A 72,089-nucleotide genomic window follows, 5' to 3' on the forward strand; every position below is an offset into this window, starting at 1 on the left:
ATCCTTTATGGTCCCTCGGACATACTTTGTTGTTTATTCTCAAAGCTGTCTGGCCAGCAGCTTTTGTTAAAATATTACAAACATTCTAAATTTTTGAATAACTCAAGTGTATACTGCCATAAAACAAAAATTGAAAAACAAATTGGGTTGGGGTCTGAATGTTGCAGTTTGAATTTGTAGTCTCAGAGTCGTGTCTCGATTTAAAACCTTTCATTTTGGCCATTAAAATAAAAAGGGAGTTTGATTTCCTTTTTAGCATAAATTCACATTGAAAGGCAAATAACCCATTCAGTAAAAAGGGAGGTTATACAAATAATTGGTGATTAGTCCACAACATATTGACCATGAAACTTGACTTGGTGGAGATAACTGTGGAGCTGTTGATAAGCCTTCTCCTGCATTTTTCTAATACAGCACAATTTGATGCAACAAATGTAATTTTGTTTTCGGTCATTGTTTTTTTTTGGCAATTTTAATGACCAATTGAGCCTAAACTTCTAAAGGTTTTCATTAATACATATGTAGGGACACATGCACGAAGTGAGGGTGCTGGTCTGTGACAATATCTAAAGTAAATCATGCTTTTAAACAACTGAATTTCAGTTATCCTTTCAAAGTTAACTCCAAATAAGGAATAATTGGCACTTAAGATATCATCTCAAAAAGCGGTTTTTATTTAGCTACGAAAGCTCAGACACTTTTTTGTTTACATTTTAAAAACTCTCTGGATGGGATTAACACGGATTCTGGGTCTGGGAGGGCTGACCCATGTTTGTCAGACTGACCCGAAACTGGTTAATAATGGGGTTTTGACTCGGATTAGCGCCAGTTTGACCAGGTTCCGGTGATTCGAACACATAATCATACATTATAGTTGAGATGACCAAGAAACAAGAAAACGGTCACCCACTCAGAATCCGGGTCAAACTGACCCAGAAATAGGTCAAAGGTCACTCGGAATCTGGGTCAACTCTGACCCGAGAGTTTTTAAACTGTACAATATTACACTTAAAGCAATTCTTCATTTTAAAATGATTTTTTTCATGGAGCGGAATATAATTTGTTGTTTTAAGTTTACAATTGTTAAATTTACAATTTCATAGTTTTTAGTTTGTTATTAAGTCACTACCAACTGAATACAATTTGCCATTGGGCTTTTCTTCTAAAACTTGCTGACGAAACTTTTTTTGGCGAGAGAAAACTCTACAGAAGTCATAAATATATTGCACAAAATAACTAGGGCACGAACTTTACAATAAAGCAATGTACATGTACACTTAATTGTCTTTACATTGTTTGTCTTTACACAACGTCTTTATATATCATTGGTAATGTATTAGTGCAAGACGTCTAATACAGCGAAACAAATTCATGCTTTTAATTAATATAACACACCACTTCTTATTCATATTTCAGTCGAAAAATAGCCTGGGCATAAAACCGTCTCCATGTTTCATATTAATGTGTTCACAAAATACTCTTAATAATGCTACTCCACTAAGTAATTGACTCAACACATAACTACAGATTGGGATTTGTCCATGGTGATTGAGAGCGTATAAAGACAGCATTGATTCAAGCTAACTCTGTTAAATTTAAATCGGTTGCAGTTTTACCACATTAAAGGCAGTGGACACTATTAGTAATTACTAAAAAAGAATTATGAGCATAAAATATTTCTTGGTAACGAGTAATGGGTAGAGTTTGATATCATATATGAAACATTGTGAGAAATTGAACCCTCTGAAGTAAAGTAGTTTTCGAGAAATAAGTTATTTTCCACGAGTTTGATTTCGAGACCTCAGATTTAGAATTTGAGGTCTCGAAATCAATCATCTGAAAGCACACAAACTCGTGTGACAATTAAGAGTGTCTTTCTTTCATTGTTATCTCGCAACTTCGACGACCGATTGAGCTCAAATGTTCACAGGTTTGTTATTTTATGCATTGGTGGTGATACACCAACTGCGAAGACTGATGTTTGAGAATTACCAATAGTGTCCAGTGCCTTTAAAGTAAGAAATGAGTGGGTGCCAGTCCCAGTAACTGTAACTGTATGGTTTGCTGGTTGGTAACCTTTTTATTTAAGCAATAGATTTTTGTGCTGAGCAAGTTGTTGTTATTCCAGGCTTAATGAAACTGTGCACTGTTTGGACCTTTAAATGCTCTTTCCAAACAGGCTGAAAACTATCACATAAGTCCGGGTCCAATTTCATGGCTCTGCTTACCACCGAATTCTGCGCTTACGACGACCATTCTGCGCTAACGGTGTAGAGCGCCGAATATCTGCGTTAGCTGACTTTGTGTAAGCGAACAAATTTCATTAGTAACGTGGAGAAAGCCATAGATCCCTGCAAACTCTTGAAATACGCTTGATGTGAGCGCGTAACTCCCTGTACTCAGTAAGCGCCGATTTTGGTGCTTACGGTTAGCAGAGGCATGAAATTGTGCCCCGATCTCACCACATACTCCCTACACATGTCAAAAGCTGGGCTTAAAAAATTAGACCATTAATTGCAATTCACGATACTGCATGCATTACAATAGTGACGTCACCGTGTAAAACGTAAATCCTATACAACCGGTAACTATTTCAAGTCTCAACACTGCGAGAAAGTAAAGCCTCTTCGTCAAAATACTAAAACAAATCAACACATACATCAGCCGTCGGTGCCTATATATACTCCACCATTTTTTTGTATACAAAAAGGAAATAATTTAGTCACCGTCTATAGATACTTTGTCAATGTCCCAAAGGAAGAGATTTTTCATTTTGACACTTGAGCATCGTAAACTGCAAAGCTAAAGGCTATTGTTTGACACAACAGTGCGCGAAATGAAACACTTTCTATGGTGGTGACTTTTTTGTTACCAAAGGGGGAAAGGTTCATTTTCATGAAAACATAATACTAATCAAAGTCTAACGGCTTGTTGAATGCATTGGCGTAAGTATAAAGTGGGAGCATGGTACTTGGTGTGTATTTCTGGGGCAGTAGAAGTGGATACTTTAAAAGGTGTAAATTTCGACATTTGAGTTGAGTTTATTTGGCACAGGCATTGTGTGATGAGAATCAAATAGCTTTATCAAACCATTCTATGCGAGGATATACATTTATTTACTTTCACACTTTTTTTCTGAGGATTCGCGTTTCTGGAATTGTTTTTTGGGCAAAAACTATGTCAAGGTACAGAACAGATCTATGTTATAAATTATTTTATTGTTGCTTATACTTCTTTGGCCACTTATCATGGTTGTAGTACGAGGGTATATGTCTACTCCCCAACAGGAATATTTAAGTCAGATAGACATTTGAATTATTCCAGATATATTACCATTGACATTAAACTTGGTGGTGGTTATCACCACGCACAGCCACCCCACCCCCTCTGTTTAATTTGTTAACAACTTCAAGTTTGATGTCTATGTGTTGTTTACCTCACACATTCGCCTGTCAGAAAGGACCACATCAAAATGATTAGACAGGTAACATTAAGCATGATCTGGAATTGATTTAGTCTTAGACAAAAAAGCAAAACCTGACTTGGTGGTCTCTTGAAAGACATTATTTTTTTCATGAAGAGTGAAATACATTTCCCTTAATTGACAGTAATTATACGGTCATTTACATGGCAGCATCGATGCTAAGAAGCGTTACAGAATTGGTAAGAAAACAAAAATCGCGAAGATCACAGATTTACATCAAACTTACACGGTCTAATGATGATGATAGTAGAAAACATCCCTTGAAATATTTCTGCCTGAAATGCCATATTTGATGAGAAATAAATAATTTAAATTTGCGTTTGGAGTTTATCGCTCAGTGAGCGTTTTATTCATTTTTTTTCTTTTTTGCATCAATGTCATGCAAAATGTGTAATCAGTTTTTCACTATTTTTTCGTGACCCCACATGGCCGATCGATCTCAAACTTCTACAGGTTTGTCAGTTTATGTAGAATGGGGATTGCATAAAGTGCTTACACTGCCAGCAACTGCTTTGTTAGTAAAACCAATTCTCTAATGTTCCTTCAACATTACACGTAAACTGTACAGGGAAAGTTTGTTAAAAATGCACAGTGCGAGTCACCCGTAATTTCTATAATGATGAGAGTATAATGAAATACTGTTTATGTGTCGCACCAATAATGTTTTGTTCAGTGTTTTGCACCAATACTGGAAATCACTGGAAAAATCACCAGATGTATTATCCCGTACAGTGAATGCTCTATACACAATAACAAGCTCAAGAACAATGTGATCTTGAGACACTTATAGAGCGGAAAGATTGCTTGTTTTATATGGTTGTTATTTTGCAATGAGCTATTGTGTTACGACAACTTCAACTTTGGATTTCAGTAATCCAAGCCCAAGTTGTCGTTAAAATGGGGACTTCACAATTCAATCCAACGGCAAACAAGAAGAGCTAACGGTACTTTGAAGAAGAAAAAAATCCACCCAGCGAAACACAAGATATTATTGGCAATTTAACACCGTATCGAGAAATAATCAAGCTGTTCCAAGTTTTACAAGCGGCGGTCGAATATTGTTGTCATACGAGAATTTACGACGAGTTTCGAGTGGATTACATAGCCCCCACTGTTCTCAAGTATAAAATCAGTGAACAACATACTACAATTTTCCAAAGTGCCTTTTAAAAATACTTCTGCTTTATGTAACATACTCTAAGCTAGCATGTATTGAACTGCGTTTAATTTTTAAGTATTACATGAACATTTCAAAACCGATCCTTTGGATCTTTGCAGAAGATTGATAAACAAATTAAAGCATAATATTTAGTCTAACGTTCGTCGTTGTCCTTATTATATCGGTTGCCCTATGTAAATGGCTTATGAAGGAAACTGTGTGGGATGCGTTCCGAACTGGAATAATGATTGGAACAATCTGCTTTGACAGAAGTTCCGGGGCGTTGTCGTCTTGATTTGCTTGTCACAAAAACCGGGTTTATTAAAGTCGTCTTCCATCGGTCACTCTGGCTTAAACTCAGGAAAAGTTGTTCATTTGTCTGGCTAGAGCGGCGACATTCAGGCACGTATTGAGTAGATCTGAAGTTTTAAAGGAGGAAAAGGAGAGATTAAAAAGTTGGTGTACATACATAAGATTATTCTTACCCGGACTTTGTTGGTAAAGTACGGAGCTCTGGAAGAGCCGTCCAAATTGTTGAGATCCTGAGATAACTTACTGTTGGATGATGACATCTTAAGATGTCGACATCATGAATGTTATAAATGTTTTCCTTGTTTCTTCCCTATGTCATGTTTTGTGTGTGTCCCCCACCCCCCGTCACCCCACGCAACCCCTTACTACTTCCTTTAAGAGTTGAAGTATTATATTGGTGACGACATCACGAGATAATTTATCTCTGGATGGCGACATCTTGGACGTAAAATGACATCTTCCTGACATAATTTAATGTCTTATGTCGTCTTCCCAAGATAAATATATCGGGTTATCGACATCTCTATGACGTCACCGGGAAGGCGACATCTTACGTTCATGATGTCGTCATCCCATGGTCACATGGTGTCGACATCTGAAGATAAGGATGACGACATCTCACGAGAACCAACCTCCATGAGAAATCTTACCAAGCACTCCAGATTAAATTTAATGGTATAATTATAACGATTACACTATTTTTTGTTTTGATCACCCTTGCTCTTTTCGATTGCCAATGCATTGCAAAATTAATAAGCTCGATAAGAGCATGCATACAGTTTTTGACAAAACACAAACCTTGTGTGTCCCCCGCCCCCCCCCCCCCCCCCCACACCGTTCTTTAAATGTTTTTGCATAAAAACAAAAACCAGTGACTACTGAATTGTATGACTTTGTGTCTTTCGGCTAATTTCATTATTTTTGATTCTTGCTCCAAACAAAAGAACACTCAATTTATAACAACTATAACACAAATAACAGCAATGGAGAAAACAATGTCAGACAATGAAACCCTAGACGGGAAAATAGGTTTTTAAATTATTTTGGGAATGGGTCATTGGAGTCGCAATGTTCCGGTTGTAATCCTAAACAAGTAAACGGTATGCTACAATTTCGGGGAAAATAATAAAATAAAATAAAACCTTTGTGTTAGTTTTAACAGTTGATTAGTTCTTTTATCTACCTCCCATGAATTATTTTTAGCATCTTTTAAGGCTTGTCAATGAAGTATTCATTTTGTTATGTTTTTTTAATGTATTATTACCCACAAAAATGGTCCACAGAAAAAAATCAAAAGAGTATCATTGAAGATTTCTAAAAAAGAATTGTATTAATACCTCTTGTAATGGGTGCTTTTATTGATAAAGACCAATCATAATTAATGAATGCGCGGTAATCCTGAATATTTAACATCTCCTTCATAGCATAATCTTAAAATGCTTTATTTGATGAACAATGGAATTTAATTTCACTTCTACGGTCACAACTGTTGTTTGTTTTTATGGATAGCCGATCAACATCAGTAATTATCATTGTGATTAGAAAGGTTATTCGTCTGACTAAATGACGGCTAGTGGGCGTCATTTGGCGTCACTTAAAGTAATTAATTTTTAATGACGAACTACTTTGGGTTGTCGCAACAATGGGCTTTTGTAATCAATATTTCTCTCATAACAATTTTGGTTTTCCTTTGTTCTTAGTCTATATTTTGTGTTCTTCAAACCAACAGCAGCAACATGTGCTGCCATTTACGTGGAGTTTCGCATTGCCGATAAAATTACAAGCACTGGACACTATTGGTTAATACTCGGAAATTTTTTACTCAGAATAATTATTAGCATAAAACCTTACTTGGTAACGAGTAATGGGGAGAGGTTGATAATATAAAACATTGTGAGAAACGGCTCCCTCTGAGAAAAAAGTAATTATTTTAACAAATTTGATTTTGAGACCTAAATTGTAGAATTTGAGGTCTCGAAATCAAGCATCTGAAAGCACACAACTTCGTGTGACAAGGGTGTTTTTCTTTCATTATTATCTCGCAAATTCGACGACCAGTTGAGCTCAAATTTTCACAGGTTTGTTATTTTAAGCATATGTTGAGATACACCAAGGGAGAAGTCTGGCCTTCGACAATTAGCAATAGTGTCCACTGTCTTTAAAACACTGTGAGAAACGGCTCCCTCTGAAGTAAGGTAGTTTATGAGAAGTTGTACTTTTGTTTTCGTATTTTTATTTATATTGATAATAAAAATAGGAAGATGTTGTACTGACGATGTTTATTGTGTATGTTTTTGTGTTTATTATGTGTTTTTGGTTGATTTTTAATTGAGTTCAATAACGTAGGACGTTGTAACGCGGCGTTGTTCTTGTTTTATAATAGGCCTACTTCGTGTTGCTGTTGCTCATGTTGTTGTTATTGTCGTCGTCGTCGTCAACGTCGTCGTTGTCGTTGTTGTTGTGGTCAGTGTCATTGTCGTTGTCGTTGTCGTTGCTGTTGTTTCTTTATTCACGTGGAAACACACACAATAGTGAACTAGGTACTGGTATCTTATTTAGGTTGCAATACACATAAACGTTGATCTATGAATACGGAACAAGTAAATAGTCACACCGTATTAGTAGGTTCTTACCCTTTAATTGACTGGTTTCCCAAGCTCCATTGCTATTTGCTACGTACTGTAGGGCGTGCGGACAGGTCCGAAATACTTCAAACAGTTCTGAAACGTCTGTACAAATAAAAAACACAAAACTGTAACAGCTTAGAAATGCCAGTGTTCAGCCCTGTAAAATTAGACCCACGATTTGTTGATCAATTGATTAACTGTCATGCAACGGTAACCGGTTGCCTCTTCAAACAGCCGTCAAGACAAAACGTCAACGTAAAGGGGGAAGGGCTAGCAATAGTGTAAAAGGGGGAAGGGCTAGCAATAGTGTAATGAAACGTTGACCAAATTAGACTTTACCAAAGATATTACACGGACACTTTAATCAACAATTCTGTAAGCAGAAATTGTCTGCTTACGGGTGGCCCTTAGCAGAAGTTAATATTCATAAACGTTGCATGCTCGTGTGGGCGTTTACATGGTTATCTCACTCCTCTTATTATTGGAAATGGATTAGCACTTTTAACAATCATCGGTGTTGATCCCTTAAAATCACTGAATTTTTTGTTAACTTCCCTGGCATCTTAAAAGGGAGAGACAAAAAGGGGGGTGCAATCGAAAAATCTATAGTCGTCAGTGAGTGGGTTTGGAGTGTTATGACGTATACCTTTTGCAAACTTGTCGATATTCACCACGTTGTCCTCTGACGATTGCGCCGATGACGACCCCCAGTCGCCGTCTCGAACCGTCGTCTCACCGAGCTTTGCTAGTTCCTCAAAGAACATATCTGAAATATCAAAACCCAAGTATGTCCTTTTTTAGTAATCTTTCTAAGATGGCGATTTTGTATATGCTTTTGCATCGGGATCGAGAAGATAACTTGGTTTTTACCCTCATACCGATGTATATTTGCTCAGTAAGTAAGGTTTGCGGCGACATCATAAGATCTCTTTTATCTCTTTATGTTTGGTACTTTCCCGAGTTCTGTGGGCGAAAAAAGTAAACCCGAGTATTTTACCTGTGGATTGTTTTCAACAAAATCGGAGTAGTACTTAGTATAAAGTGTTTTAAAGGTAGTGGACACTATTGGTAATTACTCAAAAAAAAATATTAGCATAAAACCTTACTTGGTAACGAGTGATGGGGAGAGGTTGGTACTTTGTATAGTAACGTAGTTTCGAGAAAGAAGTAATTTTCCACGAATTTGATTTCGAGACCTCAGGTTTAGAATTTGAGGTCTCGAAATCAAGCTAATGTCTCGCAACTTCGAGGACCGATTGCGCTCAAATTTCCAAAGGTTTTTTTTATTTTATGCATAAGTTGAAATACACCAAGTGAGAAGACTGGTCTTTGACAATTACCAATAGTGTCCAGTGTCTTTAAATCTCATCGGTGTAAGGATGAAAAATAAATTTGTTCTATATTCATTATGCATGACACAAATATAAATCATTGCGGTATACCCTCTGCTAACAGGTAATATCAGAACTCCCTCTAACCACCATATCTAGTGGTAAGCCACATGCACTAGCAATGCAAAGGTCGTGGGTTCGAATCCAACCCGGGTGATTTGCATGTAGTTTGTTTTCCTTAGAACTTTGGAAAGTGCCGAGTATACAAAGTGCTTGATACACATCGGTGCAAAGGTAAAAGAAACAAATTATAAAGTGCAATGTTTGCGTCACCCACCGACCAATAGGAAATAGTTTGGAATTAGTAAAGTCGTGAAAATTTCCCTATTAGGGTTTGTAAGCTTTTTAAATCTTATTTGGCTCGCGCTGTTTTAAACACCACGCTAAAGGGCCCGCTCGACATTTGGCGTGTATTCGGATACCAATCTCCCCAAACAGAAGAACATTTTGTAGATACGGAGGTTTGGAAATGCCAAAAGAAAACCAGAAAGAATTGTGACGCACGAGTGCTCGATTTAGCACGCTGGGATAGGATGACCTTTACAAAATTGTCGCAGAAAAATCTATAAAGTATAGATTACATAGTTGTGTACGTTTGCTTGGACAAATTGTCGAAAGGGAGAGTCTTTATCCAGCTTGTTTTTTTACGCTGAATTCGGTAACGTTATCAACTTAAATTCACTTTAAAGCGATCTTTGGACACGTTTGGTAATTACTCAAAATAAATCTTAGTATAAAAACTTACTCGGTAACGAGCAACGGAGAGCTGTTGATAGTATAACACATTGTGAGAAACAACTCCCTCTGAGGTAACGTAGTTTTTGAGAAAGAGGTATTTTCTCACCAAAATATTACAAGACTGAAGCCCTTTTTCTACCTGAAAGCACACAGATGTGTACAACGAGTGTGTTTTTTCCCTCATAATTGTCTAGCAACTTCGATGACCAATTGAGTTCAAATTTTCACAGGCTTGTTATTTTATGCATATGTGTTGCTACACCAAATAAGAGTACTGGTCTTTGACAATATTACCAAAGGTGTCCAGTGCCTTGCGAATATATTTAGTACAATTAGTTATGGGCCGTCAGCAAGCTTTTAGTTAGAACCATGCGTCATGTTTTTTCTTTGTTTTGTGCCTTAAGCAAACCCTTACCTTTTAACTTAACATTATTCTGTAATATAAATATGCTTTGCTACTTTATTATTAAGTCATTCACATTCTGGTAGAAGACGAGTCAACATCTATATTTTTTCTCTGTCTTATATACTTCCAGACTTGTAGAACAAATCACACCAGGGCGCAACGAAAGCCGAGTCCTCTTTCCCAAATGTTTGACCTTAAACCAACTAAGGGTTACAAATACATGAATGGAAAATTGTTTCCTACAAGTAAATGTTGTTTTTGAGAGCTTGCTGACGTGTACAAATTATTGGCGATATGCTTTAACACAAAGAAAACTAAACTTGCGCATATCGCTTGCGTATTTCTCATTCATGGAGGTCCTTCGGCTTTGGCTGATCAGATATCGGATTTTCTCGTGGATTTGACATCCCCATGATGCCAGTTATGGGAGAGGTATATCTCAAGCATTGCATAGAGGACTTCCGTTGGATGTCTTTATCGACCTCAGAAGTCCTTACCTCCTCTCTATCTGTGTAAATACAACTATACGTCCCCCATCAAATGGAGTAGTTGTCACCATTTGGGCCGGAGCTTCTGCCTGTCATTTATCTTTATTAGATGAAGTGCATATTAGTGTATTGTGTATTGTGTATTATTTTGTTTGATGAAGGGTTGAGATTAACGTTACATAATATTTCCGTATGTCTGTATACTTTGAACAGGCCTCTTTCTTAAGTGTGCCACTGGTGTGTCGGACCTGGCTCCCCCTATCGGTGTGTTTGGTTGTGAAACCGGGCGTTCCACTTGATTTCGGTTCTCAAACCATGCACTTTTGCTTCCCTGATATGTAGAACAAAAGCCATTCCAAAAGCGTTATACCACGTACTGCATCTGTTTGAATCTCCCTGCCTGGTGCATGTTTCCCTCAATCCTACAATCTGTACTGTTTTAAAGACAGTGGACACTATTGGTAATATTGTCAAAGACCAGTCTTCTCACTTGGTGTATCTCAACATGTGCATGAAATAACAAACCTGTGAGAATTTGCGAGATAATAATGAAAGAAAAAACACCCTTGTCACACACGAAGTTGTGTGCGTTTAGATGGTTGATTTCGAGACCTCACATTCTAAATCTGAGGTCTCGAAATCAAATTTGTTGAAAATTACTTCTTTCTCGAAAACTACGTCACTTCAGAGGGAGCTGTTTCTCACCACGTTTGATACCATCAACCTCTCCCCATGACTCGTCACCAAGTATGGTTTTGTGCTAATAATTATTTTGAGTAGTTACCAATAGTGTCCGCTGCCTTTAAGAAGAATATCACTTCCTTTCAACAGCTACCTGATTCTTTTTCCATATTAAATGCCTTTACCAAGAGAGGCATTAATAAGCCTTGGTAAAGGCAATGTTACATTCCAAAAATATTAACAGCAGAAAGTGACATGATGGTGCGGATTTTAACAGATGAAGATAGTGTATTTGGTGGAAAAGCCATAACCAAAAATAATTATCCTCTGTTACAGTTGTCACTTTAGCATTGAGGCCCGCTTCGTGACCGAGGCAATTTCGGATGAACGGTCACGCGCTCAGCGTTGACATTTTGACTGACTTTTCTTTGCGAAGATTATGTTGATATAAATAGATATTTAATGGCTATTACATGCGGTCAACATGCGACTTGTACAAAGAGGCAAATTAGGTCACGAGTTGTTCCATGACATAAATATGCAAAGAACAAGAACAGATTTCAAGGTATTGAACGTCATTTTGTGTTAATAATAGCTAACACGGCGCCTAACAGACAAAATATACCAATATAAAAAGTGATCTGCCGTCGAGTTCACCAAAGAAACTCTTCCTAACTTAGGAATAATCTAAGGACTTAGGACGAGTTCAGTTCCGTATCCGAAGACGTTATGACGCATTGAACCCATCCTAAGTTAGGGCGGGTTGCTCATCCTAACCCGAGGAAGTCATAAAAAGAGACGACCAGAGAGGGGGTACCACACTATATATTTTGGGCATACTGCACATGCAAAAAAGGTCGTATTCCGTCTAACGCATGATTTGTAGGAAAGGTAAATGGATGACTTGATTATGACGTGTTTTGTTTTGGACTGTAATCCGTTATGTCATGTAGTAAAAGTTTCCGCCTGAAACTTCGTAGTTGAAGAAATGTTTCGGATTTTTGTTTCGCTCAATCGGAATACAAATCACTTAGAGAACGAGTGTTTTTTTTCCCCCTTTCTTTTCCTTGAGGGTGTTTGTTTTTGGGGGTGCTGTGGGGATATTTCATTTTCTTTTTTCGAAACATGCTCTCTCCATCTGTTGAATTTCTCACCGGTGGATTGATGTATTTTGTTAAATCTTGAATAATGTAATAATGTGAGATGAAACGCATGTCATTCAGCTATGTATAAATTATTGACTGTCTGAGTACTAAAATCAGCCGTTTATAGGATTCAGTCACCTCGAGTCCCTGTCTCTGCTATCTCTCAGCTAATTACCCCCGTTACGTCGGATGTTTCATTGTTAAGCCCACTATTTTAGTCCGTTCGGGGACAATGGATTTCTTTTATTGTAATGTAGCTTCTCCAAAAATAAGTGAAATGACGGGGAAATTTTCTAATCTTGTGTGAGATCGGAATGCAGTAACTAAGTAACGGTTTCTCAATGACAATCTTATTCGTATAATTACTATTAATAATAGAGGACTGGATTTACTAAAATAGGGAAAGCCCTTGATTTTCAAAAAACTATTTAAGATGTTGTCTATTCCCTCGTTCGTGGGTATAATATTTGTTAGTAGATTCTATTTGCAATGTGTTTATAAACAGTCGAATCGTCATCGGAACATTACAAAATATATATCCTACATATTAAAGGCAGTGGACACTATTGGTAATTGTCAAAGACTAGCCTTCACAGTTGGTGTATCTCAACATATGCATACAATAACAAACCTGTGAAAATTTGAGCTCAATCGGTCATCAAAGTTGCGAGATAATAATGAAAGAAGAAAACACCCTTGTCACACGAAGTTGTGTGCGTTTAGATGGTTGATTTCGAGACCTCAAGTTCTAAACTTGAGGTCTCGAAATCAAATTCGTGGAAAATTGCTTCTTTCTCCAAAACAATGTTTTATACCACCAACCTCTCCCCATTACTTGTCACCAAGAAAGGTTTAATGCGAATAATTATTTTGAGTAATTACCAATAGTGTCCACTGCCTTTAAAACAAAAACTAGTTTCGCATGAGATTTTTCCATAATATGCAATTCTAGATGATCATAGAAGATGTTATGTTTCAAATAAACACCATCCAACCATAATCGTATGGTATCACTGTTTAGTGAACAAACACCAACAACAACAGCAGCAGCAGCCTCAGCAACAGCAACAACAGCAACAGCAGCGACAGCAACAACAACAACAACAACAACAACAACTACAACAACAGCATCAGCCTCAACAGCAGCAGCAGCAACAGCGACAGCAGCAACAACAACAACAACAACAACAACAACAACAACAACAACAACAACAACAACAACAACGACAACAACAACAACAACAACAACAACAACAACAACAACTAACAGCAGCAACAGCAACAGCAGCAACATCAGCAACGACAACTACAACAACAACACACCCAGGTGCTGTTGTCTGTATAAAGTGGGGTGGGGTGGGGTGTAGATTTGCAGCACAACCCGGGTTTTACACCCGTCGTAATGAGTTATACCAGTTGAAGTGTGTGTATTTGCATTGAATGGGAATGTGTTACATAAAACAACAACTAATCAATGTATACATTTTTTTATAAACAACGGTTCCGGTACGATAAGTGTATCGTATGGGCTCCGAAACTCCAAGTATAAGTTTGGGTGTATCAGTTCAAAACGCAGTGACGCACTGATCACTCGGTTCTTATGTTTCCACTCCAGCTGGTCTACACAGGTAATGTTAAACGCCATTATTCATCTGAAGCAAGCTTTGTTTTTCACTGGCCTCTTTTGTTCCTTCCTTGACATGTCTTTTTAGGTATCAGTAAAGGCTATGGTTTACAACGGACGGTCTCTGCCGCCGCAGCCCTTATAAATAATTCACTACCAGTTTGTGACGGCGGAGACGAAACATGCAATCTAATCCGGTGTGTACAAGTTAGAGTGACACAGTTACATCAAACTAACTTATTTTGTCAAGCTTTTTCCATTGATACCTTATCCTGGATATATTGAAGGATTGACCAACGACAAGAGTAGAGTAGAGGTTGGTTAAGAGGCTCCCGTGTAGTGTTTTTGGTTTTTGGAAAACGACCTTTAAATATATGTTAATTTGTGTTAGCACATAAACTAAACTCGCTAAGCACAGAATACAATTGCTTACCCGAAACGGGTTGTCAGCCCAATTTGCATTAAGGTTGCATTGCTGTGGCGTGTGTCCAACCCAACTTTTGCTTAGCAAAGAAATTTGTCAAGCAGTATTTTCTGCTTAACAGCTTTATGAAATCGGGCCCTTGTCTCCCCTTTCATATCAAATCGGTTCCCACAAGGCGGAAAACCGTCGTCGTGGAATGATATTCTCATTCCCGCGCCCGCGAACATCAAATATCTAGTGACAGATTCATGTTAAAGTGTTGCCACCACGCCATTGGACTACGGAAGAACACAACCACTCCAAAACTTCTCAATAAAAAAAAAACATCATTAAAAAAAAAAAACGTCTTTCATGGAACTTGTGAGTAAGTGTTTTTTTGTTATGTTCTTCTTGAAAGGAATTGCTTTGATCAAAACGTTTCTCGTATAGTTGGCACTTAACTGGGCAAGTAATACAATAGTTTTGATTTTCTTTTAACACATACAAGTGTTTGTGATGGACACATCTATGTTCAATATTTTGTCCTGGTGAGAGCTTTATCATAGTTGAGTTTTCGATTTAAAAAAATAACAAAACCTATCTCTCTCATTTTTTTTTTTTTTTTTTTGGGGGGGGATTTCCCTCTGTTTTGTTGGTCTTCGTCTTCATCTCTTCTATTTGTCGCTGAACATCGATTTGATCAAGAAGTATCTTCGTCTAAAACCCACGCAACTTATAAGTAGTCTTTTCCGCATCCTTGTGTTTTTCATACGCACTTTAAAACACTGTTTGATATTGAGTGAATGCGAACGCGATACGGCAAGAACACCTTAATATCCGCTATGCTATTTGTTTATCAGAATCCAGCTAGCCCGGATCAAATGAATGTAATGAAATTGTTCGAGTATTACAGACCTATATCACAACCCCCCCCCCCCCCAAAAAAAAAAAAAAAAAAAAAAAGACACACGCAAAATCAAAACAATATCTAGAGCGATGGAATCCCCTTACCATGTGCGTCTCTTTTGCCAATGCCTACAGTGGAGTGCATCCGGGCCAGTCTTGCCACAGAATCCTGTGTTGGTTTGTCACGTTTGCTTAAAACGAAGGCTTCTGTGAATAAAACAAAAAAAATCACAGCAAATTAACAAATGAATAAATAATACCGTATGAAATACAATACTAAACAAATACCACAGTGAGGATCGGTTCTCAGAGAAAGAGAGAAATGGAATCTGGTTCATGAGTTTAGTTTGTAATGTTCTCTGTATTGAAACTTATATTATCAGATTATTATCACAAGAAGATATGGGAAAACCTGGAGAAGCAATGTATGGACGGATGTGTTGCTGGTCGCGCCAGCAGAGGAAGGCCAAAGACGAGGGTGGACAGATAACATTCATACACTTTATGGGGGGAGTCTGTATGGCCTGAGGAAGACCGCACTGGACAGGGACGCATGGAAGGAGTTCACTTCTCGGATCACCACGAGACGGCTGACGCCTTAATTGACTAAAGAGAGAGAGAGTTTATCACAAATGGTTTAAGGGTAAGAGTAAGACAGTATTAAATCATAATCCTTGTTCTTGGAAGGATTCGAACTGTCCTCGTTGTTGATACATCTGCTCTAAAATGTGAAAGACCGTGGTCCGAATCCCAACTAAGCAGCCAGTGTGGGGTTAGTGTATTGTGGGCTTACAGGCGCGCCCTTGTGGTGTATTTTTAACAATGGACCCCACAAGGAATCCATTGTGTAACCTCTGGTCGATTTCACAAAGAGTTAGGACTCGTCTTATCTTGAGATAGGACGAGTAACTCGTCCTGACTTAGGACTAGCCTTAAGTTTTTAAAATCTCCTCGGACTAGTATTAAGTTCTTTGTGAAATCGACCACTGGACCCCACAAGATAATTCTTTAGAAAAGGGAATGATAGAACAACGATAGCAGGACCCCACACACCGGATACGTAAGGTTGTGTGGGTGTTTTTTAACGCTACCTACGAAGTGTGGACCTGAGAACAAAAGAGGTCCAGATAATGTAGGGATTTTAAACACTATGTGGACTTGCACACGTCCACACAGTGTTTTGTACAGGTGGCAAGTTCGATCAGCGACCATTTGTCAACCACTAGTCAATGTTCCATAGTTTCCTTTACATGAAATACAAAATTGCCAAATGGTCGACAAAAGTCAACTATTATAGTCCAATCATCAAACTTGCTCATAGAGGTGTGTGAAGTTGCGTGACGTCATAATCACTACCTTATGGAGCCCTATAACAAAACAGAAAAGGTGGTTCTGAAAAGAAATCATTTGGAGATCCACAATACATGGTGTTACCGCAAACCTTTCCGTGTAGTATATCCACAATGCAAAAATTTCAAATCCTAATTAAAACAGAAAAGGGAACAGAACACTGGCAGGGGCGCTCAATAAAAAATGTTGGGCACAAAGTCTGCGGGAAGGTTCTTAATTGTTATTGTTAGAGGGATAACGGCAAGACAAAACTATGTTTCACAAGAATGCAACAAAATATAATGTGTCTTGGGGGATATTAAAATCTATAGCTGAAAATAAAAACAGGAAATAGAACAATGGCCGCTGATGAGCATGTTGATTTGAAAGTGACGTTATTTCTGTAGGTCAGATAACTTTTGCTCCCCAATTTTGTCACCGATACCTTAAGTTGGCCTGCTCATAAGTATAGCCCTTGAATCTTGAATTGTTGTACTCTCCTAAAGGCAGTGCTGCTGTCCATGACCCAAAATTCATTTGTGCTCTGTGCTTATGCTGTCAATATTGTGTCTATCAGTTGTGGTATTGTCAGTTTCCCTTTGTTGCAATGACTGCAGCCACTGGTCGCCAAAACTCCTTACCCAAATGTATCCCTGTTTAAGCCCGTGCCATATTTAAAGGGAAGGTACACGTTTGGTAATTGTCAAAGACCAGTCTTCTCACTTGGTGTATCCCATCATATGCATAAAATAACAAACCTGTGAAAATTTGAGCTCCATCGGTCGTCGGAGTTGCGAGATAATAATGAAAGAAAAAACGCGAAGTTGTGTGCGTTTAGATGGTTGATTTCGAGACCTCACATTCTAAATCTTGGGCTCAATCGGTCATCGAAGTTGCGAGAAAATTATGAAAGAAAATATGCTTTCAGATAGGAATAAACGACTTCTAGCTAGAAGTCTTTTATTATTTAATTGAGAAATACCTTTTTCTCGTTTCCCACAATGTTTTATACTTTCATCAGCTCTCCAATGCTTGTTACCGAGTCAGTTTTTAAGTTAATATTTGTTTTTAGTAATTACCTTCACTTTAAGAACTTCCGGTCAGAATTTTGACCCGGATTCCGGGACCCTCACTCATTCCTGATATGAATTCCACATTTCTGGGTCACAGCCTTACTCTGAAATGGGTCAGTATCCGAGTCAGTTTCGACCAACTTTTTTGTGTGCATGTCCCCGGGGAAACACTGATTGGGTAAACGGTGAACAATGGAAAATCAAGTATAATATGCATTCTTATTAAAGCCATTGGACACTTTCTGAACAGAACAACAATTAAAAGTTACCACATTTACAAAGAACTTACAGGGTTTACAGAAGGTAATGGTGAAAGACTTCTCTTAAAATATTACTCCATGATATGTTTGACTTTTTTGAGAAAACATGAAAACAATATCAATTCTCGATATCGAGAATAACGGAATTATTTTAAACTCATGTCATGACACGGCGAAACGTGCAGAATCAAGGCTAGGTTTTCCCGTTATTTTTTTCCCGACTGAGCCTAAATTTTCACAGGTTTGTTATTTTATATATAAGTTGCGATACACTAAGTGTGGGCCTTTCGACAATACTGTTTACCGTTGTTGCGCATTTGGCTTATGAGACACGAACGTGGTAAAGTTAGCTTGTAAATTGTGGTTGTTTTGTTGATTTTAATCCTAGCTTCTGTAAATGCCTCCATTATTGGCTCCGTTTCCATTACTTTTTTTGTGTATTTTTTTGTTAATTTCGTTTCCGTTAACTATTCTCTTGATCTGTTCTTGCCTGTCTTTCACTTAAATAATAATTGTACTTATAACTTGTTAATTATTTTCCCTTTTTATCAATATGGAATGGATCGAATTGAAATTGAATTTATTCCGAAATACATTCAGTTCGTCTTTTAAAATTGTGCCTTTTTTAAAAAGTCCAATCTCTGATTAAATATTCCAGTCTCTCAACTTTATGCTTAAAGGTAAAATCGTATTAACAGCAAAACAAAATTTGGTTTCTTGATCAATCCTTCTATAATTTATGTCATATTTGTCAGAGCACCTTTCAACCGAAAAGGGAAAGTGCCGGAAACCGGATTATTATTTCATATATTTGTTTCTTTCTTTAAGTCTATCTTTCTTCTTTCTCAGTGTCTCTTGGTCATTAAATTCCACTTAGTTTATCATCCCAGCCTTACTGAGTTCCCGAAAGCAAACCGTGCCCAACCCTCTTGGCGTTCTCGCAATACCCCCAAACCTCGCCATAAGCAGGTCTCCAGTCAGTAAACTGAAACACTGTTTCAAAAGAGAGCGCGCCACTAAACATACTTCAGTTGATCGAGTTACAGTAACTAAATATCCCCCACAAACTCGCGCCTTGTGTGATGGAAAAAAATAATATGGAAATTATACCTAAAGCTGATTATACCAAACCCCGTTCAATATTGCTATAAAAAATAACTCTCTCAACGCCCGCGATACACACTGCAGACGTGACCTATATTAAAACCTACGCCCATTTAACTGTCGACTACCGAACCCGGAAAATAGAATCACTGTTCTATTAGCTCAATGTGAATAAACATTTTCATTAGCTACTAAGATGCCTCCGGGGGACGTCAAGGCGCAAAGAAGGATTTGGCTGTGACCGCCGTGTGCCAAAAAGCTGAACATCTTTACGGGGGGAAACGTAGTTAATTGCCGTTTAGAGATCGGGTACAATCGCCACATCTCCCCGCTTGGCCTCCGGACGATAAATGGTATCTCCACAATTTATGGCCCTCTTAGAAACGACGGCTTCGGCTTTGGATTTCGCTCAGGCTTGATTTGCCCCGCCGGTTGTTTTGACAATTGCGAGTGCTTTGCGTATACGTTCTTAGGGCTTCAGATGAGAGAACGCAGCATCAAGCCGAATCCAAAGCCGACGCCGTGGTTTCTAAAAGGCCTAGGTTTCTTCCTGAAATAACCCTAAGCGTTCACGGACGGTTAATGTTGAAAAACGCGGGACGCAGATTACACAAATCTTGCAAATCCCCACCCCCGTGGTGGCGGTTCCCCGAAAGGGAAAGGTTTTGTAAGTTAATGGATTTATAGTTCGTTTAGGTGTAAATCGCTTCGCAAACCTTAGCAATCATTGCCGCAACAAACAGTGAAGGGAATACGAAACCAAAACTCTCGCGGTCAAACTCGTACATTTTAAAAAGATTTGAGAGATGTTTTGTTTGCATAGAATTGTACGCAATGTTGAATGCAAGTTATCGTGGGGGAAATTGAAATCGCTTTTGAAAATGTATTGAAGAGAACACGGGAAGACGTTTTTGAGTGAAACTGAGTGGGGATTCTTTTCAGTGAGCGTAGAGAGGCGTATTGGTTTTTGTCTCTGTATACAGTCTGTTGTAAGTTTCTGTACATTTTTATTGGAAAAACTATTGTTCTCGATGTGAATTTGTTTATTGATGTGAGTTCACGATTTTGTTCATGTTTGTTGTATTGTTTAGTGTAAACTTAGATGTGTTATCACTGATTACATTTTTTTGATATTACAAATGATGTGTATGAAAGATTTAGCGTCAGACAAAACAAATAAATAAACATATTCGAGCCAGAAGTCTCTTTAAAATTTTCCAAACACCTTTCTGGGGACTTGACAAAAAGGTATCGTAGTTTCCCGTGGGAGTGTAAAAGCACGCGGGAAACTTTGGTAATAAGACCCGCACGTTATGTGGACCCATCATACAGGAAACAAAAACTTGTGAAAGTTTAGGCTCAAACGCTTATCTGAGTTACAAGAAAGGAAAGAAGTACCTCATCATTCTCGAAATCAGAGCTAAACGTTTTACTCATTCATTCGCAGGGTGTTCGTTTTGTTTTTACTTTAAAAACTTACTTGGTATCGAGCATTGGAGAACTGTTGATTGTATAAAATAAAAAATGATATAAAGACCCCCTAGTAATATTCGTTTTAGAAAAAAAAAAGGTAATTTTGAAAATAAATATAACAATAATGTGGAATTGTTCGTGGATACTTCTTGGAATGCCTCTGGCTTTTTGGCACTTATAGCAAGGGTTTAATTTGCACGTTCACTTTCGTTTTCAATATTTATACCACATTGCAGTCTGACAATCTAAAAGCTTTGTCGAGTTTTGTGTTCTCGGCAGGTGGCTTGGAATATTTGGCATAAATATATAATGCCCGTGAATATCCCGTCTCAAGAATGCAACAGACATATTGAGAGGTTGTATTGGGTTACCCCATCATCACAAGAAGAGTTCATTTCAAGCTATGAGCCAAGAGGGGTTTATTGTTGGAACGCACCGGTGACAGTGATGAACCTATTCGGAAGTGCGTTGCCTTTAATACCCATGTTGTATTCTCCACTAGCTTAAAGGCAGTGGACACTAGTGGTTATTACTCTTAATAAGTATGCATAAAACCTTCCTTGGTAACAAGTAATGGGGAGCTGTTGGTATTATAAAACATTGTTAGAAACGGCTCCCTCTGAAGTAACGTACTTTTCGAAAAAGAAGTAATTTTCCACGAAATTGATTTCGAGACCTCAGAATTAGATTTTGAGGTATCGAAACCAAGCATCTGAAAGCACACAACTTCGTGTGACTAGGGTGTTTTTCTTCCATTATTATCTCGCAACTTTGATGAACAATTGAGCTCAATTGTTCACAGGTTTGTTATTTTATGCACCAAGAGAGAAGACTGGTCTTTGACAATATTAATAATAGTGTTCAGTGTCTTTAAATAATGTTACAATCACGGACACAACTATAAGCCATTTTGAGGTGGTGGACACAGCACTATGACACCGTTACATTCGTGTAAAATTGTCGGTAGACACAAGTCACTCAAAACTTAACAGTGCAATACTAGCCAGGTTTAGCTGCACGTTACGCGAGGAAATACGTGAACGTGAACGTCCAAAAATTGTGTTGTTTCTGGGTGACGTCGCCTCGTTGGGCTTATTTTATGCTCACGTATGACGTCTGCGCGAACGTACGTATCTAACGTGAAAATTTAATGGTAACTTTACTTAATACTAAAAACGTGAGATTTTAACAACACAATTTTCTGACGTTCAAGTTCACGTTCACGTTCACGTTCACGTTCATGTTCATGTTAACGCGGAACGTGCAGTTAAACCTCCCTTATGATATAATATCATCCACACCTCAAAAGGCGAATAGTTTGTAATGTACAGGAGTGGTGGATCTGAAAACATGGTCGCATATTATATGATGTTTAAGTTTAGTATGATATATACATTTATATACAAGGAATAACAAACCTGTGAACATTTGGTTTTACTCCAATGTGTGAGTCGGGAGAAAATTGTTTCTCACAATTGCGACAGCATTCGGCATGTAAACACATTGTCCTTAGTTTCGGTTATAACAACCGACATCGGTTGTTGCGTTTATTTTTTATAGGTTTTCAGAAATGGTTTTCTCAAATAGGCCTATGACTTTATTTTACTTTTTTGCTAATCCTGATCACTTTTAAAAACCAGCCGTCGATTTCACCAAACTCTTCCTAACTTGGGATTAACCTTTATAGGACTTAGGACGAGTAATGTTCCGTATGCAAATGCGTAGCAAAGGCGTATGACGCATTTGAACCATCCTAAGTGAGGACGGATTACTCGTCCTAACTCGAGATGGGATTAATCCTAGCGGAGTCGTGAAATCTGATGCAGCTTGAACGGAAACGGGGACAAGTGATATTTGCTGAAATTTATTTAAACTGTGTGTATATCAATAAGGTAATTTCAAGAGAATGAACAGATGTTGAGTTAAAAAATACAACAATTTTGATCGGTCGCTTCTCTTGTGCTTTTCGGAAAGATAATAAAAAGCCTCTTGACGTCATCTTTTGTGTGGCGTCATTTTGTGAAAGCTCCATTTTGTATAGCGCTTTGTTGCGACAACACAGGAACATCTCACAGCTGACGTCAGAGTGTTGTCGTTTTGACGCACGTAGATTCCGAAAGACGTGACACTTTAGAAACTTCGGTCAGAATAAACTCCCATGCTCCTGGTCCCCAAGGGGCTTGGCTCATTTCTGGGTCAAACTAACCCGACCAAACTGGTAAAAGAAAATGTAAATGTCTGACTTCTTGGAATCTTTAGGGGTCTGCGTCAGTTTGACTCTTCCTGGGTCACTTTGAGACAGATTCCGGGTCATAAATGGGTCAGGCCCAGTGGGATCCGGATCCGGAATAACTCTGACCCGGGTGAGTTCACAAAGTGTTGCTATTTCTTTTTAAATATTAACGGTTGGGCAAAATATTATGGACGCTACATTTTAAAAACTCTTAAAGCATTCCTGTAGCTGTTAAAAGTTGTCCATATTTCGACACTGTCACCATAATAGCCCAAAGTTATTAAACCTAAATGTAATCCAATGTTAACCTACACATAGCACTATACATAGCACTACATTCTCTTCGGATTGTTCTGTAAGGTCCTTGTATTTTCATTTGTTTGGATTGCTGTGTATTTTCCTGTTGTACAATTTTAATACTTGTATAATTATTTTGTCATGCGCTTGTGTACATTTTATGGAATGGGCGCATAAATGAACAAATTATTATTATTATTACATTGTGCCTAAATGTAGTAAAACCGTAAAGTTTCCTTAACGCAGCCTAGCCTTGTACTCAAAATTAAGCTCTATCATTTGTGTGCAAACGTCAGTTATTTAAGTGGCCATTTCAGCTACTGGTGCTGGTCATTTTGTTTGTATACCAAAACTGAATAAAGGTAAGACAACCTGGCAGAAAATAACAGTTTGTGAATTACTGTTTTTGCCGTATGCGAAGTTTTGACGTAATGTGGGATCCAATTTGTCTTCTTGGATTTTTTGGAAACCATTAAGGGTTACCTGTAAAGCGTTTATTACTGTCGTGACTTTTAAACTTATCCTCGGGACCATTGGGGCCCACTCACTTGGCTGGTCATATTGATCATTGCTGACGTCACTCAAACAAAATCTAATTAACGATGTATTGTTTGTCCGAAGCACAAACAACTCGACTCCATTATCTAATTGTATTAAAAGGAAACTGTAATGAAAAAGCCAGCACACACTTAACAATTGATTAAAATAACGGAAGCAAAGATGGTCCGTGGTTATCACTGATTACAATTTCAGCCAACATGTTGCTGTTGTTGTTTTTTGTTATTTTACATTCTGCTGGAATACTGCATTTTTAACACATTTCCTGGAAATTCAAAATATTCGGACAAAAGTACTGTTTTTGTATTAAAAAAAAAAACACGCAATGGCTTATCAAGCGGCACAGCCTCAAATAGAGACGAAAAAGGACTGTTGCAAAAGATCGGCTACTCGGCACTTCCTAAAATGTTACCCGATAAAACAGATATTGCCCCAACCCTTTTCCTCTCAGTGTAGCCTGTTGACGATTTGTATGTAGGTGCAATATTTGGGTTACATTAATGATTAAGTTTTGAGCAGTGCATTGAGGTCCAGAGTTGGGGTTACGTTTAGGTCTGGGTTACAGTGAGCTGTACATTGAGGTATACAGAGTTGGGGTTACGTTTAGGTCTGGGTTACAGTGAGCTGTACATTGAGGTGTACAGAGTTGGGGTTTTGTTTAGGTCTGGGTTACAGTGAGCTGTACATTGAGGTATACAGAGTTGGGGTTACGTTTAGGTCTGGGTTACAGTGAGCTGTACATTGAGGTATACAGAGTTGGGGTTACGTTTAGGTCTGGGTTACAGTGAGCTGTACATTGAGGTCCAGAGTTGGGGTTACGTTTAGGTCTGGGTTACAGTGAGCTGTACATTGAGGTATACAGAGTTGGGGTTACGTTTAGGTCTGGGTTACAGTGAGCTGTACATTGAGGTATACAGAGTTGGGGTTACGTTTAGGTCTGGGTTACAGTGAGCTGTACATTGAGGTGTACAGAGTTGGGGTTACGTTTAGGTCTGGGTTACAGTGAGCTGTACATTGAGGTATACAGAGTTGGGGTTACGTTTAGGTCTGGGTTACAGTGAGCTGTACATTGAGGTATACAGAGTTGGGGTTACGTTTAGGTCTGGGTTACAGTGAGCTGTACATTGAGGTCCAGAGTTGGGGTTACGTTTAGGTCTGGGTTACAGTGAGCTGTACATTGAGGTATACAGAGTTGGAGTTACGTTTAGGTCTGGGTTACAGTGAGCTGTACATTGAGGTATACGGTTTATGTTGTACATTCCACTATTTAGCAGTGAGGTGACTCAAAAATGTAGCACCAACGCTGTACCTTTGAAACCCGAACCTAACTTTTGATTTATTTGGGTACAGGGTAAGGAACCTTTTAGATACAAGGAAATGCAAAAGAGTATCTCTTTGAAGAGCCATATAAGGGACAAATCCTTTTCGAGTGGTCTTCCACTTATTGAGATTGAATTGTTTGCATCTTTTTGAGTCTTTTATTCACTCTGTCCTGGAGTGAAACCCCTCTAAAGGAGTGAAATAACCACCACTCTTTTTAAAGCGCCATATGAGAGACAACTCGAAATGTAAAGAGTGGTGTTTTTCACTCTTGTACATTTTAGAGGGATATACACATGACTTCGTCGAGGTACAAGGATTGGGTTATGCTTTCTACCGTTTAGGGACGTGTTTCACTTGTAGTTTACGTATTTCAAAAGAATACATGCAGTGCATTGATTTGGCAATACAAAATAAAATGTTGACTCATCGGCGCCATTTCAAACAAATATTATACCAGCTCAAGAAATCATATCCCAGTATTGCGAGGATACGGACAAGGGAACAATTGTTTTCCTTGGCGAGGTTTTTGAACCCTTTATAAATTATCTGTATATAGATCTTACCTGTTGACCACTAACTTCGTTTGACTCCCTCCCCGGTCCCGAAGGGAGCCTCAACCAATCGGACCTATATCACCGAAGCCATTCATATCTCTACCGGGTCTTTTTAAATCAACAACACCTTATACCCCAGGCCCACAAATCTATCAAATCAAAGCAGTAAATGGCAACTTCATTCTAGGAGTTGATAGATGGCTTAATCTTCTCAGTTAATACAATTTGTGAAAGGTTAGACCATTAGGAGAGTCATCCATAAAAGTGAGTTAGCCAGTTGTGTACCTTTCCACTTGCCTATAGGTTTGTTTAAATCTGCCGGTTACTTTTATCACCTTTAACCTTTTGACCTTTAGCTTGATGATTGGAATTATATTGAACATTTGACCCATTGATACAATGGGTCAAATAATCAATATAATTTCAAATTTAAAATTGTGATATGGAATTGTGAAATTTTGATTAGCGTAGTAATCATTTATTTGATCTCTTCAAATCTCTGGTGTGGTTGTTTCAGGATTAAAAAGACCCGCTGTAACAATTCTCTCGTGGGAAAAACCAAAAATATTTTGGGATGTACAGTGTCCGAACAGTATTATTTCCCGTGTGGTCATGCATCAGGAGAGTAATCTTACGCTAGTGTAATGCGGAACCAACTCAGTATTGTAACATTACTATCACCCCTCCACTACCCCACGCCCTAATCCACCCTGCTTGGGAGTTGGCCCAAGGGATATACAAGCATAATAGAAAGATATACATGGATATACAAAACGTATGGCTAGTCCTATGTTAGGACGAGTAACTCGTCCTAACTCGATGTGAGAATAGTCTTAACTCTTTGTGAATTCCACCCAAGACTAGAGGTGAATCCACACATCCCTCTGGTATCATGTCATTGCCGAGTAACTCAGATTGATTCTTTCCGCTAATTCTACTTCAACGACTGAGACGAAAATAAAATTATATAAAATCACCGTACTACACAATACAATTCAAAACAATAAAATAGGCTTTTATATAGCTCCATTTCATCTAGACCACAGCGCTGATATTGATAAGTCCTCATGAGTCCTTGATTTGCTGAAGTAGAACAATGAGCCATTCCAAAAGCTTTGTTCCACCACTGAGGCATGTTCCCCTCCATCCTACAATCTAGACTGGTTTAACGAGGAATATCAACTCCTAACTTCAAAGGCAATGGACACCTTTGGTAATTACTAAAAAGAATTATTATCATGTAACCTTTCTTGATTACGAGTTAGTAAAAAAAACGTTGTGAGAAACAGCTCCCTCTGAAGTGACATAGTTTTCGAGAAAGTAGTAATTTGCATCGAATTTGATTTCGAGACCTCAGATTTAGAATTTGAAGTCTCGAAATCAACCATCTAAACGCACACAACTTCGGGTGTTTTTTTCTTTCATTATTATTTCGCAACTTCGGCAACCGATTGAGCTCAAATTTTCACAGGTTTGTTATTTTATGCATATGTTGAGATACGCCAAGTGAGAAGACTGGTCTTTGACAATTACCAATAGTGTCCAGTAGTGTCATGTGGTCAAAGTATCGGTATATATATCTTCACCTCACAAAGTCAAGACCATAATGCAGTTATATTATTAGGCTTATCAATGGTCCTAAGTGACAATTAGCGTCTCCTTCCTGTTGACTGATCATATCCTTGGCGAGCCATTATTTATATTATTGGTGGCAGTCACTTAAAGGCCATCGCAGAGTGACCCTCGAGGTCTGTTTGCTCGTCACAAGTGACGTCAGTTACAATTTGTTCAAACCGCTGAGCCTTAAACACGCATTCCATCCCCTGCATCTACTACTATTAAATGCGTTTATGTTTCCACTTAGAAAACTGACAGCGTAAGGTTTAGGCTTATTTAGAAATAAGTATCGATTTGGTCCACTCGAAAGTGACAAGTGTACGGATGCCTGCAAGCGTGATTCAACGGGTGTAGCAATACAGACAAATTGTTGTACGGACTAAGACTGAGAGAGAAACATAGTGATGATTGTGATTTTCTCTATTTTACAAGTACGAACCATGTATATTTGTTAATGGAACCGGTAACCCCTACGCTACGTCATAATTGTATTGTTGTAAGTTGCATCCTTCTACAGCCACTTAAAGACACTGGACACTGTTGGTAATTGCCAAAGACCATTCTTCTCACTTGGTGTATCTCAACATATGCATAAAATAACAAACCTGTGACAATTTGAGCTCAATCGGTCGTCGAAGTTGCGAGATAATAAATAAAGAAAAAACACCCTTGTCACACGAAGTTGTGTGTATATAGATGCATTGACTTTGAGACCTTAAATTCTAAATCTGAGGTCTCGAAATCAAACCTGTGGAAAATTACTTCTTTCTCGAAAACTATGGCACTTAAGAGGGAGCCGTTTCTCACAATTGTTTTCTACCATCAACTTCTTCCCATTACTCGTCACCAAGTAAGGTTTTATGCTAATTATTATTTTGAGTAATTACCAATAGTGTCCACTGCCTTTAAGTTTACATAGAGTCTATTCTGTCTTCAGTTAAATATCGTACTAACTCGCACTAAACTTGTTAATTTTAATGTTAGTCCAAGTTGAAAATTTCAAAATGCAAGCACCGTTTAGAAAATTGGTTATTTCTTATTTATATGATCGTAGTAAATGTTTGATCAACAATGACAAGATCTGAACAACATGCTTTATTTTGTGTTTGCCATGTGTAAAAAGCTCCCCTTTTTGCAATCATATCATCTATTCACGGCGAAAAATTCTGACTCAAAATATTCCCAAGGCATCGCGGGCCTGAATGTTTACCTTTGACAGGACAAGGCAATTTTTTTTTTTTTTGCAAAAAGGCACATTGTAAAATCTGAAAGTCTTTTGGAACCTTTTCAATGGGCAACAAGGCCAATACCAGGGGCATCGCAGACCACGGTCTATGTGTAGTTCCAAGGCCTGCTTCGCCGAAAGAACGACGCAGAGTTTGCATTTTTTGTTATAAAGTTACGTCAGAATGAGGGCATAAACAAGATACATTCCAACCAGGGGCTAAAACTACTGGCTTATCTTGATTAATTTTGCCGACGTGGTGAACAACAAAACGTGATGTTTGTTCGAAGTTGACGAAGATTTATTTATTATGAATTCATTATTTTTTGTTGTCTTTTATTAACTCATACTTGTTATATACTTACATATCATTTTTTTTTTGAAGACATATTACGCTCGAGGAAAATGCGTCTTTGGTTTTGTAAAGATTGTATTTCTTCCGTGGGTCACCTACCAGTACTAAATTTAATCAAACTCGTGTATGTTCTTTCAAGCATTTTACGCACGCGTTCTTACACTGCCTTAATAATAGGGACTTTTCGTTTTCGACGATGGATGGTTCTGCGACGGTTGTTCAGCTAAACGTTGTCGTTTTCAGCACAACGAAGATTCATCCCAAGTACTGTCATAGAAATTGAGGGACGACCGTCCTCAAAGCCGACGCATGCGCAGATGACGCCAAATGTCATCTTTACCGTCGCAGAACCATCCGTCGTCGAAAACGTAAAGTCCCTATTTTGATTGCAACGACGGGGAAAAAGCAATGGCGATTTATGGGTTTGTAAATGTAATTTCCATGAGAGAATTTCAGATTAATAATTTCTCCAGAGGATTGGTATCATTGTAAAAAATGTTAATCAAAAAGCTTTGGGACCCAAACTAATTTTGAGATAATAACTTGCCGAAAATATATATAGTTTATAATAGCAATAACAAATGCATAATTAAATTCGGAAAAAAAATTAATACAAATGAATTAAGAAATAAATAACAATATTGAAAAACAAAAATCATAGCCATAATTATTTAAGCGAATTGATTTCTGAACCATTGCTTAAGACTCATTCAGATTTAGCCTCCTCTGTTGTTGCGACATCTCATGTCTTGGGTTCGAATCCCATGCCACTTCTCTTTAATTCCGGACATTGTAAGAGTTACATGAAATGCTTTTTAATCAAAATCAAAGTAAGGGAAATACTTATGATTATTTTTTTTAACCCTAGTGCAATACTTGCTTCATTTTAACATATACAGCGAAATGCTACCAAAGTAAAGAAAGACGTGCTTCGAGTGCATTTTATTTGTCTTCCTCAATTATAACGATGACAATGGCCTGTAACGAACCCCTCTTGCAAATGTTTGTCCACGCACAATTCGGTCCATATGTGCCAACACTCTCTGAAGTGGGTAGTGTTTTATTACACAACCATAGAATCGGCAGAGCTGAATTATTCAGCGAGGCAAAATGGAATTAAATATTCCCGCCTCCACGGATGACATGGTGTTCCGCACTTGCTTTGGAAGTGATTGTTCTTTCACGGGAAAATGATTGGAAGTAGCAAGATGAGAGACAGGGGGAGAGGAGGGGGAAGGGGAGATGGTAAATTTGATTGACAGGCGAAACCTTTACCGCCAAGGCAAAATGGGGCTCATCTTATTTATTATTTTTCCAGTTTCATTTGAGACTCCCGATCATAACGCCGCTGTGATTGGCAGTTATGTCGGCATGCTTTTACAGCACCATCATTTACGTCTTATTTGTAATGTTTATATTCACTTTTAGTTATTGTTATTAACATAAACATTATTTTCTCGTGACTTGGTAATTTTCCTGATTTTATTTAAATTTTTATCAATCAATAATTTAATGTTTGAAAAAGATGATTTGGACTGTTTACACAAGATCATTTTTACTGTTGGCAACATTTTATTTTGACCCTTTATTTTTTCTGTTAACGAAAAATTATTTTCTAACCAGCACATACTAGCAGTCCTAGTGTCCTACCTAAGTTGCTCATCTTCAGTGCCGGTTTATTTCCACTGCCGTTGATTTCACCAAACTCTTCCTAACTTTTAGGATTAATCTTAGGACTTAGGACGAGTTGAGTCCCGCATCCAAATACGTAGGACGCATTGAACCCATCCTAAGTTAGGACGGGTTACTCGTCCTAACTCGATTTAGGATTAATCCTAGAGTTTCAAAGGGAAAGAAGCTGTTTAATTTTGTTAAAGCAACACTTACCTTCTCTGAAGAGGCCTCTCGTGTTCTGGTCATCACCGTAATTTTCCTTCGGACAAACAAAAACAAAAGTATGACATTTCTGGTTTGATTCGCGGCATATTGCGCCAGAGCACCCTGTAAACCATAATACTCTGATGCTATGTAAAAGAATAGGTACGTGTTTTACTTCAACCTTGCAAAAAAAATTCTGAATGTGGAAGTGCCAAGAACGTCACTGAGTGACGGATTTTAACTCTATATTTAGAATTCGTTATTAGAGAGAAGAAGATGAAAGTGGTGAAAGTTTTAAGGTGTATGAATAAAACATTTAAAACAAAAGAAAACCAAGGCAAACAGGTACAGGTTGACGAGGTCCCGGACCAGGATCTGAATTGGGTTCCACGGGGCCGATAGCTAGGGGATGAAACCGCTCAGCCAACCTTAAAGACCCAAAGGCTAGGTGATGAGACATCCATACATGCCATTCCACTTGTCCAGATAAAGAGACAATTTTGTTTCTCGGCACGTTGACTAAATTGATGCAAACTCCCACAATTTACCTCTCCAAGGACGAATGCTGAACGTGACAAGTTGACTTGTCTTGGCGAAAGTAACTCGGTGTCTTCTGGACCCAATTTCATAGAGCTGATAAGCACAAAATATTGCTTAGCATGAAATTTCTTCCCTGATAAAAACAGGATTACCTACCGAATTTCAATTTGTTGCAAATTGCTTGTTACTGGTATTCGGCTGTTGTTTGCTCATCTTGACAAATCATGTGGAAATGTAGCTGGTAATCCTGTTTTTATCGAGGCAGAAAGTCCATGCTAAGCAAATTTGTGTGCTAAGCAGCTCTATGAAATTGGGCCGTGATGTGGGATGATTTGTTTCTATGGGTTTCCAACAGCACGATGTAAGACTTTACACTAACTTGTTCAGAAAACCTGGTGTTTTTTTTTCTAATCATTTAAACGCACTTTTTGTCATAAACTTATGGCCTTGCCAAAACCTCATCATCATCACCATTACCCATCATCATCATCATCATCATCATCATCACCAACGTCATCGAGTCGGCAAAATTTGTTAACTCAACATGTATTGTGGGTTTGTGGTTGCCCGTCAATACAAAGCCTTCAGAGACACTGTTATGTTGGTTATTATTTTGATGTAGTATTACTAAGATTAAATATTTAATTATCATTCACGACTACCCTGACTTCAGACAACCAAAAAGGCGAGCAGAGACACAGACGAAGATACCATTAAGTGGGCTTGCAGTCACTAAATTGCCAATTTTATTTTTATTAATTTTAATGTACACCTTGGTCCAGAGATCAAGCAAAAGAAGATTTAACTTACAAACTGCAACACAAAACAGCTGTTGTTTTAAAGATTGAATTCATGGGGGGACGACGCAGGAAATCCGATCTGAACAAAAAAGGGAGGTATAATTGTCATGATAACTTGCAAGTTGGACCATTCATCTGGTTAAATTTAGAGGCACTGGACACGTTTGATAATTGTCAAATGCCAGTTTTCTCAATTGGTGTCTACCAAATTTGTATGCATAAAATAACACATCTGGGAACATTTTGACTCAATTAGTTATCGCAGTTGCAAGAGAGTACAAAAGAACACCCTTGTTGCAGAATATTTTATGCTTTCGGGTACCCAATAATTAAAAATACTTCAGGCCCAAACTACTTAAATATATGAGAGAGAAGTTACTGATTCCTCCAAAAACTACATTACTTCAGAGGAAGCCGTTTCTCACAATGTGTTATACTACCAACTGCTCTCCATTGCTCGTTACCAAGTAAGAATTTATGATAATAAATATTTTGAGGAATTACCAATAGTGTCAAGTGCCTTTAACAAAAAGGCTACGTTAATCTGGTATCCTGCTATCAGGGTATCCGCCCACGGGAGCTTCATCTCTTAGAACGCCCATGGAGTCCATCCGCTAGAGACGCCAACAGAACTGTACCCTATTGTCATTTCGTGTTGGATTGTCCCGGAAAGATGTCATTTTTTTGTCTCAAGCGGAAAAGACGGTGACAATCACCCATGATATGAGACCACCTGCGCCTAGTCTTTTCTCAATGCTGTGGTCGTTTAACCGATGAGTGGAAATTGATTTGGACGCGTATCCAAGACTATCAGCGTCTGTATTGTTCATTCACTTGGTCAATTAATTGACGATGCACAACAGTTTATATTTAGCAGTTGAGTGAAATTGAGCTTGCTTTGTGCTCATTATAATTAACCAAGTTAATTATTGGACCAGATTAATTGCAAGAAAAAAGGTGGCAAAGAAACGGACATACACCATCTAATCAACTATTTATTTGTTGTAGTTAAAAAAATAGTCTGCTAGATAAAACAAGGAATATAGTGGTAGACACTGTACACGTTTGGTACGTTGGGTAATTGTCAAAGATCAGTATTCTCTCTCGGTGTACCGGGTACATTTACCTCAATATAACAAACCTGTGACAATTTAGGTTCAGTTGTTCATCGAATTTGCAACAACAACAAATAATGACCAACAAAAAAATCTGTTTATGCTCTCAGATGCACAATTAAATGGCTTCAGCTGAAGTCTTTTATTATTTGATTGAAACATAACTCTTTCTCAAGAACTACGTGATTGATTATTCATTGTTTCATTTATTAAGATCCAGTCTAGGGTTCAGAGACAATGTTGAACACGTGCAGGACGTTCCTATTTGTATTGGTTTGATCAACGCTATTGACCCCCTATTGTGATTTGTGGTGTCTTCAAATGCTATTTCCGCGATGTTGGAAAGGGTCGTATTGTGAAATTTCCTATAAGTAAGTTTTCAGATTGAAACTTGTTTGCCCGTTTTCCGTGTGGTGGTTCATTACTCTATATTTTATTTCGCGACTACAGTAAGAACGATCCCGTTTTGTCTTTCAGTATCTTGTTACGTCAAGCTAAGCTAAATAAAGCAAAGGAGAGCAAACTGTACTATGAGCGAGAAATTATACAAAAATGTAAAAGCACCTTTAGAAATTATATTCGACAAAACCAATCCTTAATTGAGTCAAAGGAGTTCAAGTACAATGATCGTTTAGAATAGTAATGGATGAATGGTTAACAATATTATGTACTGGGGTCCATTAGTTTACTTAATTGTACAAAATTAAGTTTACAAAATTGTAAAATGGGATTTGAGGCATTGCATTGTGAGGTACCGTATACATTTAGTTTGCGGTATTGTGCGTATCTTTTTGCCAGGTAGATTATGTTCTTTCGTGAATTTGTTTTGTACTCCACTAACGCGAAGTAATTTCAGAATTCGGGAGACTTATCGGTTCTGAAAAGAACTGTCCGGCTTATACTAACTGGGCGGAAGTTAGAAAATAGGCCGGGGCTACAACTTTAGCTTTAGTGGATCAAGGGGACTTCTCGTTATTCATTTCGCTACCGCAGAGTGAGTTCTTTGAGTGGTCTTAACGTTTCGACTAGCTTGCTCGAGCCATCGACATTGTGATAACCCCCAAAAATATAAGAAGAAGTAGAACACAACATCAACAACCACAAAAACGAAAACAACGACAACAATATTTACATCCCTTTGTTGTTATTATTATTGTAATTTGCTATTTATTTTTTTATGATTGAATACCTGCATACACTTAAAAGACACAACGCTTTTTAGATCTTTTAAACAAGTGCTACCCACAGCGCGTTTCCCTTCTGTCTGCCAACACAAGCTACCCTGAAAATATTAGTGTAATTTGTTGTCATACAATTACGCCCACAGGGTTTTAAGCTAATGTGGTGTGTGTCGATGGTAATCTTTAAATCAAATCCCGCCCACTTCATTTCGGAGCAAACATTTGGCAATTTCTTAACATCTCTTAAAATTTGAGTCAATTTATTGATCTGTGTCCGGTTAGTAATTGTATTCAAAACGTAATTAAATCAAACGAAATATTATGTTGATTTTAATTTTTAATTAGCAAATAATTAAATAAATGGCTACTGATATACTACTTTATATGTTCAACTACTCGGCTTTAAAGGCACTGGACACTATTAGTAATTGTCAAACTCTAGTCTTCACAGTTGGTGTATCTCAACACATGCATTAAATAACAAACCTGTGAAAATTTGAGTTCAATCGGTCGTTGAAGTTGCAAGATAATAATGAAAGAAGAAAACAAAAAATCACCCAAATTGTGTGCTTTCAGATGCTTCAATCAGTCGTTGAAGTTGCGATATAATAATGAAAGAAAGAAAAACTGTCACCCAAATTGTGTGCTTTCAGATGCTTGATTTAGAGACCTCAAATTCTGAAAACATGAGGTCTCAAAATCAAATTCGTGGAAAATTACTTCTTTCTCAAAAACTACATTACTTCAGAGCGAGCCGTTTCTCAAAATGTTTTATGCCATCAACCTCTCCCTATTACTCTTCACCAAGAAAGGTTTTATACTAATAATAATGTTGAGTAATTACCAATTGTCCACTGCCTTTAAACGATGTTACGTGTCAAACCCAAATTCCCTTTTCAATATTTGATATAAAACATGTAAAATGTTTTGATTCATGCCAAAAATAAAATTGAGGGTGATGGGGAAGTCAAAAACAAAACTAGCCAAGCAAAAATGCTACCTTAGCTCAAGCATATTGCTAGGTGGTTGTTTCGATTTTGTTTAATATGACAGTCAAATTAATCTAATATTGGATATTGAACATTCACATTACGTAGGTAATATTAAGCGAATTATACCAACGTGAATGTACAGCGAATAATATACGAACGTGAATGTACGATGTCCAATTCCAAAAAGCAATATTGATGTTTGCTGAATCAACCAATGTGAATATCCAATGTCCACATTGAATACCCCGTGTCAGAAGGCTCGACACGGTTCGACTTTTGAAATCCGAACAAAACCCAACAATGGTATATGTTTGTTGTTTCCTTGATTGTTGAAGTGTTGAGTTGTTCGATTATTCATTTTTTTTTGTTTCTTTGGCTTTTTTAAAGGCAGTGGAAACTATTGGTAATTACTCAAAACAATTATCAGCGTAAAACCTCATTTGGTAACGAGTAATTGGGAGCTGATATAAAACATTGCGAGAAACGGCTCCCTCTGAAGTGACAGAGTATTCGAGAAAGAAGTAATTTCCACGAATTTGATTTCGAGACCTCAAGTTTGGAATTTGAGGTCTCAAAATCAAGCATCTGAAAGCACACAACATCGTGTGACAAAGGTGTTTTTTCTTTCATAGTCTCGCAACTCCGACGACCAATTGAGTTCAAATTTTCACAGGTTTGTTATTTTATGCATATGTTGAGATACACCAAGTGAGAAGACTTGTCTTTGACAATTACCAATAGTGTCAACTGTCTGTAAGATTTCTAAATCAAATTTAATCAAATTAATGGTTACCGGTTGTCATGCGGTACCGGTAAGCAACGCGTCTCGTCGGTATAATGGCTGACTTGATGAGTAACTAAACCCATTGTTTTGACATTAATGACTTCGTGTTATATCACGTAATATATTGCGGGCTGGCTCAATAGGGTAAACGTACGGTACCGAACTATCATAATGCGCAATTATACGGAAACTATTGCGTATTTTTTACCCGTAAATACTGGATTTTTATTTATTTGCTTATTATTATATGTTATGGCATTATTTAATAATGTACCCCCCCAAAAAAAAAAAAAAAAAAAAAAAAAAAAACACACAGGGTATCTCAAATCATGGTATCTTAAAAACAAACTGAACAATGACATGAAAACAATATGGGTGTTTGAACGATATCTCAAAGCCCCCCAGTATGAAAGGGAAATGTTCCTCCAATTTTCTGAATCTATAGCTTTGATAACTGCGAAAAAGAAGTGTACTTCTTATCTAGTCTTCCAACCTGCTATCAGCACTTGACTCTGATTCTGCTACTCTTTTTTGTTAAATCATTATTTTGCCACGAATATAGTGAAACTAATATCCCCAAGAATCACCACAAAAAAAAGACCATTCCTCCTCAGAAATGTTGAAACAATCCGAAGGCCGAATAAATTGGTGTAAACTAATTATCATAAAAGCTACTCACTACACGAGCGAAACAAGTGAAGACGAGTAGATTACGACTGGTCGGTCGAAAAGTCGAGATTAAACGGACGGCTATTGCATGTACCAACACCAAAACAGACGGCTGTTCTTTGAGCCAACAATTTTTTTTTTTTTTTTTTAGGGTGTTTTTTGTGTGGTTGTTTCGGTGACTGGACAAGAGAACAGGGACCAATTTATTGAAATAAAAAAAATCTACTTAAAGCCATTATACACTTTCGGTAAACAGTATTGTCCACAAGTCCCACACTTCGTGTATCACAACTTATATATAAAACAACAAACCTGTGAAAATTTAGGCTCAGTCGGTCATTGGAGTCGGGAGAAAATAACGGGAAAACCCACTCTTGTTTCCGCGCGTTTCGCCGTGTCATGACATGTGTTTAAAATAAATCCGTAATTCTCGCTAACGAGAATTTATATTGTTTTACTGTTTTCTCAAAAAGTAAAGCATTTCATGGACTAATATTTCAAGAGAAGTCTTTCACCATTACTGTCTATAAACCCTGTAAATTATTTGTAAATCTGTGAACTTTTTTTTTTTTTCCTGTACCGAAAGGGTCCAATGGCTTTAAAAAAATAAAGTAATAAAACAATATTAGACAAATACAAGTTAACTGGATGAAAATTCAGTTAAATTCTAAAGGAGGATAAAGTCAATACCGGGTCTAGTCTGTAATTAACACTTAATTATAATACATTGTTTGCACTTTTGGTTCCAACAACATTGACTTCCTCTCTTCAATTATCCACAATTATCTGTGGCCTCTGAATTTCCCCTCGTTGGTTCTGTGTGTGTAATTCGTCTGCCATCAAGTAAACGTGACTGGCTCTTGACGTGTGGAATTTTTTTGATTGTGTTCTGTATTATATAGGATTTTGAAAAGTAGTGTTGTGTCTTCCCTCCTTGATTTATTATACCATGTCTTTTCTCTCAGCACAAACTTTTTTTGTTTACAAACTTAAACATTTTCATGCAAGAAGTGGAAATATATAGTGTGCGTTTTGTGGCAAAGCTTTTCTCGAAGGCGTTGACATTTCATGCATTAATATACAGCGTTTGATTTGGGTTATTACACTTTTTGCAACGCACCTTTTTTTCTTCGTATTTTATTATGCCTTCGCAGTTATTCTAATTTTTAGTTGAGAAAAGGGAAAAGGATTTTCCCTTCCCTCTTCACTTGGATTTGAACATGTAACCTCTGGCGTGCTGTCGTTCTACTTGCTAGGCTATCTAACCGTTAGGGCACGGGTTCAAATTCCGCTCCAGTCACGATTTCTTAGGTCAACCAACAAATTAATACAATTTACCCAGTCAGATTCCCGTTTATATAAAATATTTGTCTTATGTACATTTGTACTTTGTTTTATTTATTAATTTACTCCGTTATACGGAATTAAACCCGTTCGTAATGTAATGATAACAAACAATGTGTAAGATATCAAAATAAAGCATTACGATCAATAGATCTGTACACTGATGCAAGTGTGTGTGGAATTTCTACACATGTAAATAGGGTATTAATTAACCCCCAATTATTTTTCTAAACTATTCTCCAAGAATGTTATGCCAAGGGCAATCTTGCAAATGTTTTAGGGCAGAGCAAATCAATGGGGGATCCTTGTTAATTTCTAGCATGCTTGTAAATGTTTTTACAAAATGTACCTTATGTGAAAGGACGTACATTTTTGTATTATCCAAGGTCCCTTGTTAAATCTTGCTAAACCTTGCTTTATTTTGTTGCATGTCTGGACATGTGTTAAAATCCTTTGCTATAAATGTAGAAGACGTGCACAAATAAAGTCTAAAATTCTGCCTTTTTTTTCAAGATGGCACTCTGACTTCCTCTCAAACGACACTGATTAAGATCTGCCACCTCTCGCCATATAGAACGGTCATAAGCCTAACCCATATCTGATTTCAAACCCCATAAAGTATTGTAGCTTGCAATGCTTCCAACCAATTCAGTACAACGACTTTTACTACGACTGGAATTCCGAAGGCTCTGGCCAACCTAATTAGTGGAGTATCCATGATATAGACAAAGCAATTCGGTCACAGATTGGCATCATGCTGCCTTGCGCAACTTTATGAAAAATTCTTCTTGACTAATGAGGACGGTTTTACGATAACAGACCTTTGAAGTTTGAATTTAGCGGATGACTTGCGCTACTCACCGGGATAACTGAAGGGGTGGGTTTCGGCTCCCGCCCAATTGTAACAAGTTTAAACAGTTAAACCACACTCCATCCACGTTGCCGAAGATAATACTTGCCGAAGAAATTCGTCCCGTCAGTTTATCAACAAAATTGTATATTGAATTCAAGCACACGCATACAAGAGAAATTCCGCTCAACCTGAGAGTAACTACAAAACAACATTTTTTACAAAACATTAGATTCAAAACCCAACTGTGTGAGACGTAAGAGAAGAGTGTCTAAGATGTTCTTTGTTGCGAAATGTTTCTCAGGAACCCCTGAGAGTTGTTTTTTCTGGGACGCGCACAATTGGATTTTTGATATTTCTCAGTAAACATCACCACATGAACGTTACAATCATGACGAATTTTACGCTAAATTTGTTTCGTTTTTCAATCGTAGCGCACAATGTGTTTTTTGTCAATAAAATTGAATCAAAACCTGAGCACATGCTTTCATAAAACGATCTCAGTAAAGTACTCATTCATGTCCATTGACAATTTGTAGCCTTTCTAAACACAAACTGTCACTGACAAATTCCTTTAAAAGCATTCACCAAATGGTGTAGTAATGTACTTAAATCATATGAACAATAACTTCCATTCCAAACGCGAGCACCCATATCCAATCAAGATAAATTGACGGTATTTTTTTTTCTTCTTCTGTGTGTTACTTCCTTGATTTAAGATTCATAGAACTGAAAATGTTCCCCCCCTCCGCCCCACAGTCAACCAAAATTCAATTAAGGACAAGCACCAATTGAATTGTGCGGAAAATCGAAACCCGTTTGCCCCCTCGGCGATTTTTTGATGCGGTGAGGTGCTTCAGTGTTACCGCACGTCTACCGTGTGTGACCCTCTTGCTACTGTTTCATGGAGAGAGTACAAGCCAAGAATGATATCACTTTTGTTGTTGGCAATAATCGTGAGTGGTGTGCTCGTTGTGCGATATGAATATTCATTACGATTCTGGGTGCAGAAGTCAAGAATTGTTTCACTTTTTTTTTTTTGGGGGGGGGGTAATATAATCGAGAATGGTGTTTTGGCAACTCCATTATATATATATATTCACATGATGTGACTCGATATGAATATTCATTGCTGTTGTGGCTGCAGAACACAAGAGTATAAATCATTTTATTTTTTTGCAACAAGCGTGGATGGTGTCCTTTCAGCAACTACATTTAATTCACACGATTTGATGCGATTGTTGGTGCAGAAGTCAAGAGTGATACCACTTTTTTTGTCGGCAGTAATCGTGAATGGTATGTTCACAGCAACTCCATTATATTCACATGATATGATGCCATATGAATCTTCATTACGATTGGCCGTCTTGATTGATTCAAAAGTGGGTACAACTGCATTTAATAATCAAACGAAGGTCAAGGTTTGTAACTATACAAATCAACATTGGAAGTTACGTAGACCAATTTGGGTAATACTCCAAACTGCTTTTGTCATAACGGCAACTTAATCAATTAGAATCAAGTAAGTAGGCCTACGTTTCGCGGTGACACCACGTACAAAATCTCTTCTATATTGGGTAGTAGTGGCTCTGAAAAGAGCCAGTATCCGCTAGTCGTTTCGGTCGCACACTGACCGTCTTATGGAGAAAACAAGAATTATAAACCGCATTGAAAAAAGTGAATATAACACCTGAGCACTTACCAGGAATCTTCCATAGGGCGACGCCAGTGCCGTAGCCGCCAGTACGCATAGCAAGATGAACCAGCTTTTTAACCCACACGTATTCATTGTGTAATCCTCGGATCCTGCAAAATAGAGCCGGAACATTTTAAAATTACAATTTATTATTTACAGGGGCATACGTATCCCCAGGCAGTCTCCCTAAGAAGGGGGTAAAACACCCCCTTAACTAAATCAAAGAAACCCTGTTCAAAAACTGACATAATTGAAGTTTTGTCAAATGCCATTTTCCAAATTAAATTACTATGTTTTAGCTAAAGTTGCTCGGCGTATGGGTGCAGTGTGTTACGTCTTAAGGCTGCAGGAGAAGCGCGTAAAATATTAAGCCCTCGGGGAATACATCTATACAACAAAAAAGGTGAGTGGTGCGAAGATTTAAGAATAAGTTGATGAGAACCAACTGATTAACTGGTTTATAAGAGAATCCATCCAAAAGAAATACCGTTTTGTACATTACGTTTCCAGCCTCGCTTCCGTTACATTGCTTTGAAAGAGAGTGGAAGAAAGTAACACAATTATGTGTGTACGCAAATGCAGTAACGAGTTGTTGTTCTCAAAATGACAATGAGTCAGAGGCTATATACCCGTACAGCCTCAGTTTGGGTTTGTCTTGAAGGCGAGTGACAAGATGGTCGCACCATCAGAAGAAGAAGAAACAATTTCACAACTCCACGTAGCCAATTCCCAAGTCCATTCAATCGTGTAACACACTTTCCCCCATCGAAGCTCTTTCCCCAAATAATGGCATGTGATTGCATTTTGTTATTCCAGAGGTGATGCGCGCGGCTGACTTTGAATACATGCAGTCTGTTACAGCCAATTCACACGTTGAGCGTTGACTGAAATATCTAGGGGAGAGTTAGACACTGCCAAGGCCATGCCTTAATAAGCAAGGTTAGCTCTACGGGTTAAGGTTGAAGCCTGAGAGAGGTTTTAACGAAATCTGGGACCACTTACCTAATAAAGCCTTGCTGTCTGCTTAAAAAGTTTCATCGCAATTTTAGTAAGAAGGACACCTTTAATGACTGTGATATAAGAGTTGGTTGCATCATGGATGGTAATTTTTTTCAGCTTAGAAATATTTTGGTGCTTGGGTTGGGATTGATTTTGTTGTTGTTACTTCCCGAAATTTAAGGTCCTGTTCTAAAAACGTCATCAAATGCTACGTGACAACACACTTAAGGTGCATACTTAAAAGGAACATATATTATCTCGTGAAACTTTATGTGTCTGCCTGAAAACACTTGAGTTCTAGTTATTATTATTTTTATTTTTCATTATGGTAATCTTGTCGGTCATTATTGTTCTTCTTTTGATGTTGCGTTAACCGTTCGGTGAAATAAAATGTTACCCGTAATAAGCATTCAACATATCACATAAATGGTAACCCTATCCCCTACCACAACCCAATCCGTTTTCGCTGTCTCATTTGGTGTTAAAGAAGAAGAGTCACATGCAGTGACCAGCAGGTCTATTACCTTGTGATTAAAGGTATGGAGGAATGATACCCAATTTGTTGTTTTATGTGAACCATCCGCATATTAATCTTTACGCAACAAACAAATGTACAAAATATTTCCATTTTGAGTTTTCAGATGACGTGGTTGCATTTTGACACAAAAAATGCTCTGTATTACTCACAAATTAATTTGCATATCAATACCGTCAATTAATTAATCATTAAAGGCAGTGGACACTATTGATAATTGTCAAAGACTAGCCTTCACAGTTGGTGTATCTCAACATATGCATAAAATAACAAACCTGTGAAAATATGAGCTCAATCAGTCATCGAAAATGCGAGATAATAATGAAAGAAAAACAACCCTTGCAACACGAAGTTGTGTGCGTTTAGATGGTTGATTTCTAGACCTCAGGTTCTAAATCTGAGGTCTTTAATACCATCACCTCTCCCCATTATTTTGAGTAATTACCAATAGTGTCCACTGCCTTTAATTCGTATGTCAATTGCGTAGTCGGAACGTTCTGGTGAACCTTTTGTTGTAAAAATCGCACGGCCGGAGATGTTTATTAACTTCGTACAATTGAATAGTAGTTTACCACCTTTAGGGGCATTATCATTGTATGATATACACACATTAAATCAAACAAAATTTTAATTTAAAACCGACAACTTCGTTTTTGTAAGCGCCTGCATCAAAGAGAGCGAGCACCTCAGCAACAGTTGTTCGAGTATCAGGGGAAATAGCTGCGAAGAGCCGCAAAGAACGGATTGAATGGCGAAAATCTATAGCAGGAAATGTGCATCCTGGTGACGCTATTCCGTAGTGTGAAGAGGTTTAATGATTAATACATATTTTTTTTTTTTTTTTAATAAACGGGCATACAAAAACGTTTTGGTATTTGTTGAAAGCATTATAGTCTGCTTTAAGTTCGTTCCGATATAAATAATCTTTAAAATTATTTTATGTACACAAAAACAAATACTATGATTATCAATAATATCGTTGACTGAATTACATTGCACTAAAATGTGTGTTCAAGCATTCTAATCAAGCACAAAATCATGTTTTACAAAAACTGCGGACAATAATTTAGCGCTATAGTTTGTTTTCGCTTAATTATTTATCGTGCTAAATTTTCACCGAACAAATTGAACAATTTTCGACGATATCTTTCCTCGAGAAACAACGTTTTGAGCGAACGCTGTCTTCCGTAAACCATCGCTGGCGAATTTATTCGGCTCAACAAAAGCATCTTCAACATTTAGTGAAGCTAAATAAGTTCTTATACGCTTTTGCAAACTAATGCACAATTTGTAATAAAATACAATTTATATAACGCACAGAAAGCTCAAACTATAAGCCAAAAAAAAATTAGAAAAAAAAATAATGCACTTACCGTTTCCCGTATAAATCACTTCTCCCCGGTATCCAGACTCTTAAATAACACAAACGAACTTGAAAACCACCGAAAGGAAATCCCTTTCCAACTCAAAGAAAAATATATAAAAAATGTCTTGCTGTAGTATCAAGAACCGTTGTTTCCCGTCAGAGGCGCTTAGACGGAGCGTCGTAACAAAATGTTTGCCCGTTTATTTCATCAACTCTTTAACAAGATAAGAGCGTTTCACAGGGTAACACCTTCACGAGATGTCTTGTGTCTTGTACATTCCCCTCCTCCTTCGGCTTGCTCGCTAACCACGCACCGCAGTCTTCTTCTTTTTCTCGTTTTGTCTTCTTCTTCTTTTCCTACCTCCAGCTCTGCAGTGACACCAAAACTTCGGACTCAATGCGCTACTGACGTATATAGAGATCGAAACTGGCAATTGTAACTCGTGGACTGAACACTATTTGGCGTATCCCATTCGAGTTGCGAGACTTAGCAATTATACGCAGGCGTGTTTTCTGGATCACGCCTTTTTCTCCATCTTCTCGTTGGCTTACGTCACGCTGTCAATTACACGCGACTGCTAGTTTGTGGGGAGGTTGGGAGAGGGGTGGGGGAAGTCTGCTTCATTCGGAAGTTGTCGTATCTTTATGCTGTTGTCGAGTTGTTAGAAGACTAAACACCTACGCGGCTAATTCATTACCTCTGGCTGGATATCATTTAAATTAAGGATGTAATCCCTAGGGGGTTGGAGACAATTTGTAAATAACCTTTTAGCGTGAGTGAAGGGAGGGTATCACTTTGAAGAGATGGATCTTTGGTTGATCAGATATGTCTCACTTCGTAACCAGAAGGTAAACCAGGTATCAGAACTATCGTTCGGCTTATGTGTATAAAGAGGTCTGGAACAAGTTTTCTGCTGTTTGTCGTTGTTGGTTTGATAAGGTGAGAATTGCAGTAGAACCACGTATTCTCTTTGCAGAAGTGTTGGTTCTGAAAATATAGTCATTTGGGGCATCAAAAGAAACGTTTTTTCATTGCTACCAATCGAGTTTTCTATTAGCGAGCGGTTTATCAATCGGTTGCCTCCAAGTTGGCTCGCAAAATGCCCTTCCTCGTCAAATCCATTATACGCTTGAAATGTACTTTTGATATTTATCTGATGTATAGGAGGCCGATATTTGTCTTCAGAAAGACTTAAAGATCACAAATCACTTACACATGTTTTGTCCAACATTATCAATGTTGTGCCCTATCTTTGTTTAGAAGAGAGATAATCATTACGTCGTCACAAACAGATTATTATGTCCTCCGCGGTTGTAAATGCTGTACCTCATTTTGGTTCAAATATACATAGGCTTAATAAACAACCATAAGTGTTGTACATTATCTTGATTCAAAGACAGTAATCATTAACAAAATCAGTCATCTTCCCTGAAAGCTGTGCCGTGAAAGCTGTGCCTCACCCTAATAATTGTAAGTAAATAGAATTCAGTTGCGACCCCTCCCTCCCCACATCGCTCACGGCTATTCTTGAGGTTTCACATTAGTGGCTCTCTTATCGGGTCCACTGTACATGTACACCATCTTCTCCTCTAGAAGATTGTTAGGAGCTTTTGTATCTACAAGATAAGCTTTACATAAAGCTCCGCCCCCACCCCCCCCCCCCCCCTTCACCATTGCCGGTCAGCATCCCTGTCTCCAAAAGCACAATTAAAGTGCTGACTGGTCAAAGGAGACTGACTAATGTCAAACCAAGCCTCGGTTTGATTCCTTCGAACAGTGTTAGACATAAAATGGACGTGCCGTGATAGCCCGTGCACTGATTTTACGGTGAATGTAGCAAGATGAGTTACAGATTATAGCAAGATGTCGTGGGCATCTAGACACGGTGCTTTCAGGGAATTAACCTAAAGTTGGCAACAATTAAACCCCAAGAGCTTTTTGTATGCCTTCGAGAAAGACACTGTACAGTGTCTAAACGTCGGGACATTAAACTATTGTTTTGAATTTTTACAGTCGGTCTTTTTGTTTGGTAAGACACTGTTGTTTTGCTAATGCTTTTTTTCTCAGTTTGCAACATACCTACAAGCCGTTGACGGTCAAGCGTCTGCTAAACATTTGATTTTCCTCAAGCAGTGTATTTAATATTAATGTTAATTCGACTAGAAAATACAATCAGCATCGTTGCCGATGAAGAAATACGAAAAAGAAGAAGCGGGAAAATTGTGTTTAAACAAATGCACGGTATATTTCTTTGGCAAGAATCTTGTTTGAATGTTTTGTCGCTTTCTTTAAACAATATGCAGTATTTAAAGTTATCACAATGCTGTCAATTTTGTTTTCAATGACACCGTGGATGCAATATTATATGCCACAAGGGTGAAATCGAAAAAGCTTTCGCGACCTTGATGAAAATATAACAAGGCAATCTGTTCGGAACAATACACAGCTTCTTTACTATTACTCACGTGCTGTATGAAATAAGGACTAGACTAAAAAGTGTTTAACTTTAACTATCGTTTTGGTAATTTCATGTTAAAAAGACGATATTTTGCAATTTAAATCTTCTTCATAACAAAGGATCAAAACAAAAAAAATAAGACGAAATAACTTGAAAAAAATGCAATAAAGGAAAGATTTAAGGGGCATGAAAATAACTTAGTTTACAACCCCCCCCCCTTCAAATTCTTGTTAACACTTTTTAAACAAAACAAATACCGGTAAATACAAATTAGCATATCTCTGCGAGAAGTGTGCTTGGTTGGGGCTGTGCTCCGTACATTTCAAGGTACTCGAAATACTTGTTCGTTGTTTCCAGTAAGAGATCGATATTGACTTCTTGATATGTTTTTTTTTCTTCGTCTATCTGACAATCATTTGCTCGTATACATTCGAATTTCGAAAAAGGATGCAGTTATTGGCAACTACGAAGTTATAACATGTGAGCTTTTGCAAAAGGCAGTGGACACTATTGGTAATTACCCAAAATAATTATTATCATAAAACCTTTCTTTATTACGAGTAATGGGGAAAGGCTGATAGTATAAAACATTGTGAGAAACAGCTCCCTCTGAAGTGACGTAGTTTTCGAGAAAGAAGTAATTTTCCACCATTTGGTTTCGAGACCTTAGATTTAGAATTTGAGGTTTCGAAATCAAGCATCTGAAAGCGCGCATCTTCGTGTGACCATGGTGCGACGAGGGTGTTTTTTCTGTCATTAATATCTCGCAACTTCGACGACCGATTGAGGTCAAATTTTCACAGATTTGTTATTTTATGCATTTGTTGAGATACACCTACTGTGAAGACTACTCTTTGACAATTACCAATAGTGTCCAGTGTCTTTAAACAGCAATAGTGTTGTATTATCCGCTGATGATAGCACACGTCAGGAAAATCAGACGCTCCCAATAATGTCCCAGCTGAAAATGACAATTTATAGCACAAGGTTGCATGCTATTGAAAGTCACCTGATTCTGGGATGGAGTTTACCTCGACGAACACAGAGCTAAGTGCCGGCGGAATTATGTCGTTTAACTTGAGCGAAGACTACACAGTGCGTGTGACGTACGTATCTCTCAGACATACCATTTACCATAATTACTTCACTCCGCCAGGGATCATCAATCAGCTTTTTCGGTGCGCATTAGCGATTGTAAGGAGGTAATCTGGGTGAATTATGACGGTTGTAGTTATGATTTAAAATGATCTAGTTCGCACGATATTGTGCCATCGTTTGTTATCGTATCTTAAAGGGTTTGTTAAAATCATTTACATCTTGTATGTGTTTTACACATGTTTGTTTTCATCAAGGAACGCGTTAATCAAACACAACTAATCTGTAAAATGTCATGACGTTCGACGATTGCGTTTTAGTGAAAATTTAATACGTTGCCTGTCCCTATATAGGGCTATAGTCTTTATGAGTATAATGAGGCCCTTTCTCTATACCATCATTACTATTTTCCAGGGGTCTGGAAAAAAATATTTTCACCTTAAATCTTGTAACCCTAATATCTGAGCTAAACGTCAAACTAGATATTGGTATTTAAAATATTGCCCCACGAAACTGTTTTGGTTTTTTTTGACATTATTTCCCCTAAAATCGGATCTTTTTTAGGACGACACCATTGTAAACAACAATAATTCATCAACCATATGTTCAAACTATGTTTTATTATACTCCCATGTGCTCAATAAAATGTCAGCATAAAACACATCTTTAAACTCTCTCCATTCTATCAACTTGTATTACTTATATATGCAGTACAAATTTACAGCAGTTTTGTTTGTGCCTTTAAGCGCTTACATAAAGACACAAAAAGGCAATTGATGCACCTTGCTGTTTACGGCCTAAGAGCACAGGATAAACTCGTCAATCTTGGTTTTCCTGGACAGTGAATTTAATGATGATGTCATCAAACATTTAATCCGAGGCTACTGTTTGGATGCCCCTGTCGTCTTAGGAAATATTAAACGGGTGATACATCAATAGTTTTGTTGTTGAAAGGCCTCAGTGAAAGAAGTTGTTGTTTGGCGTAATTCCTTTTTGGTTTCTGATTTTTTTTTTTTTTTTTCACTTTTTCCCAATCAGTCAATTATACAAAGTGTTTTAGTGTTTTTATTGTAACTATTAAAGATTGTTTGATGTTTTAATGTTGGGCACCTTTGAAACTCTGTGTTCTCACTGAAATGCAGGGTGAACAAGAAATAAATAAAGATTTCAAAAATATTTTTTTTACAAATCTATATGCAAATGATTCATTACAAAAATACACCTTTTTCAGGTTTCATTTTGTATGTAAATATATGTAAATTTTGCTAAATGCTGGGTCGTTTTTGTTTGTTTATATTTTTTGTTGATGTCGAAATAGAGATGTTGAAAAAAGTTTTTGAGAAAGAGGTAGTTTTCTCACCAATGTATTTGAATTTCAGTGTTCTCTGTCATTGTTTTTGCAACTTCGATGACCATTTGTTGCCAACATTTTCACACAGATTTGTTATGTTATGCATATATTGGGATACATCAAGTGAAAATACTGGTCTTTGACAATTACCAGACGTGTCCAGTGCCTTTAAGAACTTTCAGAGCATCATACTATGGACAAGCACTATCACTAAGATGACTTGTATTGCGTTCCACTCGCGGGAATTTATCCAAAACGGTCGCATTGATTCCTATCAGGATACATTATAATAACCCTAGGGTTTTGAAAAGAACTGGTTGGTATGAAATGCAGAGACTGATCATGAAAGCAGTTTTGCTTCCATACACCATTGTCATATTACCCGTTGTTACTGAATAGTACATTAACAAGCAGGGGTTGGTCACGAGAGCACTTATGTTTGCATAAAACATTGTCATGAATGACTTGATGTTATACTGAAGGGACAGGTTGCACAAAAGACAGAGCTTTGTGCGTTTATAAGTTAATTGACACCAAAAGATTGCCAATAAGTTAAGACACATTTTATAAATGTTTACAGTTTTAGTGTTAACTCCTGGATCATTATTGACCTAGATGTCGGGTCCGGTGGGGCTTGACCCATTTCGGGCTGGCCCAGAAAATAGTTTAAGGAAATTTAATGTAGATTATATACATTAAAACTAATCTGTAAAGATTTCATTTCAAAGGATAAGTGGCGTATAAATTGGAGTACACTGCATTCGAAATGTTTCTCAAATTCAATAAAAACTAATATTTATTCTATTACCAAATTACTTCGAAGGCCTGTTAATTGCAAATAATTAAGGAGTCATGCCTTTAACACTTTCAGTGCACATTTTTTACAGAAAACTTAACAATGACCAAACGTATCTCTCTTCCTTAAAGGCAGTGGACACTATTGGTAATACTCAAAATAATTATTATCATAAAACCTTTTTTTGATTACGAGTAATGGGGAGAGGTTGATAGTATAAAACATTGTGAGAAACAGCTCCCTTTGAAGTGACGTAGTTTTCGAGAAAGAAGTAATTTTCAACGAATTTGATTTCGAGACCTCATATTATTCGGAATTTGAGGTCTCGAAATCAAGCATCTGCAATCAAGCACACAATTTCGTGTGACCATGGTGCGACAAGGGTGTTTTTTCTTTCATTTATATCTCGCAACTACGACGACCGATTCAGCTCAAATTTTCACAGGTTTGTTATTTTATGAATAAGTTGAGATAATAATAGTGTCCAATAGTGTCCTGTGTCTCTAAAGCTACCGAAAAGAGTCGGTGTTAGTCCACCATTGTCCATTGGTCTGAAGATACTTGTAAAACGCGTTTTGTGTGGCGCCTGTATTATTGTTCAAATACCCTCGTTTGCAATCATGGTTCAGACTCAGATCCCATTCGGACCCAATTATCACTCCCCAATATCAAATTCTGAAAACCATCGGCATTTTGCTCCATAACTTGACCATTCGTTTTCCAAGCAGTTTGTATAAGCTACAATCAGTGGTTGTGTCAGCGTTAGTTCTAGAGCTTAATATCTGTTGATTTTAGAGCTGAAACAAAGAAGGTGGTTTTGTGCGGGAGTTATAGCAATAAGGAATACTGCCCTCTTTAGGCAAGAGTGAGTCGGTCAAATCCTCTGATAAATGGATAAATAAAGACCATTGTGTATAAACAAAATCGATACAATAGCTTGTCACTTGAGACCCAGAATCTGGTCGACTCTCTGTTCCAAGTCAATTTTGATCTGGGTCAATTTGGACCCGGGAGCTTTTTGAGCGTAGAGCCTGTTTACTAAAGAAAGAATTAAAAACGTGGTTTATGTTTTCGAGGGGATTTCCCACACGCACGTTATTGTGCTTCTATAAATTATTGCCGCAATCGAAACACAGCCAAATCTACGTACGTTGTCTACTTCTTTACTCGGCAGGATCCATAAGTATAGGACATAAACTGCATGCAAAACAAAAAGGTGTCTTGCTCAAGGACATAAGTACCGGGGACCGAGATTCAAACCTAAAAATTATGATAACTCAGAAACAACAACTTGAATTTGATGAGCTAGAACACTCGGTCGCGACACGCCATGTTGAGTCCTTCAAGTGTTATTTCTCGAAACGGGATTATATTTTCTCTAGGCTGTACTTGTACTGATGTAATGTTATTCCTTTCCGCGTGAAACTATTTTTGCTCTTCTGTGCAATCATAACATCCCCTACCCCCCCCCCCCCAGAAAGATATCATATATACGGAATACATTTCTAACAGAATAAACTTGTGGGTACAACAATGTAACAAGTCTCTTTTGATGGAGTGTTGGCTCTGAAAGAAAAGAACAGGGCCCAATTTCATGGCTCTGCTTACCGTAAGCACAGAATCGGCGCTTACGGAAGCAGGGAATTATGTGCTTACGGCAAGCGTATTTCACGGGTTAGCGGCGAATTCTGGCTTCTGCGCGTGCGTACTCCCCGTTACTAGGCATTCTAGGCTGACAAGGCTAGCGCAGAAATTCGGCGCTTGCACGTAAGCGGGGAATCGTGGTCGTAAGCGCAGAATTCGGCGGTAAGCAGAGCCATGAAATTGGGCCCTGGTTAGAGACCAAACCGGCTGTTTTCAGAGCCAGCACTTACTCAAAAGAGTCTTACTACATGGCCGTACCAACAACTTTACTATTTGTACACCATGCAAAACTTCAAACAGTCACTAACGGTTCGATCTTACAACTCTCATGACAGGTTTATCGACAGGCTTTCGTGGTCAGTTTCGAGATTAGATTGATCAAGATTAAAGGTGAATTCCATCCACTTATAAAAACACCGAGAGGTCTCTTAAAATATTTGCATAATGCCACACCCCGAAGCAGTGAGCTTTTTGTTAGTCTGAGTTTGTCATTTCAGATTGCAAGAAACTGGCTCTGAATCTGTCACAGTTGGTCGTTTCGAAAGGGAAACGAATTTGACTGAAATAATTATGTTTGAAGAAAAAAAACACGGTGGAAGGATAACTTCCCTTTAATGGAATGTGATATGTACTTTATTTACTTGAATTAAGTAAATGAGTTTGTACTTTAAATTAGTTGACGTCCGATTATTTTATTGCGGTCCATTTGTCTTGTTCATTTAAAATTACCTTTATATTTATTCACTTTGCACATTTTATAAATTACTGTTTGTAGTTAATGTTGGTAATGTATTCACTTATATTATTTGAATTTATATTTTTCTTATATCTTGTGTTAATTTGTTATTATTGTTTTTATACATTTAAAATAAAATAGTAAAAAGATAAAATGAAAAATAAAGAGAGAGAACTATAATCATGAGTGAATCTGGTTCCCGTTGTACCGTTGACTGTATAGGGAAACAGGTGCCGTATCATCCACTCTCAAACATCGCATGCAAACAAAAGCAGTGGACTAAGATGTATTCCGGCTCTTAAACTGTAGCCCCAACTCTGTACTTTTATAAGTGTAACCCAAGCCTTAACGTAGCCAAGCCTGTGCGTAGCCTGGGCTAAGTTCTTATACGGATTGAGGCTATACAGGTTACGAGTCTCATGTACTTGCCACACACGTTACATTATAGCATGATAAGTGTTATCATGGGCATTTGGCGATGGATATAATAATATATAGAATCGCACGATTGACCTTTCGGTAATTATTTTGTTAGTGTTGCCAAAATTCGCTGAAACTGAGTTCTCATTGACAACCAGAATGCCCTTGAGATTCCAAGGAAGATACACTCATTTGTAACCCAGTCTTAAAAATATACAATATCTAATAAACTGCTTTTTTAAAACTCTCCTTTAGTAGTACTGTGAACTTCAATCACTTCAAGGTCCGAATGACGCAAAAACAGCCCCAACTTCACCGACAGAAAAGGTTAAATGATAGAAATGACAAAATCGAACAAAGTGTTGTTGCAACACTGAACCGAAAACCCGGTCATATGTAAATAATTCCTCCGTGCTTATTGTGCTAACGTGTCACCGCGCATCTCGCATGACATTTTACTGTTTACTTACGATATTCGAGAGCTGTAAATAAGGAATCAGACTCACTCTATGGGCATCGAGGACCCCCTGAACTTTTATAATAAGAAGAGGATAATAAGAAGAGGGGGAGGACGGGGTAAAACAAAAGTAGTGCGGTAAAACTGGAGTGTTTTTCTCGAAACGGCAACAGCATTTGGAGACACAGTTTGAAGTCTGCTATACAGCTAGTCGAGCACACTAAGTGTGAAATTGTAGCCAGCCTAGTTGCAAGATTGCTATCAGGTTATGGCTGGCTGTACAGGATGGGTGAGCAAGTGCTAGATTTATGTTCATCTACCCGTCGTGTTAAGATCACCCGTGCCTGGCTGTAGGATAGCCGAATACAAAGTTAATACAATTAAAGACTTAAAGGAGCATTTCAGAACTGTTTTTGTTTTACTAACGAAACAGTTGCTGGCAGTGTAAACACTTAATGCAATCCACCACAAACATAAACTGACAACCCTGAAGAAGTTTGAGATCGATCGGGCATCTTTTGCATGACATCGATTTAAAACAAAATTAGTAAAACGCTCACTGAGTAAGATTGCCGCACTAGCTCACCAGGTACAGCAGAAAGAGTGTGACAGTAAAAAGAAGAGTGGTGGTAAACCCGCCCCTATCCGACAAACTCACCTGCAACATGGCTGCTATTGTATAATTCTTGTGATTAGGTTAAATGTCAAAATTATGAGGCATATATAAATCAACTGTTTAGACCCTGATATGCAATTGGTGCGCACATAAATTTTGCATTACAAACATTTTTGAAAGGGCCAGCTAATCCTATCATCACACATTCTAAGGTAATTACAACAAAAATATTGTGTCTTTTTCCCAATATATTTATGTCTATAGGTGACTTCCTTACATGCCCAGCTAATGCCTAAACTGACAGCTAAAATTTTGTTAGACATCGGGAAAATTTCTACACAGAGATACCGCCACGTGGTGGTAAAACACAATTCTCTGACACTGTCTTCTTATTATTATTCTTTTTTTTTCTTCTTCACCTTTTCCGTCTTCGATTTTTTAACTCCAATCTTTAGGATAGGCTACACTCTTTCAAAAACCATGACATTTAAAAGGTTATTTGCAGTTCGACATTGTTCAAAACAAAGGGATTAAACTGTGTGAACCCCCGCCCTACCAGCCCACCCGTTTAAAGAGGAAATGATGTTCGACGACTTTATTATATTCAAATTGTTATTGTTATCAATATTTGGTTATCATTTATATTTCTTCTAAACACCTGTTTTATTTTTAAAAATTTCGACGGCTTTATTGCATTCACATTTGGCATTGTAGTTAATGTTTGGTTATCATTTTATATTTCTCTGAGTGCTCCACTTTTTGTTATATATTCTGGTATTAATGTTATCTGTTCTTTTTATGCGGGGGTATGGGGTATGTACACAAATCTTCCTTCCTTATTTTTTTTTTTTTTCTCCTTATAACATGTTAGTGATTTAAACAATGCAGAGTCCCTATACCATTAGTAATAATATATGTCTAGAATTGAAACCAATGGACCCTCAAAGGTACTTAGCGCTCTATCCCTTTGGCCTCTAGGTGTTTGTAAAGAAATCACAGTCTTTTTAGGGCAATTGGAAAAACCAATCACGGGAAAACCCACGCGATCAGGGAGGGACTGAAAAACCAATCAAGACGCAAAGCTCCCTTTCGGAGTTCGAACCGGGAACACAGGGGTGAAAGGCAGGTATGAAAACTACTTAGAAAATAGTGGCTGAGCTGATTATTATTGGTATTATTAATCAATCTTGTATTTAAAGGAACACGATGCCTTAGATCGGCTGAGTTGTTCTATAAAAAAAAAACGTTTGTAACCGTTGTTTATAAAATGCATTATGGTTAAAAAGATGTTTTAAAAATAGAATACAATGATCCACACAAACATGCCTTGAAATTGCGTGGTTTTCCTTTTACTTTGAACTAACACGGTCGGCCATTTATGGGAGTCACAAATTTGAAATCACGCATTTTCGAGTGATACTTGTGTGGTTCATTGTATTCTACTTTTAAAATATCTCTCTATTCATATGCATTTTATAACAAACGGTTACAAACGCTTTCCAAAGACAAACTCGACCGATCCAAGGCAACGTGTTCCTTTATATTTGAAAGTCTTGTATGAATTTATATAAGTTCTGTGTACTAAGTAGAAGAATATGCTTAACCTGTGTAATTATTATGTGTTGTGTTGTGTTGTGTTGTGTTGTGTTGTGTTGTGTTGTGTTGTGTTGTGTTGTGTTGTGTTGTGTTGTGTTGTGTTGTGTTGTGTTGTGTTGTGTTGTGTTGTGTTGTGTTGTGTTGTGTTGTGTTGTGTTGTGTTGTGTTGTGTTGTGTTGTGTTGTGTTGTGTTGTGTTGTGTTGTGTACTTAGTAGAAGAATATGCTTAACCTGTGTAGTTATTATGTGTTGCGTTGTGTTGTGTTGTGTTGTGTTGTGTTGTGTTGTGTTGTGTTGTGTTGTGTTGTGTTGTGTTGTGTTGTGTTGTGTTGTGTTGTGTTGTGTTGTGTTGTGTTGTGTTGTGTTGTGTTGTGTTGTGTTGTGTTGTTATTTTAAGCCTTCCAGAAAGGCTCTGTAAAGGGTCGAAACATCAACCGTCGATTTCACCAAACTCTTCCTAACTTAAGTTTTATCTTGGGACTCAGGATAAGTTAAGTTCCGTAACCATAAACGTTAGGACACGTTCAACCCATCCTAAGTTATTGGACGAGTAATACTCGTCCTAATTAACTCGAGGTAGGATTAATCCTACATTTCGTGAAACCGGCCGCAGGTCACTACCTATGTGTTTCCCTTATACCATGGGACATTTTGGTGGCAATCAGTTTGCAACAGCTAGTTCTTTTTTCTCGAATAAACTAAAGTTTACATTATATTGATCTATAATCGAAAGGTTAATAGCGTAGGAATCGTCTGGCACCTGTTTTCACTGGGAAAGTCCTATTATCAATCCAAATAAAATACCATTCCCTCATGATTGGTGGAATTGATGCGATATAGGCGAGACCATCTGTTATTTTCAGATTGATTTAAAAATAGACTCAACAGCTTGTGCACAGTTTGATTACATCAAGTAGACAAAAGAAAATGTAGTAGAAGATTGTGGCAACGTATGTTCAAAGTGCCAAATTTCAACAGTTTGAACCATAATTTGACAAAAACAAACATCAAAACTTACAAAGCAATTAATTTCAACAACACCTGATTTTTTTATTTAAACGTTAAATCAGTCTACATATTTTGACGCTTGTTCATATTTTGTTTCATACAAAACGGACGTCATATTTTCCTGACAACGGCACCGGGTTGTGTTCAGAACACCCCCCCCCCCCCCCCCCCATTTGTTTTTCCAAACTAGACAGTAGGTACACCAAGCAATCCAAGTGAACATTTTTTACGAGAAAGTATCCCTTTGCTGTTTTAGAAGGATATGACGAAAGTTTATACATTCCCTCATTCTTCAGGAAAGACCATGACATTATTTTTCCTAAATCGTTTTCAAAATGGTGGCTGTTTCTCGAAACCAGCCGACGTAGCTTTTACGTGGTGTTACGGGTGTTATTGTCATAGATGTTGCTTCTACCGCTACTGCTGCTGATGATGATGATAACGGTGCTGTCAGCTGCGGTTGTTAGGGGAAAACTTTGAGTTTCATTTTACCGTCCAATTTAACAGAGTAACAAATCAATAAAACCTTAATTAGAAACTATAACTCATCGGGGGAAAAACAAGGTCATAAAGTCATTTTGTAATTTCAATTCCTCATATTTGATTTGATTATCCATCGTCTCATCAGAAACTTAAGCTCATCTCTTTTTTTTTATTCACTCTCTCTAGACGCAAGAAGTTTTCTCTCCGTTTGTTCAACATTTAATGGAGTTTGATTTAAGGCCACACACGGTGTGTCTTACGCTCAATCTGTTTGTGCCTATTTTTTTAAAGACTGATGTACTTTTTTGCCTCTGGGTCTCTATCGGAGAAACATACATTGAAATTTGAGCTATTTTCTCATCTGATAATAAAACCCTAGTATCACTTTGTACACACGATTAAATCTTTTCCATTTTCTCGAAGAGGAGGAGTACGGCCTCGTCGTCTAAAGAGTCAATAGAGACGGTGGGGGATGGCAGCGCTCTCTACCGACAGTGCTTAACCCAGATTTCGCTCCGTCTTATCGGTGAAAAACCGTAGAGCTTTAATCTTGATAATCGTTTTGTAATAAGTGCTGATATATCTTCCGGTAAGAACAGACTATGAACATCAGAAATCAAGATGATGGGGAGACCTGTTATTCTGCCGCTTGTCACCATCACTTGTTGAGTTCAACCAAATCTAAATGTCTACTCAAAAGTGAACTTATGCTATCGAGAAAACTACATCACAAAAGGTTAAGCTTTTGAAACTACTACTAAATTTAAACACGTCAATCCCTTACTTGCTAAACCTTATTGTGTTCACAACTTTCACAGCTGTTTGTCTCAAGACACAATCTTCGAAAATGAATGCAAGATCGTACACAAGTAATTTGAAGCCCATTTGGCATCGCGTACAGATAAAATGTACTTTTTTAAGACACTGGAGACTATTGGTAATTGTCAAAGACCAGTCTTCTCACTTAACATAAATATACATAAATTAACCAACCTGTAAAAATTTGATCTTAATCGGTCGTCGAAGTTGCGAGATAATAATGAAAGAAGGAAAAACACCCTTATCACACGAAGTTGTGTGCTTTCAGTCGCTTGATTTCGAGAGCTCAAATTCTAAAATATGAGGTCTCGAAATCAAAATCGTGGAAATTACTTCTTTCTCGAAAAACTACGTTACTTCAGAGGGAGCCGTTTCTCTAAATGTTTTATACTATCAACCTCTCCCCATTACTCGTTACCAAGTAAGGTTTTATGCTTATCATTTTTTTGAGTAATTACCAGTATATGTGTCCACTGCCTTAAACATAATCCCGATCCTCTAACCATAACCACTATTTGAACTGTGAATAAAAAAATTAAAATACAATTTTTTTCCTCCCCCCCCCCCCTTAGATGTTCACAATTCTAATACACATCGCACAAACCGGCATAAGACTCTTCTTTTTGTCAACTCTTATGTCAACTAATTTCTTCCCCAATTCGTAAACGCCCACCGATTTTGAGGGACGACACAAAATCAATGGCCGCTTGTATTTATTTAACCTACACATAAGACAAAAAAAACTTGTGTTTCTTTTCTTTTCTTGTTTTCTTTATTTGGAAGAACCAGTTCGTTATTGTAGAAAGTCGCACTTTAAAGATGCAGTTCAGAATCGGTAATTGTAGAGTTTAATATTGTTTTTAAGTTACTGGTCTCATTCTGAAATGTCACTGATCGTAACCTTTTCTCCAGAGGTCTATTTATGTCTGAAATATTGGCAAAGTGGAGATCGTGGCACCGTGGAATGAAGGCAAACAAATATACAAAATAATTTTTGGTACCGTTTGATTGTTTTTATTCTTTACAAATTCGAAGGTAGATATAATGTCACTATAAAACTAATCTGTGAAAAATTTCACTTCAAAAGGAGTTATCGTTGTTGATATATTATTATTATTATTATTATTATTATTATTATTATTATTATTATTATTATTATTATTATTATTATTATTATTATTATTATTATTATTATTATTATTATTATTATTATTATTATTATTATTATTATTATTATTATTATTATTATTATTATTATTATTATTATTATTATTATTATTATTATTATTATTATTATTATTATTATCACTGACAAGCTGGAGCGATTAAGTCAACACAGGTAGAACAATCCGCATTGGAAAACCGATACACAATCTCAGAAACGTTTTCTGCAGAAACGCTTCTCGGGCTCAAATTAATATTGTTTTGTAAAAAAAATGTTTTCTCAAAATATTAAACATGATCAACAGTTGCAATGCTTCATACCGAGTAAACTTTAATGGTCATTCTTTTTTTAAATACTTACCTAAAACTCAACTATCGCCCTGGTAAGCACTCACTACAGACTTATCATTACGGAACAACACGCATACAACTTCATTCACCGTTGTCGTTTGTTTTCACTTCTTCTGAAAATTTGACCATTTTGATGATCTTATTTTATGATATTGTTTTTCACGGGTTGGTTTTACCGGTTGATTGAATGGTAGTGTTAAATGTCCTATGAAAAAACAACCATGCCCTACATTTAAAGGACAGTACTCAACATAATTGTTATGAAGAGTAAGCAATTACTTGGTAACGTGCAATGGAGAGCTGTTGAGAGTATAAAACATGAAGTAACGTAGTTTTGAGAAACAGGTAATTTCTCACTCAAATAATAAAAGAATTTAGCTGAAGCCTTTTAGATGCACCTGAAAGCATACAAAGTAATGCATGATTCTCTTGCAAACTCAATGACAACTTGAGCCCAAATTTATATGTTGGTATGGGGATACACCAAGTGGGAATGCTGTTCTTAACCATTACCAAACGTGTCCAGCAGCCGATTTCACGAAACGCTTTCACGATTTCACGAATCTCGAGTAAAGTCGAGTATTTCGTCCTAACTTAGAACAGGTTCAATCCGTCCCAACAATGAATACGGAAATTAATTCGTCTTAACGACAGTGGACACTCTTGGTAATTGTCACAGACTCGTCTTCACAGTTGGTGTATCTCAACATATGCATAAAATAACAAACCTGTGAAAATTTGAGCTCAATCGGTCGTCGAATTTGCGAGATAATAATGAAAGAAGAAAAAAACCCTTGTGTCACGAAGTTGTGTGCTTTCTGATGCTTGATTTCGAGACCTCAAATTCTAAACTTGATGTCTCGAAATCAAATTCGTTGAAAATTACTTCTTTCTCGAAAACTACGTCACTTCAGAGGGAGCTGTTTCTCACAATGTTTTATACCATCAACCTCTCCCCATTACTCGTAATCAAGTAAGATTTTATGATGATAATTATTTTGAGTAATTACCAATAGTGTCCACTGCCTTTAAAGTCCTAAGAGTAATCCCAAGTTAGGAAACAGTTTGGTTATCGGGACGGCACCGCCTTTAACCTGCACACACGCACACACATTCTGATATGGTTATAAATCTAAGAGCATCCCATACACCGCACCATCGATTATATCGAGTGAGTTACCTTCCGTATCAACGATTTGTAAATTCTCTGACAGTTGTATTTTTTTTCTCCTCTTTTCGGATTTTCTTTTTGAACTGATATCCTCTCTAGAGAAGAGAAATTGGAGCGAGTATGACGTGCCTGGTTATAAATAATGAGGGGGAGGGGGTATGCGTGTGGTTTATGACAATTCTAAATTCAAATTGGCTAAAAAATAAAGGAACATGATTTAGTAATTGTTGAGTTGTGCTCATTAATGGTTTGTGTTTATATCTAGAACGAAAACAACTATGAAAATCTGAGGTGTCGAAATCAAATTCGTGAAAAATTACTTCTTTCTTAAAAACTATTACTTCAGAGGGAGCTGTTTCTCACAAAGTTTTCAACCTCTCCCCATTACTCGTTACCAAGAAAGGTTTTATGCTAATAGTTATTTTGAGTAATTAACAAAAGTGTCCACAGTGAATTGTATGTGGTTAGTCTTCCAAAGTCTCAAATTGCACCATTTCATCTGCAGGTTGTCGATATCGCAGTTTGCACTAATTAAAAGCCCAAGTTTGTATTGTTGCATTAGTCTTGAGGTTTTGTTGCCCTTTAAAGGGTATGTAGATATAAATCACTAACAAAACATTGGGTTTAAAATATTCACCCAGCTGAGCAGATTGAACAAAGTTACCCCAGACAAATTAATTTTGTTGTTTCGTTTGTGTACGTTGATATAAGGATGGATTTCAAAAGTTTAAACATTTGATTAAAATGAATTTGTTATTTATGATGATTCGATTATTTCTGTCAGCTGTCAGCAATCAGCAGAATCATTATGTATATCAAAAAGACCTTGCTATGGTGGAAACTTGAGGCAATCACAAAGTCACTTTTGTTAGTAAACAATTTATAACAGGTTAGTTCAGTATTTTATCATGATTTGTATAAATGTTGCCTATTCCTGTCAAAAATGATAAGGCCTACTAATAAGCTCATGCAATAGTTTCAGACGGAATCAAGTCTACGTAAAAGTTTGCACACTTTTTTAAATGAGTTCGAACTTTTCTCATTTTTGTTCACACCACACTACGATGGAATTTCTTTGTTTCCACGATCACTCAAGTCCAGCCACGCATCACGCCCAAGACAATCATGTCTCGTGTGTGGGAGACAAAAAGCAATTAAGACAGCTATGTATAGAGGGAGTGTTCCCTCGAAGAGCTGATTGGCGAATTCATTTCATCGAAATTTAACTAATTACCAACAAACCCCGGAGAAAGTGATTTGAGAAACGGCTCCGTTTGACGCAAGCTCGAAGCAAGTTCATCTCCAATTCAAAACCTCGGGAATGGTGAAAGGGGAAAGTACATCCACGTGGTGCGTTTTCCAATTATTATTCAAGTGCTACCGCAGCTGTGGCCAGTGTCTAATGAAGGGCAAAGACACTTCAAGAAAAATGAAAGAAAAAAAGAGGAACAAAATCAAAGGTGGTTAAGGAACCGAAAGGCGGCTTCCCTCCGGGGACAAGCGAGCTCTGAGACCCCGGACCAGGAGAGGCGAAGCGAGGCAACACCGGCGTAGCAGCACGGAGCACGGTGGCTGACAAATTAAACAGCGCCTCATGTGCGAAGGGGGCAGGTCCGACTAATCATTCAATTTATACGGGAGGAGCGGCGGTGGAACGACACGGTCTCGTCGTTTATGACGAAGAAGGTCAACCCGTGCTCTGGGGCAAAAAGGAGGGGGTAGGGGGGCAAAGCAATAAAGCGATGAGATGTGTTCCAAATACCCTTGGATATAGCCTATCTCCCCCACCCCTTTATAGCCGGCAATGCGTATGACTTGATGTATGCACGACAAGCAGATGGGAACACGGTTTGTCTCTACTCTGATAGGCAATTGTTGCTAATCAAATTGATTGCTAAGCATCGAAGGTTGCAAGTTCAACAGAGTATAACAAGGTTTCCTATCAAAACACCATGTGTCACAAAAAATAAACCGGGAAAGTCGTGCGCCGACACAGACTCGGAGGTTTTAATACCGATTTAAGGTAATTTTACGCGTAAACATCGATCATTAATTCATTCAACTAGTGTCTGATAGAGCCATGGGACAGGTTCCGTACCAATTACTCTATTCCCAAAGGCATCAATTATGCTACGGTGGCCCTGAGAGAACATCAGACGTTGTAAATAATTATGCTAATTTGTCTGACATTGATGAACTCTTGTGATTTGTTGCTAACTGTTGTTACGAAAACAATAGGAAACAACTGGTAAATATAAACTGGTTCGAGTCCCGGTCATGACACTTGTGTCTTTAAGTGAGGTTCTTTACCATTATTGCTGCGTCCTTCGGATTGGACGTAAAAGCCGTTGGTCCCGTGTGTTGTGTAATGCACGTTAAATATCCCAGTGTACTTTTTCAAAAAGAAGGGGGTTCGCCCCGGTGTATTTATGGTTTGATTGGCTGCATATTGCGCAACAGCACCTTGTTAACAATTACATGGTGCTCTGTACAGGGAATTTGTCTCAAACTTCAAAAAACGTAGCTCCACAATACCGCACAGGAAAATACTAAATGTTGAAGCGCGTTGAGCATAACTGAGTACCGGATATGGGTGGTATTAATGGCAGTGGACACTATTGGTAATTACTCAAAGAAATTATTATAAAAAAAACTTTCTTGGTAAGGAGTAGTGGGGAGAGGATGATAGTATAAAACATTGTGAGAAACAGCTCCCTCTGAAGTGACGCAGTTTTCGAGAAAGAAGTATATTTTCCACGAATTTGATTTCGAGACATTAGATTTAGAATTTGAGGTCTAGAAATCGAGCATCTGAAAGCACACAACTTCGTGTGACCATGGTGCGACAAGTTTTTTTTCCCCCATTAATATCTCGCAACTTCGACGACCGATTGAGCTCAAATTTTCACAGGTTTGTTATTTTATGCATATGTTGAGATACAACAAATGAGAAGACTATGTCTTTGACAATTACCAATAGTCTTTAAGAAGCCAATGTATTATTATTGTACCCAAAATACTGCTGCTCGGACAAATGTTTTGAAAAATCTATAGGACATGTGTTTCTGTTTATGTCTTTGCCGCAGAGAGCTATGCATTACGCTCCGTATCATTACGTCTTAATCATGTTGACCCTTTTAGGGGCAATTACGAGGCAAGACGTTATACGGGTGAGATGAAACATGGGATCTCAACCAAGTTGTATATAGCCTCTGTGGACATTCCCGTGAACTAGACTTGCCTCCCGTCCTCGTACTCAAATAAGAAAGACAGGTTTTGGTTCCTAATGGTTTTACTTTGACATCATGCGTTGATAGTAATAGGAGTGACATTAAGGGTAATACCTCGATAAAAGTTACATTTAAATTGCTACTATCTTAATAATCAACGTAGTTATTGCGAGCTCTCTGATACTCTTGGACGTTTGCTGTCAACAGTGGGAGAAAACTTAAAGCCTCTCTGAACAGTTTAGACTTTATAGTGATCCACAATCATATGTATTTTGATGTACATGTACAGAATTACGTAGGCAATCATGCATTGCCTCATTAAACACAATTTTCCTTTTGATCAGTAATGTTATTTATAATTACTCTGACGACGACTGATGGTAGAAGCAGGTAGAAATCATGACCGCGCAGTAAATGTATAACCTTGTTGGGAAGACACGCGTTAATCACAAGAACGCCGTGTTTTGGTCTTTAATTCCTTGCTTCTAAGGTTTCGCGAAATTGTGTGCCCTTCGTGGTAACCAACCTTTTTCCCCGGCCACTTCAGAAAATCAGAAAAGTGACATAAACACTGCAAAGGACACTGGAGTGTTTAAATTTACACCGTGTGTGTTGCCACGTAAAAATATCCAACATGCAGAATCAATGTTTGAGAGACCCCCGGAGCAGAAAAGCATGACACGACTAGCGGCTATGACTACAGCTACGGCTAGATTCCTGTGTGTTATCAGGAAAGGAAGTAAGGCCGTGTCCGAATTGGCGACTTCGGCTACAGCTACGGCTAGATCAGCGCGTCTGTCAGTGTTGAAGGATAGGCAGACGCGCGCGCCCTAGCCGTAGCTGTAGCCGAAGTCGCCAATTCGGACACGGCCTAACATCACTGGCAACAGCCGTCCGTAAAATGTAGCCGGCAATTCAGATTGACTTTTAACAGCCGCTTGGTGGCAGCAGACACGCGAAGCAAAATATGTACCAGAATGATGCAAACAAACAACATCATCCCCTGCACTTTTAACGCCTCGAAATCACCCGTTAAAAATCGTTTAGACGAAGACGGGATATCATGGTGTGAAACATGACGCATGAGTGACATTTATACATGCATTGCACTATAACGTAACATTAAACTGAAGCATAACGCCATAACATGCGTCATAGATCCTCCCCCCCCCCCCCAATAGAGATAGCGAAGTAATGTCATTTTGACAACCTTTAGCGTCTCATCGTGGAAGCATGACCTCATGGTGAAGTGCACTGCTACCGGATTGATATCCGGTGTGTTTATTCAACGAGTTTAACTCCGATAGGTACATCTATGTAATTTAATCTGGACACATGTATCTTCAGAGGATGGTGATGGGCCGCAGCCTCAACGGTGTATCACTAATTAATAGGAAAGCAACAAATTGTGTACACTCTGATGATTTTTGTTTGGGGGGAACTAGATCAGGTTGATGGCATAATTATCAGCAGGCACACACTCAATCATGTATGCAATCCGGACTGGTTGCATGGCCCTCTTCACTCTGTCTCGGCTTACGCCGTCGAGACGCGTGGTTGCTCGGCGTCGGTTTCTTACATTCATGGTACTGGGCCTCGGACCAAATCTCATTTACAACATTGGCTTGCCACTATTATTTGTTCGTCGACCTTAGTCAACTCATAAAGTTTTGAAACTGACGTTATTTAATTTCGTTTCCTCTCAGGGGCGCCATCTTGTTTTAATTCAAGCCAAATCAGTTTAATCAAAACGAGGCTGAAATGAAGTAATTAATAAACCACATGTTGTGCATAATTGTGTTTAAAATGTAAACCAATAGGTGACAGGAGACTGTGCAATCTACTTACGAGCCACGGACTGGTGTATATAAAACACCTGACAATCCCGCTAAAAAATTAGAAAAGGGAGTGTCATAATTAAGCCGCGCAAATCGCACATAATGTGAAAACCTGAGAGTTGTTAGCCTTAAACTCTGTATATACCCGTAACAGAAACCGATATTATTATCAACTGTCCTTCCATAGTTGTCTCTCTTTAGCTGACAGCCCTGTAATCTTGACCTTTTTCATCCATAGTACACACGGGCATTGGATGTCATTTCTCCTGCATCCTAGAAACACACGCAAACCCCTAGCCTATACGCCTAGCCTGCAACCGTGAACCTCCTATTGTCCATCTTTAGTTTATTACTCTCTAACTTTTTTGCAACAGCTCCCATTGGTTTTGTACACATTTTCCAACTGTGGACCTTTACCGAATAATGGACTCTATTGTCCTCTTTTGTTATAGGTTCCCGGTTTGAATGGGTATACCTACAGATGCACACGACATTACGGATCTGGTTTGTGGTGTCCTGCTAAAAAAATTCCCTTGAGTGCCAAGGTTGAACAAAGAACCATATTGCGGGGTCCATTGTTTCGTGGTCCAAAAGACTCCACAAGGGCGCATCCTCACCTAAGCCCACATATTTATTATCAAATATCTATCCAAATTTATAGCATTATTTCGTTCTTTTCTTTGTCCGTGCACTAAACATTTTCTAATAGACGTTGTACACAAGTAATGATTTCCTTATGGAGCACCCCGGTCTTCAGCAATTCCATATATGTGGAATCCTTTTATTTTCCTTTTTGTTTTCCTTGGTCTCCATAAGGTTCCTAAAAAGAGCACAAATAGAAGTCATCTCAACGACTCTAGAGTATGAAATCCCCTCGCACCCCATCCCCATCCACGCCCACATACTCTTTGCTTCCACCTTGCTCAGCCCCCCCCCCCCCCAAAAAAAAAATGTACCCAATAACTTACAGCCGCAACTTCTGGTAGCCAGTAAGTTTCGTGCTAAGTTTCTGAGAGTATTTACGAGGTGAGGGGCACCGAGGAAGACAACAGAACAGGTTGTGCTCTGACCCCCGAGGACGCACGAGTGATTTTATCCAGCCGATTTTCCAGGGGCATGAAGTTTCTATTCCGCTGTGATTTTGCTCACGCAGCAGGTCAGTCCTAGCCCCTGCCTCGTTCCCATTGGCAGCGCGCTACATCGTCCCCTCGCACAGTTATTGAGAAGAGCCTACAACCACAACTAACATCATCACAGTAGCCATTAGACCGGACTACCGCCCTCAGTGGTGATAGTGTGTACTGCGTTTACATACGCGAGATTAGCTATACCCATCATTTGAAACGGAGGGACATATCGACCAACAATTTTAGCAGACACTCTCAACAAACAAACTAACAAACAAACAATTCGATCCGTATTGTCCTTTATAACGGATTCGAAATCCGTTATTATATATGATCAGGTAATACGGAATCACAATCCGTTTTTTGTCTTCTTCAGATTCACAACAACCGTTCTACCGGCTTCACAGTCCGCTCTTAAAGCCATTATACACTTTTGGTACAGAAAAAAAAAAAAAAGTTTACAGATTTACAAATAATTGACAGGGTTTACAGAAGGTAATGGTGAAAGACTTCTCTTGAAATATTGTTCCATGAAATTCTTTACTTTTTGAGAAAACATTAAAACAATATCAATTCTCGATATCGAGAATTACGGATTTATTTTAAACACATGCCATGACACGGCGAAACGTGCGGAAACAAGGGTGGGTTTCCCGTTATTTTCTCCCGTTATTTTTACATATAAGTTGTGATACACGAAGTGTGGGCCTTGGACAATACTGTTTACTGAAAGTGTCCAATGGCTTTAACATTCACAATCTGTCCGTTATTGTTTACTACAGACGGCTTTTCCTACCAAAGGGGGCACAAACCTAGCTTTAGAAGTTTTAGTCACTCATGCTCTATAAAGCAAATCATATTGTGCAACCAGCAATGAAAATGTCACTGCGGTTGACGTGGATAAACCTCAAGCATTGAGCAATGGGGACAGATCAAGCCAAGCCTATAGGCAAGCCAAAGCAAACCAAGGCAAGCCAAATCAAGCCAAGGCAAGCCAAGGCAAGCCAAATCAAGTCACGTCAAGCCAAAGCAAGCCAATGGTGGTTTACAAACCGGGGGAGGCAAACACTGACGTCTTTTACCAGTTTGGTGAAGCAATGACGTCAATGAAGGGTAATTCCAAGCCATATGAGTGTTACAGCGCCCTTTCGTGCTTAAGAGTCAGTTCAGGTAAATAATTGACATAGTTGCTCACGGTCAAAAAATGAATTTTTTTTTATACTTTGTTGGTTGAAGGGCCTTGGGGTGCAAGTAAACAAAAATACATTTTCAATTCTATATATAGCCCGTTGCCATGGTTACGGCTCATTTTGTTTTTTGGCCATTTTAGGCCGATTTTGGGGTTTGAAAAACTGGTTTTTAGCTCATATTTACAACTCCACCCCACCAAAATGCAAAAATATTTCATAAAACCTTTTACATCACTACAAAGTATCATCCTTGGCTTTACTTGAGACAAAAAAATATTGCTATAAATTTCACCCTTGTGCTATTTTTAGAACGTGCATTACAGTATGTTTTTAGAACTTGCAAAATCAACATTTTTACCATATTTTTTGCCCTAAAAATTTCATTTTTTCAGGGGTCTCAGAATATTTTCCTTTCGGTTTTGATCAGGGCCAAAATTTGTCTTTTTATTTCTGGTAAGAAAAACTTGGGCAAGTGTATCCTGATGTTAACAGTACTGTCTCAAAAATAGACTTTTTTCCCCAAACAGAAAAATGCATTTTGAATTGTTTTTTCTTCATATTGAATTTCTAACATTAAAAAGTAATAATTCTATCAATCTTGCAGCTTTTCCTAAGCACAAGTGGATTACCCAACATTGATCAGGAACTGTTGATTACCTTAATTTTAGAATTTGCCCGGCCCAGCCCCAATCATATTTCTTGACATTGCATAAAACAATGTTTTGTGAATAGCGCCTCTTTTTTGAAAGTGTTCCCTTTCGGTTGTTATTGGTGTTTTCATGTCTTCTGGGTAGAAACACTGTGTTTATTGTATCCTGTTGTGACTGATCATGCCTTAAGTATAGTAATTTTTCCAAAAACAATGCATGCTTGTTAAAAATCTGGCACTGTTTCCATGCCCTTTGAGTAATTAATACAAAGTTTTTATTTAAACATAATGGTATCCAACCAAACCATAACCAATGTTTTGCCACTGAGAGTTCTTGATTTGGCTACTTTACCTATTGTACAGGTATGATTCCCATTGCAAGTAGAGTGCGATGAGCATACTTTACAAGTTGTCTTTAATACAGGGCCTACTCTCCTTGGTCCCTGCCTGCTACCAAATGTAAAACTTTTCATAGAGATAGAGATCATAAACAATGTAGTTTCTGTGCTTGAGGCAGATGGTTTAGAGCATCCAATCATGTCCAACACAAATGTGGGAAATTAAAAAGCCCGCTTAAAAGTGTTGGAAAAGTTTGCCAAGATCTTATTAAAAACAATGATACTAACGATTTGCAAGATGAGCGTAAGAGATCATTTAAAAGGAACACGTTGCCTGGGATCGGTCAAGTTTGTCTTTGAAATGCGTTTATAACCGTTTGTTATAAAATGCATGGTTAGAAAGATGTTTTTGAGTGATACTTGTGTGGATCATTATATTCTACTTTTAAAATATCTTTCTAATCATATGCATTTTGTAATAAACGTTTACAAACGCTTTTCAAAGACCAACTCGACCGATCCAAGGCAACGTGTTCCTGAAGGCCAAAGCAGGTGAATGGCCATTTAGATACGTTGGATACAGTACTTGCTCACTTTTAGAGCCTCTTTGTTCTGATAGGGATGAAAATGTTTAGTTTGGTAGCGAGCAGGGGACCCAGAAGACTGTTAAAAGGCCATGTATAGACAAGAATAGTAAAGAATGCTCATCGCACTACTTCTCTTCTTGCAATGTGAATCATACCTGTACAACTAGGTAAAGTAGTCATGACAAAACAAGAACTCTCAGTGGCAAAGCATGGTTATAAACTTTTTATTTGTTACTTAAAGAGCATGGAAACAGTGCCATATTTTTTAACAAGCATGCTCGTTTTTGTTTTTTATCAATTCAAACTAAGGGATAACTTCAAAATGCATTTTTATTGTTTTTGGAAAAATTACCATGTTTGAGGCAGAAGTGTCACAACAGGATACAATAAACCAAAGTGTTTCTCCCCAGCAGACATGCAAACCATAATGATAGCCCAATCACAACCAAAAGGGAAATATTCTGAGAAACAATAAAAAATTAAGACAGTACAAACTTTTTTGATGTGCAAGGGGAATTAAAAAATGTGACTTTCAAAAAAGAGGCGCTGTTCACAAAACTTTGTTTTTTTTATGCAATGTCAAGAAATATGATTGGGCCGGGGCCGGGGTGGGGCCGGGCGGGGCAAATTCTAAGATTTAGGTCATCAACAAGTCCTGATCAATGTTTGGTAATGCACTAAGCCTACAGAGTGCTTATGAAAAGCTGCCAGATTGATGGAATTATTACCAACTTCTTAATGTTATAAATTCAAAATGAAGCAAATTTTGGCCCTGATCAAAATCGAAAGGAAAATATTCTGAGACCCCTGAAAAAAAGCAATTTTGAGGCAAAAAAAAGGGTAAAAATGTTGATTTTGCAAGTTCTAAAAACATACTCTAATGCACGTTCTAAAAATAGCACAAGGGTGAAATTTATAGCAATATTTGTTTGTCTCAAGTAAAGCCAGGGATGATAATTTGTAGTGATGGAAAAGGTTTTATGAAATATTTTTGTTTTTTGGTTGGGTGGAGTTGTAAATATTAATTAAAAAAACAGTTTTTCAGACCCCAAAATCGGCCTAAAGTGGCCTAAACACAAATGAACTGTTACCATGGCAACGTGTTATATTATGATTTGAAATGTAAATGTTGTTTATTTGGACCCCAAGTCCCTACCATCCACAAAGTATAAGAAAAATATTCTTTGTTTTTTTTTTACCGTGGACACGTATGTCGATATTATGTGAAAAGACCCTTAAAAAAGGCATTTATCACGTTTTTGGGAAAAAAGTCTAGTTTTGAGGCAGTACTGTCACAACAAGATACAATTGCCCAAGTTTTTGACACCAGATATGGAAAGACCAATGTTGGCCCTAATCACAGCCGAAAGGAACGTTTTCTGAGACCCCTGGCAAGTTGACATTTTGGGGTCCAAAAATAGGGTAAAAATGTCGATTTTGCAAGTTCTAAAAACATACTGTGATGCATGATGCAAAAATAGCACAAGGGTGATATTTAAAGCAATAATTTTTTTCTCAAGGAAGGCAAAGGATTATACTTTGTAGTGATATAAAAGGTTTTTTGAAATAATTTTGAATTTTGGTGGGGTGGAGTTGTAAATATGAGCTAAAAACCAGTTTTTCAGACCCCAAAATCGGCCTAAAATGGCCAAAAAACAAAATGAACCGTAACCATGGCAACGGGCTATATATAGAATTGAAAATGCAATTTTGTTTACTTGCACCCCAAGGCCCTTCCACCCACAAAGTATTAAAAAAAATCATTTTTTGACCGTGAGCAACTATGTCAATTATTTACCTGAACTGACTCTTAAGCATTTTTTTAATTGTTGAATTTGATGATGGCTGTTGTGAAATGAATGTTGGTCGATAGATTTGCGTATAAGGGGTAGGAAACGACTAAAGAGGGGGATGATGTAGCACTTTTGGCGTGTATTTTTAAAAGTGATGAGTTTATGTTGGTCTGTATTGTTCCTAACGAGAACTGCTTCCGGACTCTGAGCTTCGGTAACTATGTCTTAATTGTTACGTTACCTCCTTGGATTTATTGACCAACATAATTATGTTCATTACAAAAATTATGCAAGTACTTTTATAAGGTAACGTCATAGATAGGTTTTGCCAACGTAATGCTGATTTAAAGGCAAAATACAACACAAGTCACGTCACACGACTGTGATGGTTTACGTGCCTACTTGTTGAGAAAACAACAAACAGACTGTTGGGGGAATAATAACAGGGAAACACGGAAACGCAGGTGGCCATTCTGACTTTCGTACTTTAGACTGGACTGGGCCCCTAGACAGGTCCCTGTCGTTAGATCCAGTGATTCCATTGGATACAATGATAAACATGCAGTGACATAGATACCCAAACAGTCACTGCTGTCACGTCCGCAATAGAATTCGACTGCGTATATCTATGGGTGCGTTCGTTTAGCTTCCCTGGGTTGACCCCGGTGTGTGGCGGGGTTTTTTTTTCAGGACGAACGTGGGTAATTATCTGCACACACTCGTCCTGGGAAAAAAAACCGCCACACACCGGGGTCGACCCAGGGAAGCTAAACGAACGCACCCATTGGGTGCGTTCGTTTAGCTTTCCCAGGTCGACCCCGGTGTGTGGTGGGGTTTTTTTCCCAGGACCTCCACACACCGGGGTCGACCCAGGGAAGCTAAACGAACGCACCCTTTATGCTAACTTGTTCTCGGATTTGAGCTAAACGACTCATTTCCTTGACACAAGAGGGCAGTGTTGTAGTCAGCGCTGCACTTAAATTTTATAGGCTGGTATAGAAAACCAGACGCTATTTAATGTCCTTTTTTTCGGAATGAGTTTTTGCAAATTTATGCACTTACTCGTCAGAAGATAGTATTGTTATAGTGAAGTTATACGTGTGTTTATCGTTAAGACTAATGGTTAGACGACAGTATAAGGCATTTTTAGAGACAAAAATTCACTTCGAAATAATGTACTTGTGTTGGCTGTGTAAAAACATACCAGTATGTATGCACCGATTTAACCTGGGAAGTTTTACCGATTAAAACAATCGAACTGTTCCAAAAACCAAATGTGTACTTTCCCTTATAAATGAAACATGATTTGACGATTGATGTTTGCACCGAAGGATCTATTCCTGTCAAAATTAAGTTTCAACTTATCTTCTAGCTTTATTCTTGCTTGATGTTACTAAAAAAAAAATGCTTCAAAAATATCCAAAGATGAACACAATTATTTACGTTGTCATCGATATGTGACCGGCTTAAATAAATGATCCTGCGGGACACAATCGTCGCTGTTCCAGACTTTTATTTATATCTGAATTGAAGACGGAGAAAATAATGTGGTGTTAAGTCTCCGACGTCAAAGGAAAGAGTCTAATTAAATAAACATAATTTAAATAGAACATTTAGAATAAAACTTACAGTCACAAATACTATTTACAATTAATTA

The 72,089-nt window shown here is 37.8% G+C and overlaps 1 protein-coding gene across 1 annotated transcript; it reads right to left on the reverse strand.

Moving 5' to 3' along the window:
* Positions 1-4,291: 4,291 nt before the first annotated feature.
* LOC117287746 lies at positions 4,292-44,002 on the reverse strand. The gene is made up of 7 exons (XM_033768250.1): positions 43,522-44,002; positions 40,621-40,724; positions 30,653-30,698; positions 15,470-15,571; positions 8,229-8,348; positions 7,589-7,684; positions 4,292-5,062 (listed from the first exon to the last, which is right to left on the reverse strand). Exons 2-7 carry the CDS (start codon positions 40,705-40,707, stop codon positions 5,001-5,003), a joined length of 513 nt encoding a protein of 170 aa, XP_033624141.1. The 5' UTR covers positions 40,708-40,724; positions 43,522-44,002; the 3' UTR covers positions 4,292-5,000.
* Positions 44,003-72,089: the final 28,087 nt, after the last annotated feature.

This window comes from Asterias rubens, chromosome 3 (assembly GCF_902459465.1).
Source record: "Asterias rubens chromosome 3, eAstRub1.3, whole genome shotgun sequence".
Taxonomy (NCBI): Eukaryota; Metazoa; Echinodermata; class Asteroidea; order Forcipulatida; family Asteriidae; genus Asterias; species Asterias rubens.

What these genes read in the sequence shown, in the direction of transcription:
- LOC117287746 (XM_033768250.1), bottom strand. Translation starts at nt 40,707, where the DNA reads ATGAATACGTGTGGGTTAAAAAGCTGGTTCATCTTGCTATGCGTACTG. An exon ending in TGGCAAAAGAGACGCACATG is followed by an intron (nt 8,349 to 15,469) that starts GTAAGGGGATTC and finishes TTGATATTTCAG; the next exon opens with ATATGTTCTTTGAGGAACTA. An exon ending in GGAAACCAGTCAATTAAAGG is followed by an intron (nt 5,063 to 7,588) that starts GTAAGAACCTAC and finishes TTAAAACTTCAG; the next exon opens with ATCTACTCAATACGTGCCTG.